The sequence below is a fragment of the Trichechus manatus genome, unplaced genomic scaffold (assembly GCF_000243295.1).
Source record: "Trichechus manatus latirostris isolate Lorelei unplaced genomic scaffold, TriManLat1.0 scaffold00123, whole genome shotgun sequence".
Lineage (NCBI taxonomy): Eukaryota > Metazoa > Chordata > Mammalia > Sirenia > Trichechidae > Trichechus > Trichechus manatus.
The window spans coordinates 5,715,262-5,787,350 of record NW_004444059.1 but is presented as its reverse complement, the minus strand read 5'-3'; positions in this window follow the sequence as shown (position 1 = coordinate 5,787,350).

The following is a 72,089-nucleotide window of genomic DNA, read 5'->3' as shown; positions in this document are numbered from 1 at the left end:
TCTTGTGCAGCTGTATTGTTAGATGTCAACATGTTGCACTCAGAAATGGAGTGGTTTTTTTTTGACATTGTGGATTAAGTTAACACGGATGCCCAAAGTCTCTGACCAGATGGTCACGGAATTCTCCTTTGTGTGGCTTTGGTTCACTAGGGTCATCCATTTATCTGTTGTTTTAAAGCAAATCAATCTTGTTAAATGGTTAGGATTTGTATCAAGCTCAGGTAAGCAACCTAAGTTATAAGGGAATAAAGTCAAGACTATGAGGATAAGGATAGGCCTCAGTCACTTTAGGTATGGCAAGAGCAAAGCAGGAATAAGGCCAAAAATGGAAAAATCAATTCCAGAGTTGGGAGCGGAGAAAGGCAGGAAAGATGATGACAGGGCAGGGTGTCAGAGAGCCACACTGAAGCCTTTCTTTTCTTCTGGAGGCAGAGTTGGCTTGTGTCTTCCATGATAGAATAATAATGCTTTGGATTTATGTAGAACCTTTATACTGAGGAACTCCAACTTCTATAAATATTGACAATTAAGAGAACTAAATATTTTCTTAAAATATTTTATTCTTAAGGGTTTTTCATATGATAAATATCTCTTTGAAATCTAAAATGTAAACCTCATAAAAGCAAGAAGTTTGTTTTGTTCACCATTTAGTTCCCAATGCATCAGAAAATGCCCTATAAATGTTTATTAAGTAAATAACATGTAAACGAATGTCTTGTGTATCAGGCACTATGCTAGATGCTATAAACACACAGATAGCTCTGGCCTTCAAGGAGTTCATTAGGGGATTTAGGAAGTATTTATAAATAACTATGCACAAGGTAGACAGTGGTATAAGAGGAGACCATATTCAATGAGTTTGCTTTGAGGATGAGGTCAGCCTGGTGGTTGGGAAGCAGGGGTATATAAAGGAAGACTCTGTATGGTCTAGGTTCTCTATAGAATGGGGCGGGGATTAAAAATGGTAGGAATGGAGAAAAGGGGACGCTAGGCCAAAGAAAATACGTAAACGAAGGGACTGGTGTGGGAGAGCATAGGCAATTTTGAGCAATTCATTTCAGCTAGAGTGAAAGGTACATGATAGGGGACCTTGGTAAGTAAGGTGGAGAATATGAGTCAGGATACATTGGTTGAGGCTCTTGAATACCACGAAAAGAAGTTCGGGCTTTATTCTCTAGGAATCATGAAGAGGTAATGAGGGTTTGGGAAGAGGGAGAAACATGGTCAGGGTTGTACTTTTGGAAGATATATTTGGCAGTAGGACAGGTGATGGATTAAAGGAGAGTAAGGATAGAGGCTTAGTGGTGCAGTGGTTAAGAGCTCAGGCTGCTAACCAAAAGGTCGGCAGTTCAAACCCACCAACAACTCCTTGGAAACCCTATGGGGCAGTTCTACTCTGTCCTACAGGATCACTGTGAGTTGGAATCGACTCGACGGCAACAGGTTAAGGATAGAGGCAATTAGGGAGCCCTTTGTGGGGACTAGACAAGAGGCCATGGGCATTTGAACCAAGGTAGCAACAATGATGAACTCAAACATTACGAAGATGGCACAGGATTGTGCAAAATTTCATTCTATGATACATAAGGTTAATATGAGTTTAAGCTGACTCAACAGCACCTAACAACAGTGACAGTGAGGATAAAACATGGAGGTGAATATGAGAGATATTATAGAGGTAGAAACCACAGGCACTGATGGGATATTCAGGTGTAATTGTATGACCTAGACTTGGAGATGTGGGACTAAATTTTGGGAGAGAAGTCAGGGAAAGAAAAAGATTTGGAAGCCACTTGTATGGAGTAGTTAGCGGAAGCTGTATAACTGAATCAGATGCCAACTGCAAGAGGGCAGAACGAATGTAGAAGAGGGCCAAGGAAAGATCGTTTAGGAACACCTCAATTTAATGGGAAGATTAAAGAAAAGGAACTGGAAAAAATCCTGCAGGGAAAGGATGGTCAGAAATGTAAGAGAAAGAAGAGAGTTCACTAGGGAAACCACAGGGAGAGGTTTTCACAAGGTGATTGTCCAACAGTTTCTAGTCAGGTAAGAAGAGAAGGATAAGAACTGAGAAAAAGGGTCTGTCAGCAAAAAGAGCATTAGACACACTTAAGAGGGTAGTTTTTGTTGAGAGGTGGCATGAAAGTCATATTTCATCAATGATGAGCAGTGAGAAAATTGAGGCACTTGTGTTGTCATTGAGTCAGTGCCGACTCATGGTGACCAATGTACAAAAGAACAAAATGTTGCCTTGCCCTGAACCATGTTCATGGTCATTGGTATGCTTGAGTCAATTGTTGTGGCCAATGTATATTTTGAATACTTTCCAACCTAGGGTGCTCATCTTCCAGCACTATATCAGACAATATTCTGTTGTGAACCATAAGGCTTTCATTGGCTAATTTTTGGAAGTAGATTGCCAGTCCTTTCTTCCTAGTCTGTCATAGTCTGAAAGCTCTGCTGAAACCTGTCCACAATGGGTGAACCTGCTGATATTTCCAGCATCAGAGCAACATGCAAGCCACTACAGTAAAACAAACTGACAGACAGGGGGAGGGAGGCAGTGGTTCAATCCACCAATTCAGGGAGTTAGGAAATTAAGAGCAGAGAGATACAGTAGTGCCTTGATGTAGTGCTAAAAGAATGGGGAAAAAATTAAAGATAGGAGAAACTTGTGTTGGTTGTTGGATGAATGGAAGGAGATAGAGAGAGTGAGAGAGAGACTGTATATTTGATGGTATAAGGTACCCGAAAAGGGAAAGGTCCTTATATTGAGATTCCTATTCACAAATTAAAAATATTCTTAAGTCTCCTAACACAATGTTAAAAATGTAACAGTGTAGAATGGAAGTTTGCGGTTAAAAGGACTGTATTACTTCAGTGTGTCTATGGTGTGAGTGTGTGTGTGTGTGTGTGTGTGTCTGTGTGTGGTGTGAGAGAGAGAGAGAGAGAGAGATAGGGAGATGGAGAAATTGATGGGACATTTGGAAATATCCTGGAATCATTAGACATATTTTCTCTTTATTTAGTTCTTTCCAGTAGAACCTAGAAAAGTATGGAATGTTTACCTGACCTCTGCTTTTGCAAGGCCCAAATTATGTCTTTGTAAAAATCTTTTTACCTATTATTTCCTTATCATTTGTTGGCTGGAGTGTCCTAGCCTCTCAGTTTGGAAATACAGTCCTAGATTTTTGGTTCCAAAGTATAAAAAGTTACTGTTGAAGCTATGGCCACAGCCTATTCATTCATGTGAATGACCCAGATTAGAATGGCCCCATCTAGTCATTTTGCACCTTCTAATGCTACTTCTGGGCATGAGTTTAGGCTGCTTTTGAAAATGGAAGCCAATGCCAAAATCGCATGCATATTCATAAACTATAAACAAACACACAATTATACATACACAATCCGACACACCCTCTATAATAATAAAACTAAAACCAAAGGCACCGCACAAAATGCTTTCTTGCTTTGCTGGCAGAGGTTATGGAAGGCTTTTTGTAACACTGGGCTCAATTTTCAGAGTTTATTACAAGTCCACAATTAAAGACAGTACACACAAAAGAATTATTCTCAGATGTACTATTGCAGTACTGTTTGCAACTCAAATATGTACTGTCCAGGGCTCTTTTTGGGGTCCACAATACAGTATTTATATTTGTATGTAGCCCTGATTAGGTTTTCAGCATATTCTGAGAAAAGTTCTTTTATTTCCTTTTTAGCTTTCATGGACCTTTGCAATGTGTTCTCTTATTTGGACTGTATAAAAAGCATCAAGATGCTTCTCTCTTTTCATTCAAACAAACAATGACTTTGTAAGTACGAAGAAAATTAGTAACAGGTGAAAGTTTATTTTTGATGATGTTGAGATCAAATTGCTGTTTAACTTATAGAACAAACGCCCTCCACGTCTCTTTTGTTTCAAAATTATTTATAAATTGAACTTGCACAACCTCTAAAGATGTTTAGAACATAAAAAATGACCTCTTTATTCTGCATTACTAACAAAATACAAAGGATATTGGTTTGATCAGTTTTTTTTTTCCCCTTGGGAATTTATTTTGAAAACATTGTGTATTATAAAAATTTGCATAGAGCTGACTTGGAGGGTTTTTTGTTTTTTGTGCCCAAAGTTCTGTACTTAGAATTATATAGCTTTTTAAATTCATGCTAATGCGTACTTATTAGGTATGTTTTATATTATATACATACTTGTTTATGTTCTATTTCATTCTGTTAACTTGATTATGTCTTTTGGGGACTTTTCTTCATAATTATCCTCTTCATTAGTGTAATTTACAGAGCCTGCAATAAGCACTCTAATAAGAATATGTACTAAGGGCTAAGCCTTCCTTAAGGAGCCCTGGTGGCACAGGGGTTTAGCACTTGGCTGTTAACCAAAATGTTGGTGGTTCGAACTCATCCAGCGGCTCTGTGGGAGAAAGACCTGGCGATATGCTCCCAGAAAGATTACAGCCAAGAAAACCTTATGGGACAGATCTACTCAGTCACATGTGATTTCTAAGAGTGAGAGTCAACTTGATGGCACTTAACCACAACAAGCCCTCCTTCCTTCTTTCCTCTGTCTTTAAAAAATCAAAGAGTGCCTAGCACCTAGGGAACTAACCTATGTAAGTCAAGATCTGGTTTTACCCCAGTATGTCTCTACTTCTATTATAAATGTCTACTGAAAAAAATCATATGTTGAATGATTGCATTAAGGATAGCTTGATAAAATGAGACATTCTACCAAGTATTTGGGTCAGAAGCAAGACATATTTCAGCTCCGTACAAAGAAGAATGTTTTCACAGTCAAAAGCTCCTCCAAGATGAAATTGGCTGCCTCTGAAGGTGGAGGGGTCCTCATCACTGGAATGAAGTTCTGCTGAAAGAGGCACTTCCTCTCTTAAGTTAGATATTGTGGAAAACTGGTGAATTCGGATACTGTTGAATTTGTTATTTAAGATGCTAAAAGTCTACCATTTATGAGAATTTCAAGTTTGAAAATAATTTTACTATAAATCCAACCGGAATAAATCAGGTTTTGAATATCAGAGTGTGATGTGGGTGGGTGGATAGGTTTGAGGAGGGTGAAGTAGGTTTATATGGCTTTGAAAAATAAATTTTCTGAGAAATTAGAATTTTATTTTCTTTTTGCTCCAAAGTTGGAATTTTCTGTCTCTTTTTGAAGACTTTTAATTGTAATGCTGTAAAATACATGTGAATATCTCCACGCTAAATACTTTCAATGCTTCGGTCTTTTTCCAAATAAAAAAAAAAAAGATCCACAAGGATGTAACCTCCTTGTAGGGTGAGAACATGTTTTCTTCACCTAACCCTAGGCCTTCATGTATGATATACTATAAAATTCTTATGAATAGGAGAATTCTGCAAATACTGCAGAATTTAGTTCAATTCCATTTATGAACAATTTCTTAGGCATCAGTTATGAGTTGTAAATGTGCTAGCATAAGACCCAGTCCTATAATTAAGGGCTTTGCTTCCAGAGGGATAGAAAGTAGGTGTGGAGAGCTAGAAGACTTTATACTTTTGTTTCTCTTACTTTCTTCCTTACATTCCCTTTCGTCCATCTTTCCAATGGCAAACTGAATGCTGGTTCAAGCTGATACGCTCTACAGTGTAAATCCAGACGAGACAGGAAAGGTTGGTTTTGGAGCAGTTTAGCTGTTCTATCTTACAAGGTCAATCAGGCGCTAGGGAAACCTGCAAATTTCCTTCAGGACAGGAGAGGGGTCAAATCCATCCTTCTATCACCAGTGCCCAGCACACAGAAGGCACTCTATCCCTGTCAATTTAACCAATGAGTTGTTGTTAGTTGCCATGGAGCTGGCTCTGATTCATGGCGACCTTACATATAACAGAACAAAATGTTGCCCGGTCATTTGCCATCCTCATGATCACTGGTGAACCAATGAGTGGGCAGGACAAATTTCTTCATCATTCTCCCATCTACTTTTCTTCAGTGTAACCCCTGTTGTCATGCTTCTCACACAGCCTGTATCCTCTGATGCTTCTAGCTAAGCAAGCCCCTCCCAGACCCAGGTCTGGTCTCCAAAACCCCCTGCTTCTCCTAGGCCAGATCACAGCTGTCATTCTCCAAGGAGATTGTTTTGATTATCCCTGCTGTGGAGTGAGTGAGTCCCAGGTTTCTAGGAGGCATTTGCATTTTAAAGGCAAGCTCATTAATCAGTGCTCATCTGACTAGCGCGAGGTGTTGGGTGACAGTGGTGGAGAACACGGTTCTGAACTGGATGCTCTTCTTCCTCCACATCTGCACTGCCTTACCTTTTCCTAGGACTGAAATTCATGGAATCAGCTTTGCAGTAACATCGGTTACAGCTACTTTTTTCTTGTGCACAGACATTGTATCCCAGGAGCTCACAAGAGGAAAGAGTTGTTGCTTTCGGAGAGACAGGATATTGCCAGAAGATATCACACTTATTTGAAATCTAGGCTCTCAAATGTGGGGGCTTCTTTTAATATTCTTACAGCACAGTTCTAAGCACACTGTCAGCACTGTTCCAGGTACCTTTTGCTGCATAAAAACCACCTAAACTTAGAGGTGGGAAGCAGCACCATTTTACTCTGCTCAAGGATTCTGTGGGTGAGAATTCAGATAGGGCACAGCGCCACAATGTCTGGGGCCTCAGCTGGGAAGACTCAAATGGCAGGGATGACTCAAAGGACTTGGGGCAGGAATCATCTGGAGGCTTCTTTACACATGTGCCCAGCTTCTGGGCTGACATTACTCAAACGCTGCGCTCAGTTGATATTGTTTATCACACGTCACCTCTCTACATTTGGGCTGTTGGTAACATGGTAGTTGAGTTACAGAGGAGGTGTTCCCAGACAGAGTATCAGGACAGTGAATCCAAGAGCACCAAGCAGAAGCTGTGTGGCTTTTGTCATTTAGCCTTGGAAATCATGGAGCATCACATCTGCCACATTCTGTTGGTTGCTAGGAAGCCACTAGGCCAGGCCAGATTCAGGAGGAGAGAAATTCGACTCCATCTCTTCCTGGGGGAGAAGTATGGCCACACTGCCGAAGAGCATGTGGGATGGGAGTTTATGGTGTAGTCATGTTCAGAAAATCCAGTCTGCCACGAGAACTTAACAAGGTTCTTTACTATTTGCGTAGGCCACACTTTACACATATAGTAGCCAACCCTCTCAACAACACTGCAAGGTAAACTTTACCCTTATTTCTGAGGTAAACAAACTGAGGCCCAAAGAAGCTTAGTGACTTGCCTCAGGCCACACAGCTTAGTAAGTGATAGAGCTAGGATTGTACCCTGAGTCTGTTTTACTCCAAAGCACACACTCCTTCCATTGTATGATTTTTTTCTTTATATATTGGGTTATATGGGGTGAGGGGAACATTGTACCTAATAGAACTAGTTTTAACTTGTAATAGTAATTAGAGAATTTTAAGGGATGCTTTAAACTGAAATAAATATACGTTCACATTTGAGAAATGAGAAAGTTCTGCACAATACACATCATTTTCCCTTCTTACTGAGGTTTTTTTTTTTTTTTTGGTCTATACTGGAATCAGTTAAAATATGCTGTAAATGTGAAAATAGACTTTCTAAATCTAGTTCAGGTGTTATTGGGATAGTCAAATGCTTTGGGAGGAAAACAACAATACTTTTTACAGTTAACTGAACAATAAATTATTTGAAATGTGAAAAATGTGTGGTCGACACGTAGTGAAAGAGAAAAATCAATATTGTTTTTAACTACATTCCTCATTTCAAAAATTTTGAATCATCGTTTTAAAAATACATTTTATTTACTTTGTTGTTGTTGTTGAGAACATATACAGCAAAACATACACCAATTCAATAGTTTCTAGATGTACAGTTCACTTACACTGATTACATTCTTCGAGCTGTGCAACAACCCTCACCCTCCTCTTTACAGACTCTCTGATATTAATTAAAAACAACTTGTTGAGGCATTTATGATATATTAGATAGAGTTTTCAGATACCCTGTTTTCACAGGAAACGGTATGAGTGACCACTGACTGTGTCTGTATCTGTAACTCTATGAACACCACTGTGATCTTGAAGTAGCTGAAAGGGGAAAAAATTTTAAAAAAATTGAAATGTGTATAAATGCTACATTTCTGATTCGAAATTCTTGTGTGCCTGTGTGTATGTGTGTGAAGGCAGGGGGTGGCGTGGTGAAAGGGTAGAGCTGCAGGGAGAAACAGTCTGCTTTTACTATGAGGAAAAATATTGCTTTTAAAACTAAGTTTGATTTATGTAACTTGTATATATTGACTTTGGAGAACAAAGAGTAAATTATCAAGCCTCTGAATGACTGGTAAATTCCATGGACACAGATTCCTCATAATCGTGTGCTGTTATGCTTTCTAGATAAATATGCCAATAATTTATAACTCCCGGGTAGCTGGAGTGGAGATCCGGAGGTGTTTTTAGAGCACAGAACCCTGACTCTGATCCATGTCGTTATTGCTCACTGAGCCTTTGTGTCATTATGCACAGTCTGGATTTGGAAGTTTCCTCTCCAGAGTTCCCATGGAATACTGACTGCTACAAGCACTGACACGTGGGATAGTTGGTAGAAAGCATCACGGTTTTGGAATCTGGAAGGGAGTGATGTTTTTCTAGGGCTGACAGCTCAGAGACCAGGAAAGTACAAAAGCTGTCCTTCCTCCTTAGGACTCCATCCTGAGCTTTGACTCTGAGGCATTCATACCTCAAAAGGACCCCAGCACTTGGGACTGGAAAGGGGCACAAAACCCTCCAGATGTTTGAGAATCAGCCAGGGAAAGAAGAGCACTTAAGTTCCTAGTATGAGGTTAACTGCATGGTTTACCATCCAAACAGGGATGCTTGAGAGCAAAGGGAACACTAAGCAGCTGACATGCTGGGCCCCAGGATACTGCCACCCTACTCTATCCTGACTCAGGCTATCTCAAGAATTCCCAGTTTAGATGGATGCAATCCCCAAAACGGTGCTGTCCCCTCCAAACGCCTGACAATCATTGTGCTGCACACGACATGGTGGTAACAGCGATGGTTTCGAAAGCAGCAAGCATGTGCCAGACTCTTTCCCTGTGTTATCTTGTTTAACCGCGATAATATTCTGCAAGGTAAGTATTAGTTCCATCTTACAGATGAGGAACAAGAGACCCAGACAGAGTTAGTGATTCAGTGGAGGTCACACAGCTACTAAAAAGCAGAGCCCGCACTCCTACCCAGATCGTCAAATTCTCAAACCTGTTCTCTCTCCTCCTCACGCATCGTCTCCCCTCCCAGCCTCCTGGAACTGTTTTGTTTTCCTCTTGTCAACATTGCACATGGGCCACCTTGGAATACAGCAAACTGACGCAGAGGGACTTTTACGAGTCTGAGTTCACATCTGTCAATATCAGCTATTGCCACAAAGGAAGGGCCTGATAAATACGCATTTGAAAGGTCTGTTGGTCTTGTGTTGGTTCTACAACTACACATTCCCAAAGCAATCCTCACTATAGAAAGTGCAGTCATAATACATTTTATTAAGTTGACTATGGAGTTCTTTTAAAAACTAGATAGATTGTGCGCATGTGTCTGGTCAACTCACACAGGTCTGGTGAGCTTATACCTCCCACGTGCCACCTGAAATGCTCACCACTGTTTATATACTTCGTATCTTGCCATTCTTTTCTCAGGTCTCATCATGTTAAAGCTGTTGTAAGTTTAAGTTCTGATTCCCAATTGCACACACAGCACTTAGCAGGGGAGATAATTATGCCCTTTGACCCAGGAAAAAGGATTAAGCGATTCAATTCACATTTAATCATTTTTATTTCATTTTGATGAAGAAATCCATTTCCTTCAGAATGAAATAAATGAGTCAATCTTCCTCCAGGGAAGAGTTAAGGTAAATGCAGTTGCCACATAAAATCCAAATGGCTCAAGGTAATATTACATATTTTTAAAAGTAGGCAGTTGAAGATGGAAATGAAACTTAATACTGCAAGCATTGCCCTGGGATTTTATTATAAGTTTATTGCAATCATAAATATGGAATTTACATGCCGTATATATATTTCAATATTATATTTTGTTAAATTAGTTCAGCATTGAGTCATTAACTTGTTGGTGGTATGTTACTTATATTCCCTTTGTGATACACTCAACTTCTGAGACCCACAAAATGAATTAAAAATCAGTTCTTTACCTTCACAATATATTCAAGAGCAGAGTTTATGTATATTCCCAGTATTTTAACCACTTAGGAGGTTTTCCACTGGAGCACTTGTGAAAAATTAAATCTGTTTTATAATTTGTGTGCTTGTGAGTGTGGGTGTGTGTGTAAAATTGAGGGGTTGACTTGGAAATTAAGCCGTGACTTAATGGCCCTCCTAATGATCTACAGAGAAGTCAAATGACTTCCTTCTCTAAATTCCTAAATGCAGCTTCCAGGGAAGTTTATCATATTCATTCACCAGAGAAGCCCACATGTTGTCTGTATTTGAGTTGCCTTTTTCCAAACATATGCTTGAATGAATCTCACGCCCAGAGCTCAGGAAGGTTGCTACTGCAGTGCACTGTTGGGAGTGGATTCCGTGGAGTTAGTTTTCCTTCTCGCTCTTCTTCTCTATTTTATTTTTGTATCTCATCTCCCCCCACATCTCCACATTCCCCTGACCCTGCCACACACACACACACCCACGCATACACACACAAGATCAATTAGTTTAAAAGCAGATCAGCCAATAGTTTTCCTAATTGCCTATTTCCAAAGCCAAGTCAAATAGGTTAGGGCAGCGTATTTTCCCTTACTTTGGACTATCCTGTGTCCTTCCTGAGAATTGTGAATTTCAGAGTGAGTGTTAGAAAGAGACTTCTCTTTACCTAATTCTGTCAGCCCCATAGATTCTCAGAGTGACTCTTATTTGTTAAGTTCCATTTAGTATAAGCTTATCACACATGGTTTTAGGGGGAGAAAAAAGCAAAAATAATGTTTTAAAAGGACTAGATTTGCAGTATTTATTAAAACACAATGTTTTGAAACCTTGCTATAATCTCATTTTAGGGTTCAAGTCACACAACTGCACAAAGTCTAGCAATACTTCTTGTAACTAAATTTACTTGGATGAAATTCAAGATAGAGCCAGTAAATAGTCACAAATTGAAATGTTAAACGCACAAATGTAGGCTCTGTCTACAAGCATGCCACATACCAGTGAAAGTATGTACACAGTCCACAGGGTCTACAGCACATTTTTACAGTAGGGTTTAGGGGTAGAAATCTGGAACTTGTGGTGGGGAGCAGCATTTACCCGGCAAGCACCTTTTTGCAACTTAGAGTGTATGTTACAAATCCATTAAAATAGCAGCCTTCTATTTTCAGATGCTTAGTTTGCACTTATCATTAACATTGAGAAATGTCAAGGATCTATACTGAAAAATATTATTATTTTATTTTCCTTGGGGTGTTTGATGTATTGATAGATACCATTTGTGTGTGAAATTCAAGCCTCCTCCCCATATTCAAGCCAAGGCTGGTGAAAGATAGAACAATTTAAAAAAGCAAAAACCGAGCAAAAAAACCCTAACTGTTTGACCATGTGAACTGGTTACTTGATTTAGCTGTTTGATTTTTATCTCATCTCCCATAGCCTCACAATTATCTATGAGATGATGCAATTGTAAGCATAACACAATTATGGAAAGAGGAAGAAAATATTAAGCCCTGGAAAGAGAAAATAATTATAAAGATGGACATACAAGACCACATTAGCTATATGAATATAGAAATTCCTCCAGAAATTGGAAGGGAGGTTCTATGTGCAATGACTGTTTTTCTCCCATTCCCCCAAACCTGGGGGTGCAATAAATGTCCTCTCTGTTCTTCATTACCTCTTACAGATCATTGTTTCTTCCTCTTCTGTACACCCTCCCCCCCATATTTGCTGCTTATACCCTCAGACTATACCACTTACAGCCTCTCCTTGTTGCAGCTGATCAGAGAGCCCTGATCACTCTCCCTCATTACGGGAGAATTTTAGCTTTTGTGTACTTGGCTCTCCATCTCCATTGAGAATTCATGGGAATTTCAATATCCATGTAGTTAGTTCTTCTAATAACCTGTTCTCAACGTTCCTTGATTGCCTCTCTTCCATTTTCTTGTCCACTATCCCTTCTTAGTCATCAACTCCTGTGATCACACATACCATAGACCTGTTCATTACCAATAACAGCACCTCCTTCATAATATCAGTTTCAAGCATCATACTCTCTGACACCACCCTCCTTTATTTCCAATTTACTCCATCCAGAACTTGGCTCAAATAATCCTCTGACTCGCCTACATTAAACAATGCACTGATTCTATCATCCTTTCGTTGTTCTTAAAGGAGTTGTCAAAGGCAATCTCATCACATGTCCTAGTCTATTCACTTGCCCATTCTTCTAGATATTTCATTCCTTCTCTCCTTCTTTCAACTGCTAAGCTTCCTCCCCCGTCTTCACTCTTGGTTTATTCTCTTACTGAGAGGAAAAAAACAAACAAACAAACAAAAAAACCCATCGCTGTCAAGTCGATTCCAACCCATAGTGACCCTGTAGGACAGAGTAGAACTGCTCCATAGGGTTTCCAAGAAGAGGCTGGTAGATTCGAACTGCCAACCTTTTGGTTAGCAGCTGAGTTCTTAACCACTATGCCACCAGGGCTCCATTTACTTGCTGAGAATAGTGTCATATGTTACCACGACCCTGTCTCTCAACCCATTAGTGCTTTTACCCGTGTCATTTAGTGTCCACTTGTTACTATGGAAGAAATATCCGTAGTCTTATCTATGACCCGTCCTTCTGATGATGCACTGGATGCCTTCTCCTTTCACTATTTCAGCAAGATTTCCTTATCTTTCTCTGGAATCCACAAATTTTACCTCTCTCTCTGGGATACAATCCCGTAAAAATACAAACATGTTATAATGCACCCCAGTTAAAACAAAACAATACCCTCTTGATCCTACTTTCCTTTTTATATGTACTGTTCCATCTTTCTTCATTTCTTTTCTGAAAACCTCCATCAAAGAGAATAACATTAACATTTCGCTACTGAATACATGTTAGTAGCTAAGGAATTCCAACCAAATTGTAAAGGAAAAAAAGTGTACCAGCATAAAGAGAAAAAGGCATCAGTAGAAGCAGGTGTTTCCTGGTCTAAACCAGGCTGATTTGATAAAGGTTTCCATTTCTCTCATCTCTCTCTCCATACACCATAATCATTAATATTCTTATTCATGAAAATCAAACTTAATAGAAATTAAAAATCTAGAATTCAGTTTTTTTCTTTTGTCAGTGTTATTTTATGAGACCTGTATTTTATCCCCAAGCACTGAAACTTCTAGTAAAGCTTGATCAGCATTTTGTTTGGTGAAAGCCTTATAAAAGTTTTACCAGATGTCATGAATTGAATTGTGTCCCCCAAAAATATGTATCAACTTGGTTAGGCCATGATTCCCAGTATTGTGTGGTTGTCCTTCATTTTGTGATTATCATTTTATGTTAAAGAGGATTAGGGTACGTCTTAGTCATCTAGTGCTGCTATAACAGAAATACCACAAGTGGATGGCTTTAACAAAGAGAAATTTATTCTCTCACAGTCCAGTAGGCTACGAGTCCAAATTCAGGGTGTCAGCTCCAGGGGAAGGCTTTCTCTTCTCTGTCAGCTCTGGAGGAATATCCTTGTCATCAGTCTTCCCTTGGTCTGGGAGCATCTCAGCACATGAACCTCAGGTCCAAAGGATGTGCTCTGCTCCTGGTACTGCTTTCTTGGTGATATGAGGTCCCCATGTCTCTCTGCTCTCTTCTCTCTTTTGTATCTCAAAGAGATTGGCTTAAGACAGCATCTAATCTTGTAGATCTCATCAATATAACTGCCCTAATCCATTTTATTACATCATAGTGATAGAATATATAACACATAGGGAAATCACATCAGATGATAAAATGTAGACAATCATACAATACTGGGAATCATGACCTAGCCAAGCTGACAGGTATTTTGGGGGATACAATTCAATCCATGACAGGGTAGGATTGTAACACCCTTACTAAGATCATATCTCTGATCCAATGTAAAGGGAGTTTCCCTGGAGTGTGGCCTGCGCCACCTTTTATCTTACAAGAGATAAAAGGAAAGCGAAGCAAGCAGAGAGTGGGGACCTCAAACCACCACGAAAGAAGCACTGAGAGCAGAGCGCGTCCTTTGGACCTGGGGTTCCTGCACAGAGAAGCTCCTAGTCCAGGGGCAGATTGACAAGGAGGACCTTCCTCCAGAGCCAACAGAGAGAGAAAGACTTCCCTTGGAGCTGACGCCCTGAATTTGGACTTCTAGCCTACTAGACTGTGAGAAAATAAATTTCTCTTTGTTAAAGCCATCCACTTGTGGTATTTCTGTTATAGCAGCACTAGATGACTAAGACACTGGACAAGGAGCTCAGCACAAGAAATGGGCAAGATGAAATGTCAGGAAAAAGCTCATTCTGCATTTATCATAATGTCTCTGTTAGAGTTTTTTTTTTGCAGTTTTTAGAATAAGCTAGGTGTAGTCACTGAAGTAGCTGCTGGGTGACCATAAGTTATGTAAAGGATATTTATTTACTCATCGTTTTTTGTTTTGTTTTGTTTTCCTTGAGCTTAGGCAGTTAACATGAAATCCAGTTTTCATATCTTTTTCTTTTTTTTGGTGTTTCTTGAAAAGAATATTTGGAAACCCAGTGCCCACCCACCTTGATGTACAAGTGACTCAAACAGAAAGAAAAATGTCAGTGAATAATTCCATGAATAAATGAAATAAATTGGAAAGTCAAAGAAAACCCCCTAGCCAAAGAACAGAGCAAAACAAAACAAAAAAAGCCATGAGCAGTTGTATTTTCCAGGGCACCAGGTAATGAATTAGCCACTCTTGAGATGGACCATAGAATTGATCCAGATTTCATTTTCATAGTCTCATGGGAAAAGATAAAATGTTGCTGCTGTTAAAATGGTTTTACATCTCTGAGACTTTCTGTCTGTACAGTTATAACATTTCACAATGTAACTAAACACCTGACTAATTCATGAGTCGAGAAATTAGCATACCTCAGTAGTCAAGAGACACAAAACTGCTGTTGAAATAGAATCTTTTGTTGGGAAAACTATTAGAGACATAGTTTTTTGAAAAACACTTGAGGGTCCCATTGATTTATACTTTCACATTTTAGGTATATATGTCTTCTGTATTTACTTATTCATTTTTCCCCCAGAAAACTCAGCATCAAAGTCATTCCCTGAGGCCATGTATAAAAATGTGAAAACTAAGGCAGACAAGAATAAACAAAAGCCATGTGTATCTGGGTGAGCTATTTGAGGCATGCTTAGGAGATGTTGTCTTTAGAAGTCCTTCTAAAGGCAGAACTAAAAATCATGATCAAACATCATAATTTCTAAAAAACTGAAACTGTTTTGTTTTCTCTTCAAAAATTTAGCTGTAACTGCTCCAGAGAGCCTATGTCTTCCTCTTGTCCTTCTTCAGAATACTTTATGGTAAGAAGGAATGATGGTGACTTTCACTTTTTTTTTTTGGTCAATGCCAGTCCCCTCCTCCTCCCTTTGGCACTTTTCAAGTCAGCAAAAGCCTTTCAGAGCACTCCCTGGCTGGGGCCTGACAACTAGCAGGGGCCAGAGTTGTGGCAAGAATCCAGTTCTTGTTATTCAGTCACTGTTGTTTCTTCTCTAGAGGGGAGAGGAAAGGGAAGACAATTTCATGCATTGTTTGCAGCCAAAACAAGTCTTCATTTTATATCTGTTCAAATAAGATCTTTTCCAAAATTCTCTTTCTATAAGACTTTATATAAATCTTGAAAAGCCATTTCTATAGAAACCAGGTTTCCTGACAGTTGCTGTGTATAATTCATTGTCTGGCTGTGTAGAAACCTTTTCTCCAACATAAAATGTCTCTTAATAGAATCCTTGTACCAAAGATAAAATATAGAAAAATCTTTTTATAAGGCCCATGCTAAATCTGTTTTTCTCATCTTTTCTTAATACAATGCTTCAGTCATTGGATGAAGACACAGAATGGTATAAAATAATATAGCAAACAACTTTCTAGCACTCAGGGAATAACGCATTGCAAGGACCGTGGACACCCCCTGTGTACCCCTCCTCAGTTACCTTTCTCTCTCCTCTCCACTCTACCCCTAAACCAGAGATAACTATTGTCCAGAATTCAGTGTTGACCACTCCCACTGTGACTTTATACTTTTCTTATGCTAAATCTCCAAAACAACTTTAACAACCAAAGTCAAAGCTTTGCCCACCTATGTATATGTGGCTGAAAAATATAAAGCTTTATAGTCTCTTACAACTCTGTAATTCCATGACTCTATGAAACGTGGACATCTCAGTGAATCAGCAAATTTGTCAACATAAAATCAACTGACCATTTTGAAATTGCACTCCATCTTCCCCATTTCCTTATTTTAATTGATTTTTCATTTATTTATATTTATTCATATTCTTCATTTTCTTATAGTGATTAAGTAATTTATTCTTGGAAGTTTTAAACTTTATAATAAAACTGCAATCGTAAGTATGTTGCTGTTATTGTGTGCCGTCAAGTTGATTTCAACTCATAGCGACCCTATAAGACAGAGTAGAGCTGTCCCATAGGGTTTTCTAGGTTGTAATCTTTATGGGAACAGATGGTCAGGCGTTTTCTCCCACGGAGTCGCTGGTAGGTTCAAACCACCAACCTTTCAGTTAGTAGCCGAGCACTTAATCATTGTGCCACCAGGGATCCTCCTAATAATAATCTGTGAATATAATTCTAAGTATAGTGCTTTCCTGAGGACTGTGAGTTCTTCTAGTGAATTATCAAATCTGCATTTGTAGGCAGCAGGTCAGAAGTGCGGATGTTCTGGGAATCTCTGAGTTTGCGGTTGTTGTCCTTGGGGGATAATTGGAGCATCCAATTTGTAGCCAGTTGATCAGAACTTGGAGCCGATGTCATAGTCAAGAGGACTATTCCCTTTAACCAGTGAGATCTGACCTAGCTCCGGGTGGTTGACGTCAGAAGAAAAACTGTATTCATGGTTAGTATTAGAATGAATTGAAGTGGTTGAAGATCTTGTCTTAGTAATAATGCCATTAGAGGCAGAGAGAAGCTGAATAAAAGAACTCATGTCTCAGAATTGGCGATTAGTTAAGCAATAAATGCTTATTATATAAGATTGGGAAACTGAGAAAGGTCAGAAAAGTCCCAAATGAAGAAATTGAAATTCACCGTTAATTCTACTACTATCCAGAGTTAGCCAACTGTGATGTACACAAAAGAGATCACATGACATAGTATGTTTTGTATTTTATTTTTTTACTTAGTTCATTCAGAACATCTTCTTTTATGAATAAACATCTTTTAAATATAATTTTAAATTCTTAAGAAATATTTCATTTTATCTATGGAATATAATTTAATTATTCTCCTATCTTTGGATATTTACTCTATTTCCTTTTTTTTTCTATCATAAATAATGCGATCCACATTCCTTACTATTTCTTTAGGATAGATTCCAAAAAATTGTAATATTTGACAAAGAAGGCCAAGAGTACATATTACTGCATAGCACATCTTCCAGAAAGGTTGTACTTAATCAATAAATGAATAAGTAAGTGGAGATCGAAATTCCTACCCACTAAATGTTTTTAAAAATACACTTTTCCCACTCTATAATACAAGGTACTCTCAACTCTGTATCTCCTGTTGGCTTACTTAATGTCCAACATCCTTGGCTCTAAGCAACAATTTCAGTTATTAGGAAGAACTTGGAGGTGACAAATTCGGATACTTGGGAGTATATGGTTCTGCTTTACCTACCTAGTTTGGACTTACCACCAGAGGATTTCTCTTATATGACATAAGCGGATTTAAAATGTTTTCTCTGAATCAATGCTTGTATTCTGGTAGTAGACACTTTTTAAGAGGTGTAGGATAAGAGAGCTCTGCACCCCAGTTCTGCCCCTGGCAGCGAGCAAGCTTAGGAAGCCTCATAATGCCAAAAATAAGCCACTGTATAACAGTGCAAAGGTCTTCTCATCTTCAGACACATTTGCCAATATTAACCCATTAGCCTTCATGCCATCACTGTGGGGCACGCATAGCTAGTTAGGAAAAAATAATGAATTAGTATAAAAAAACAAAAAAACCAAACAAACCCATTGCCGTCAAGTCGATTCTGACTCATAGCAACCCTAAAGGACAGAGTAGAACCTCTCCATAGGGTTTCCAAGCAGCGCCTGGTGGATTCGAACTGCCAACCTTTTGGTTGGCAGCTGTAGCTCTTAACCACTATGCCACCAGGGTTTCCATGAATGAGTTTAAGGCCCCCTTAAAATTAAAAAAAAAAGAGAAAAAGCTATCTAAATGCTAAATACCAAATCATAAAAAACAGATTAATATTATTGTTCTGATTTTTTAGATTGGGCAACTGGGTCATGGGGACAACACTGAACTCAGACATCCTTCAGTCAGAGAGGCTGTGCTCAGAGATTTGGACCAAGCCTTCTGGCAATGGTATTATGCCCTGGGAACTATTTACTAGGAAAGATCACCTGTTTGAAAGCAGAAGATTCAGAGTTTGTACTGAAATACTCTTTATGTTTGCAACAAAAAAGAAAGGTGCAGTCAGATTCACAGTACAGTCATGGCAGGGTTCCCTCCTCTGAGCTCCCATTGCACATTAAATATATTTATTTAGTAGCACCTATCTTTCATAATAGGGAGAAAGATGCTGCAGTCTACTTCCATAACGGTTTACAGCCCTGGAAACCCTATGGGCTGTTCTACTCTGTCCTATAGAGTCGGAATTGACTCAATGGCAATGGGTTTGGTTTTGGATCTTTCATGATAATAGTTAGTATTATTATTTTACATCTGTGCCCTTCACTAAAAACATCCCTGAGAGCATGAATTGCATCTTATTTTTTGTATCCTCGGTGCCTAGACTAGTTCTTAGTACATTGTAGGTATTGAATAAATGTTCATTGAAGGTACCAAAAAATGAATGAATAACTAGAAATATGGCAGAATCATACTTTTATACAACAAACTTTCTGCCACCCAGGAGAGAGTATTCCAGGGGTTCTCAACAGAAAGTTCACATCAGAATCAATTGTACAGGTTTAGAAATATACAGCGTGGAACTCTAATCTGGACTTTCTAATTTATAATCTCTGGGGAGCCTTTTGAAAAGGCTGCTTAATCGACCCCAGTGTTCACTGCTTCCTTTGAAAATCCTTCAGTATCCTATGGTCATTCCACTACTAAATGACATAGACAGAAATACCTTTATGCTATGCATTTAACTTGACGTGACAGATATTGATAGAAAAGGAAAGGAAAATTATATTGATTGAATATCATCTATATACCAGGCATTGTCTTAGTTGCGTGCACAGATAATCATATTCAGTCCTCACAACAACCCTGCAAAATAGGTACTACCACGCTACTGTTCTCATTTAAAGATGGGAAAATTTGATCTTCATATTTTGAATTATATGTTAATTAATATCATCGTTCCATTACATCCCTTAAATAGAATTGTGTACAAATGTAACTAGGTTTTACTTTTTGCTATCTTATGAAAGTTCTTAATATTATCTTACTTTTGTGTTTTAGTCAGTAAATATTCAGTTTATTCCTCGTATGTTCCATACACTACGCTAGGTCCTATCTTTCCCATTTGGATTAAAAGTTATTCAAAGGCAGTATGTATCTCTCTATTCCCTTCCCTCCTTTGTTCTCTCTCTCTCTCTCCCTACTTCTTTTCCACCTTCTCTTCCTCCTCTTCTCTCTCTCTCTGTTTTTCTTCATATTCATCCACAAAAGTCAGCGGTCAGTGCGGAGTAGGAATAGCATTCAATACATTACTCACTTAGAACCTACAGAAACAAAAGGGAAATGAAGTGGTAAAAATACGCTCTAGAAAAGGCAGAGCAGATTTCAACCTAAATGCCGTTCTAGAACTATTTGCCTTTTAAAATAAGTTTTAATTCAGGAATTAATGATTATGCTCCAAAAGATTTAATCTTCTATTTAACAACAGTAAAAGTTGGGGAAATCAAAGAAAAATCAGAAGTGAGTCCATGACTCAACGGGAAGCAAAAAGGCACAGAACCTGTAGCCTTCTGTCATTTGAAAGAGACCGGAAGGAAAAAAGAAATTTCCAGCTGAGTCTTTGAGCTCAGAACAATGTTTTTCACAGAACAGCATGCTGATCCAAGTGCCCAAAACCTGTAATTACAGCTTAGCTCTATTTTCTTAACCACACTCCCCACCAATGGTCTCAGAACAATTTATGACCCAGTGATTCACTTTGGGGTGATAACATCAACATGTAATTAAAAGAGGGGGTCTAGGCTTCAGTCTACTGAAAATCCTCGAATAATGTTAGGCCAGTATAAGGCAGAATAGATCTAAATGTCAAGTTTCTACTTGAAAAAAATTATTAATAAAGATGAGTAACAAGGAGAAATTGAATCTACTGAGAAAATAAAAATTATTTTATGTTTTCCCTGGTAGAGTAAATCATGAATATGACATACTGGCCTGATTTTTTTTTTCTGTAAGTGTACATTTTTATTCTAGGTCAAAAATAATTCAGGAGACAATTTCCATGATTGAAATATCAGTTGTTTATAAAAGAAGATGAAATATAAGAAAAGATACTCTGTATAAGTGAGGGATTATTGGACAACAGGAGACCTAACTTTAAAAACCCTTCACAGAGACACTTCTCTAAAATTATTAAGAAATAAACTATCCTCATTTAAACTGCTTCATCTATCAATCTGTGCCTTCCTAATTATGTTGAATATTGCTCTTGGAGGAGGCTGAAAGGTGTTATTGTCACTAAAATGGTCAAAACTAACATTTCTGTGACCTTTTGGACATAAATTGCCTATTCCACGCTCAGAAAAATTTCATAATCCAGGTTGCTGTTTTATTTTATGGATGATGAAAGAGAAGCTCAAAGGTTTGAGTGATGACCCAAGTATAAGCAGCTTGTAATTAGCTCAACTGGGACTCAAATTCTGGTCTTATTGATTATACATCTCATGCCCTTTAAAACATGGCATTTTGCTTCCTTGCCCATTGGAGTTGCTTGATAGATGTTTATTGAATTATAGTGACTTGGATTTCAAATTCTGAAGGAATTCTAAGATTATACAGAGCTTTATATTCCTTAGTAATTTTTTTTTTTTTTAATTTAAAGTAGGCATATGAATAAAGAATGGACTTGGTCCCCAAAACACTGGTAATTCTTGACTGGTGATAGGAAAGTAGACCTAAGACTGTAGGGATTCAACTTTCTGTAATTACTTTAACAAAATAAATTTCATCCCATACCTTTGAGTATCCTGACCATTGAGCCTGTCTGCAGCTGATTTTGGAGATACATCATCTGTTTCTCTTTTCCTTTCCTACCAAGTGAGAGCCTAACTCTAGTCACATCATCAGTGGAAGAAGTAGAAGTCTCTCAATCTTTGGGATGCACATGGAGGGGAAGAAAAGGAGAGAAAAAAAAAAGATATGACTTAGGTTACTGTCTTTGAAGATATGGATCATTGTACCTGCTGTGGACTTGGTGGATGTGCTCAGCAGTCATGACCATGTGTAGTTATTTCTCTATGCTCACCTATCTCCTAGGACAGCTCCCAGGATGTTTCAAAAGCTAATGATTATGCCATTGGCTTCTGCCAGGTGGTACAATTCCATTCTCAGTCTGACAGTAGTCAAAATCTAATGGCTGCTTCACTTTGGTTGGTCAGTCCCCTTCTAAGAATTCCATTGTGGAATAGGTATGTGAGGGTGTAACAGAGAGATCTTGAAGCTGAAACACCAAAGAAACTTGTTTTTCCTGGAAAATGTCTCCTAGTCACAAACTATTTACTTTGTTAGATTATTGCCTTTGTTAGAAATGGATATATCACAGAACCAGTGGTTTGTATAATTTTTTTTCTCTAGTCCCCAAAAGCCATTAGTGTATCTTTCACAAGTGACTCTTGTGACTCCGGAACCTGACACTGTTTACCTTTTGGTATAGATCGGTGACTTGAGGTGCCAGTTACAAATCAGGTAGGCCCTTTTGCTTCTGGAATGTTCAAAATACAGATCTTGCTTATTTTCTACCTGTGGCCCATTGCAAATCATTATGCAGCGTTATTAAATTCCTTAGTCTCCTTTTCTTTGTGGAGGGCTTGGGGAGGGCATCAGGAGAAGGATGCAAATTAGAGGACCCGTCCTTATTATGTTTCCTGGCAATAATAAACTCTTGCATCTGATTCTTTATGGAGATTTATTTTGTGTGTTCTTTCAGAGAGGAACAGATCCTCTCACTGTTCCTTCTGGCTCTTAAATTTGATGATTCTGTGACTCTAATATCAGTCTTCTTTCAAAATCTCAGTTGTACAGTTGGCCTAAATGAACCTATCCTTGATTACATAAGGACTCCCACCTATCACGCATTTAAGAAAAATGCTTTTCTAACACGCTCCTAAGCTCCTCCAATAAACCTAATGGCAAATCACCTCTCCCAAAGGTCAAGGGCAGCAGCTTAACTCAGAGCTTGAGCACTATTGAGATTTAATGCGGCAAATGCCACTAATGCTGCTTTTGGCAAAACGATACTCATAAAACTGAAATGGATGGCCCCTGGGTTTTCTTCCCTGGGGATAAGATACAACTTGCCATCTCAAAAAACTTTGAGCAAATTTTTACATGTTGCTCAAAGGGACAGGGAACTAGTCATAGAAAACTAAAATAAAAGCTAAATCTGTTTTGATTATACCTGTGGCGAGATGAGTAAGTGCAGAGAAAGATAGAAGGATTTTCATTTAACATTTGTCGCCCTAGGTAGTAAAAATTAGGTCAAGTAGTAAAAACAGCAATGTACATCCAATATGCTATTAGACCATACCAAGCAGTTTTACAAGCTGTAGCTTACTTATATAGGAGTCACTGTAATTGAAATTTTAAATTTTGGAAACATGGCCTACGGTGCATGCATAATTTCTCACCTGATATCACTTCTAGTTTTGGCTGTTTTTCATGTTGCTCCTGGCACATATAATTTGAAACTCTTTCCTTTAATTATACTAATTGCGTAACTTCAGTTTTAAGACTAGCACTGTAAAATATTCCAGTTTATCAGCTGGAATTTTTAATTGTTAGATATGTATTGAACTTTTTAATAAACAATTAGGACAAGAAGGTTGCAGTCATGACAGAATGGGTGGGAGTTGACATCATTAAATACATTCACATCTGATTAATTATAAAAAAGCTCATAAATCATCATCAATACTTCTCAATTTGAATTTACCCATTTGGAGTAAGGCCTGTTTGCTTAGGATAAAAGTAGTGTATACAGCTGCCCAGGTGAAATGAAGTGGCTGAAGAAAAATGCCCATCAAACTTGTTCAAAGTCACCAAAGGAAATTAATAAGCCCAGATACCACATTTCTAATCTGTCTTCAACATGCTGATACAGTTAAAATTTTGGAATTTAGCATGTATCAGTTAAGAATAAGATTGAAGGCAGAAGTTTGAATGACTAATAGGAAACAGTATGTGCAACTGACTTTCAATTGTTACTGCTGGCTATCAGGTGAGGTAAGTGCACAGAGTATGCATACAAAGTACGTAAGGACATTCATAGTTTAATTAGTTGATGTTGAAACAAAAGTGTCATTATGCGTATTGTATTCTTTATGCCATTCAGAGCTTGACAGGAAGTCATTAGGTAGGAAGGATGGGCTTTCTCAAAACCTGACACAGGCAGTTCCTGGGTTACGAACGAGATCTGTTCTTGGATGTATCTGAGAATTTGTAGCTAAGTCAGAACAGGTGCATATGGTTCTTATTTAGCCTTACTTTAGTGTAAGAAAAGCCTGAAGTCTTTTCAATGATTTAAAAGCTGCACGTGTAGCAAGTGAGGGTGATTATGATGAAGAATTTGTGGCAAGTAGGGGTTGGTTTAGCTATTTCGAAGTGAGGGGAAATTTACGTAACATTAAACGACAAGTAGGAGAGTTGTCTGTAAGCTGGACTTGGACACAACTCAGGGACTGCCTGCACTCAGGTAAGATCTTTCTTGTTTTTCAATATAGTGGTGAAGCTGGTATAAGTCATATAAGCCAAGAATGAGGCATCTGACTTCTCCATGCTCTTGGTTTTCAGGCTGAATATCCGTACGCCCCTAAATTAGTAACCCCAGATAAAAAGATGATGGACGATAGCTTCAGTAAGCAAAAAGTCATGGCATATAGATCAGGCTATAGTTAGCTGGAAAGGCAGGGCACAAAATACTTTTTAAAAACCGTAAAATTCTCAATGATTATAGCTCTTCATGTCAAAATATTCAGGGCTGAAATTACTGAAACCCACAAGAGCAGGTGTTCTGAATGATAACCTAAGGTATAATTAGAGTTTCCGAAGAGCACTATGAGGTGCAGTTAATTGAAAGGGACTGTATGTTTAATCATGGAATGATTTATTTTAAAAATTAAAAATAGACTGATAGCTATTAAAAAAATTCTATTTCTCAAATCTTTATTTTGACTAAACATAAAGCTGAAATATGTTGCTACTTTGATTAAAAAATGTAAACAATTTAGTTATGTCTTTAAAATAGTATATAATTATCTCATTTTTTTATGATATTACACCTAATTATTTACATAATATGCAGACTGTTTCCAAGCTTCACAAAATCACATACAGCAGATAGATTATAGGGATAAATGGTAGGATAGTGCTTTAAATTCCACTTGGATTAAAGGGTTTAAAAATGTAGAATGGAATAGAGATGTAATTGTCTCCTCTTGATATTTGTAACCACTTTGGATATTCATATTTAAATCACTGTAATTTTTATGTATCTATCAATAACTTCTTAGTCACCTCTTTGATTTTTTTTTTTTCAATTCCCCAAAAAAACTGATCCAAAGCTGGATAATTGTTGTGAAAGGAATTTTAATGGATGATGTGGGTGCTGGAGTGGCAAGTTAGAACAAGAATCCATCAGAGATAGGACTTCATTTGAATTCTGGTATGTGCGGACAGGGATCACACACTATCCTAAGGAGAGGGTCAGAAGCTGGAGCTGGAAAGAGTATTATAAGACATCACATTGTCCCCTTTTATTATGAAAATGATAAAATCAAGGCCCAATGAGTTTAAGAGACTTGCCAATGTTCCAATATGCATCACTAAGTTCATAGAGAAAATAATTTGATCGGAGATCGGTAGCTTGGTACGTTTTATGAGCAAGGCACAGACAAAATGCTGTGGGCTTCAAGAGAAAGGAGAGATCATATTAAGTAGCAGAAATGAAAACGTCATCATGAAGGCATTCCATATAGCCTTTAAAAAGGAGGGTATAGAATTTTTAGTGGTTGAGAGGAAACAAGAAAAATGACAGTGAGGAAGTATTCTATGGTGAATAAAAATATTGTGGCAGAAAAAATGCGATACATTAGAGCAGGGTTTCTCAGCCTCAGCACCACTGACATTTGGGGCTGGATAATTCTTTGCTGGTGGGGGGTGTCCTGTGTATTGTAAGATGTGTAACAGCATCCCTGGGCTCTACTTACTAGCTGCCAGTAACACACCCCTCCCCCACTCCCTAAGTTGTGGCAACAAAAAGCTGTCTCCAGACATTGCCAAATGTCCCGTGGGGTGGAGCAAAATTTCTCTCCGACCCCCCTTGAGAACCACTGCACTAGAGTAACAGAGAACCCTGGGGTAAAAGTCTTGGTCATGTAGCACTATGCATATATTAGTCACTCCCTGAATGTTTGTAGAAATAAAGAAGGAAGGAAAAACAGGAGAAAGGGTAGGAGTGAGGGATGGAGAGAGGGAAGAAAGAAGATGACAGAGTAAGGTATATTAATTTTTTTTTCCTGAAACTTCTGTCACTCAGTTAAAAGCCATTAACATGAAAATATTTTCATTACTCTTGCTAGAAAAAATTGTGATATATTCCATCTCAAATTGAGATACCCAAATAAATTCACAGATAGAAAAATATATCAATTTAATTCTATTGCTTTACTCTGAGACATAAAATTCAGTATAAGGAAGATTTAATTGTACTCAATAAAAGAGGAAGAGACCAGTGATAGTCGGTGGTAGCTGGTGGTGGTCAGGTACAAAGGTGGTGGAGAGTCAGATGATCCACATTTAGCAGGCAACCTCTTTGTGATTCATGGTTATCTTGTACTCAAACCATTATTTGAAAATAAAGTTATAGTGCAGAAAAATATCTTGAGGGCAAAATAAAGGTTAAAAGTGACAGTGCTTTGAGACACATGGAAACAGCAAAATAAGCACAACAGAATGAAAAGGAGTAGAACTTGCTGTCTCTTCAAACCACTTACAAAGCAAAATATTTTGGATCCATTGAAATATGGTGGATAATCCAAATTTGTTCCCTATGATAGTCTTGTTGGTCTTGCAAAATTCTATCATGTGGTATCCAGCACCTTTTCTATCAACAAGGCCGTCTTTTCCAACTACAGCTCCTTCTTGTTTCCAGCTTTCACATTCTAGCCACCACTAATTATCAATGCATCTTGATTTCATGTTTGATCAATTTCAGACTGCAGAAGTTGGTAAAAATCTTCACTTTCTTCATCTTTGGCCTTAGTGGTTGGTGCATAAATTTGAATAATAGTCATATTAACTGGTCTTCTTCATAGCCATATGGATATTATCCTATCATTGGCAGCGTTGTACGACAGAAGATATATTGAAATTTTCTTTTTGATGATGAATGTGACACCATTCCTCTTCAATTTGTCATTCCTGGCCGAGTACACCGTATGATCGTCCAATTCAAAATGGCCAATACCACTCCATTTCAGCTCACTAATACCTAGGATACTGATCTATATGCATTCCATTTCATTTTTGACGACTTCCTATTTTCCAAATTCTTATTTCATACATTCCGTGTTCTGATTATTAATGGATATTTGCAGCTGTTTCTTCTCATTTTGAGCCATGCCACATCAGCAAATGAAGGTCCTGAAAGCTTTACTTTATCCATGTCATTAAGGTTGACTCTACTTTGAGAAGGCAGCTCTTCTCCAGTTGTATTTTGAATGCCTTCCAACCTGAAGGGTTCATCTTCCGGCACTATATCAGACAATGTTCCACTGCTATTCATAAGGTTTTCACTGGCCAATTTTTTTTGGAAGTAGATGGCCATGTCCTTCTTCCTAGTCTGTCTTAAGTCTGGAATCTCCACTGAAACCTGTCCACCATGGGTGACCCTGCTGTTATGTGGAATACTGTTGGCATAGCTTCCAGTATCACAGGAACACGCAAGCCACCACAGTATGACAAACCGACCGACAGGTGGTGGAGGTGCTCATATGCAAGGTCAAGTTGAAGCTGAAGAAAATTAAAGCAAGTCCATGAGAATCAAAGTATGACCTTGAGTATATCCCATCTGAATTTAGGGACCATCTCAAGAATGGATTTGATGCATTGAACACTAATGACCGAAGACAAGACAAGTTGTGGGATGACATCAAGGACATCATACATGAAGAAAGCAAAAGGTCATTAAAAAGACAGGAAAGAAAGAAAAGACCAAAATGGATGTCAGAAGAGACTCTGAGAGTTGCTCTTGGATGTAGTTACTGAAGCAAACAGAAGAAACAACAGAGTAAAAGAGCTGAATGGAGATTTCAAAGGGAAGCTCGAGAAGACAAAGTATAATGAAATGTGAACAGACTTAGAGTGAGAAAACCAAAATGGAAGGACATGCCCAGCATTTCTCAAAATTAAAGCCTCGAATTGCAATATTGAAGAACTCTGTAGGCAAAATATTGAATGATGCAGGAAGCGTCCAGAGAAGATGGAAGGAATACACAGAGTCACTGTACCAAAAAGAACTGGTTGACATTCAATCATTTCAGGAGGTAACATATGATCAAGAACTGATGATACTGAAGGAAGAAGTCCAAGCTGCACTGACATTACTGATGAAAAACAAGGCTCCAGGAATTGATGGAATACCAATTGAGATGTTTCAACAAATGGATGCAAAGCTTGAAGTGCTCACTCATCTATGCCAAGAAATTTGGAAGATAGCTACCTGGCCAACTGACTGGAAGAGATCCATATTTATGCCCATTTCAAAGAAAGGAGATCCAACTGAATGTGGAAATTATCGAACAATATCGTTAATATCACACACAAGTAAAATTTTACTGAAGATAATTCAAAAATGGCTGCAGCAGTACATTGATAGGTGACTGCCAGAAATTCACGCTGGATTCAGAAGAGGACATTGGAATAAGGGATATCACTGCTGATGTCAGATGGATTTTGGCTGAAAGTAGAGAATGCCAGAAAGATGTTTACCTGTGTTTTATTGACTATACAAAAACATTCAACTGTGTGGATCCTAACAAATTATGGATAACATTGCTAAGAATGGACTTCCCAAACATTTACTTGTTCCCATTTGGAACCTTCACATAGACTGAGAGGCAGTTGTTCAAACGGAACAATGGATACTGAGTGGTTTCAAATCAGAAAAGGTGTGCGTCAGTGTTGTACCCTTTCACCCGACTTATTCAACCTGTATGCTGAGCAAATAATCTGAGAAGCTGGAGTATATGAAGAAGAACGCAACATCAGTATTGGAGGAAGACTCATTAACAACCCGTGATATGCAGATGACACAAACTTGCTTGCTGAAAGTCAAGAGGACTGGAAGCACTGATGAAGATCAAAAAGACCACAGCCTTCAGTATGGATTACACCTTAACATAAAGAAAACAAAAATCCTCACAACTGGACCAATAAGAAACATCATGATAAATGGAGAAAATATTGAAGCTGTCAAGATTTTATTTTATTTGGTCCACTATCAACACCCATGGAAGCAGCAGTCAAGAAATTAAACAATGTACTGCATTGGACAAATCTGCTGTAAAAGACTTTGAAGTGTTGAAAAGCAAAGACATCACTTTGAGGACTAAGGTACACCTGACCAAGCCATGGTATCTTCAATTGCCTCATACACATGTGAAAACTGGACAATGAATAAGGAAGACCGAAGAAGAATTGATGCTTTGAATTATTATGGTGTTGGCAAAGAATATTGAATATACCATGAACTGCCAGAAGAAGTAACACATCTGTCTTGGAAGAAATATAGCCAGAATTCTCCTTAAAAGTAAGGATGGTGAGACTTTGTCTGATGTACTTTGGACATGTTATCAGGAGGGACCAGTCCATGAAGAAGGACATCATGCTTGGTAAAGTAGAGGGTCAGCAAAAAAGAGGAAGATCCTCAATGGGATGGACTGACACAGTGGCTGCAACAATGGGCTCAAACATAGCAATGATTGTGAGGATGGCGCAGGACCAGGCAGTGTTTCATTCTGTTGTACATAGGGTCACTATGCGTCAGAATGGACTCAGTGGCATCTAACAACAACAACAACGATAGTCTCAGACCGAAAACTGTTGTGTCAAGTAAGTTAGTGAGTGTGCTTTGCCTGAAGCAGTAATGTCAAGATGCCACTTTTTATAGTGTACTCTTTGGGGGTTAAAGTGTCATTAAACTGAGAAACTAAACTGATAGTTATGTTCAAGAGCCTTGATGATAAAAAATTATTAACTAAACAAACACTTTGTGAAGTAAGTCTATGAAGGTAAGGGCTATTGGGAGACAAAGCTACAAAGGTAGAATGGAGCTATATGATTTAATAAATGTTATGGTCAAGTGCATGGGACATACAGGCAAAAAAGACATGGAACCTGCTTTCAAAGGAACTAATAATCAGAGGGCAACACAAGGGGATAATCTAGATAAACATGGTCTAGGGACCAGAGAAGGATTAAATTAAGTATGACCAGGAGACCTGAGAATGTTTCACAGAAGTGGGAGCTATGAATGAGTAAGACTCCAAATGAAGTGGGTAGGAGAAAAGTGTGTTCCAGGCTGAAGGAAGGTTGAAGTAAATGTGAGGAGACAAACAGGACAGGGTGGGTTTGCAAAATAGAAATGAATCAGAGGTGTCTGCAACACGGTTTGGTTGTGAGAGTGACATGGGGTATAGGACCAGAAGCCAGGTCATGGAGCTGATTGCATGCATGGTGAACAATTTAGCCTCTGCTGCCTAACAAATACCCCCAAACTTAGTATCTTAAAACAGCAAACATCTGTTAGTTCTCACCATTTTATGGGTTGGTTGGTGGTTCATCTTGTTTGGGCTGGATCAGCTGATTTCTGTAGTATACAACAGAACGGCTGGGGCTGGAGTATCTAGAATGGCCTCATTCATGTATATAGTGGTTGGCAGTTGGTTGTTTGAGAGTCTGGGTCAGTAGAATTCTTCTGTAAAGGAACAGATAGTAAATATTTTAGGCTTTGAAGGCCAAAAGGCAAAATCAAGGATATTATCTAGATACATATGTAATAAGAGAGAAAATAATTTCCGCAAATATTTATTGTCAAGATTCAAAATGAAATAACAGTTGGGTATACTTTTTTGCAATAGAGGTCTCTAGTGAGACAAATGGAACTTTCTTTGTTGGATAACATTGCACTTAATTGGGGTTCAAAGTTAGGGTTCCCTATTATCAAATCAATTGTTAATATTTATCTATAAAAATGATTCTTTGCTTGGGCCATACCAAAACAGCCGGCAGGGTGAATTTGGCTTGAGAGGTATAGTTTGCTTCTCCGCTGGGAGGCCCTCTAGGGCTCATCTCTGCTCCATGTGGTCTCATTGTCTAGTACTCTAGTGTGGGCTTCAGCACATGGGTTGATGCTGGGTTCCAAAGATAGCAAGAGAGGGTGAGCACTTTGCAAGTCTCAGATGTGTAATGTCTCATTGGCCAAAATGAGCATATGCTAAATCCAGATTCCAGGGGTAGAGAAATAGGCTCCACCTTTTGATAAGAAAAGTGGCAAAGTCATGTGGCAAAGGGGCACGCACACAGGGATGGGAGAATTGTGAACATTTTTGTAAACTACCACACATTGCTAAGAATTTTGAGTTTACTTTGCAGGTAGAGAAGCAGTGAAGGTTTTCTGGGCAGAGGACTGCCATATCTGCAACTGAGCTTCAGGAAAATTAATCAAGTAGCCATGTAAGAAAGGAGCCCTGGTGGCACAAACAGTTAGGCGCCTGGCTGCTAATCACAAGGTTGGTGGTTTGAACTCACCTAGCAGCTCCACAGAAGAAAGACCTGGCCATCTGCTTCCATAAAGATTACATCCAAGAAAACCCTATGGGGGCAGTTCTACTCTGTCACATAGGGTCACTATGAGTCATAATTGACTCTATGGCATCTAACAACTGCAGCAGCCATGTAAGAGGTGGTAATGGGGGCGACTAGAGCAAAGAAGAACAAGTGGTAGCTAATGCAATGCAAGCAAGAGTTTTTTTTTTCAATGCCCTGAGCAGAGTAGTAACAGAAGAAGTAGGGAGGAGGAGATGAATGCAAGTCACTGCCGAGGCTTTGTGGTGTAGTAGGAAGACACTGAGCCTTAAAGTTGGCCATATCTGGCTTTTCATCCTGACTGTCACATCCTGTGTGAACATAAAGAAATTACTAACCTCTACATGTTAAAACAGGTTCTGATATTGTAATGATTAGGAACAGTAAGTATAATGTGTGCAATATTTCGAAGAAAAAGAAAACAAATATGAATGTGCCTGTCTCCTTTGCAATTTCTAGTACATGAATGTCTCTCTAGTCAGTTTTTGCTATGTAACTGCATGGGGAGTGTGTGTGTGTGTGTGTGTGTGTGTGTGTGTGTGTGTGTGTGTGTGTGTGTGTGTGTATGTGTAGCGAGGGGTGTATTTACAGCAGGCATGAAAAGCAAAAGAAAGCATTGCTCTTCTGCATCTGGAATCCAAAATCAAATTTTGCAGTAGGATTGTATTTTTAGAATATAGTTTTGGGGAGGAGGCATTTAAAGAATTCCTTAATCTCCCACTTTAACATATCAAGGGGCAGGCCTGGCTGAATTGGAGTTTCATATAAAGGAGGTCCTATCCAGCCAGGAAGAGAAAGGCCAGGGGTGGTGTAGGGTGGGGGAGTTGGCTGCTTCAGTTCCAGGGGTTGTGGGAAGAGGAAAAATATGAATTGACGCAGGAGAGCCAGGGGCAGAAATCCTTGAGTGTCTGTCTCTCCCCTGGAGGGATGTTTGACTCAGGGCTCTCCCTACAGGAGTCTGAGGGAGTACGTGGCCCTCTATCAAAGCAATCCCATCTCTGTAGCCTGTTTAGGTAGAAGGAGGGCCAGAGTTTACATTTTCTGAGCTGTGTGCGATTCCTGTATGCTGTGAACTGGAACTAGAGCTTCAGAAAACAGTAGAGTAGAGATCCAGTGTGGCCCTGCCATTGGTGCAGTCACAGTAAGGGACATGGCAACCCACATCAGGGGTTGCAGGTGAATGGCTTAAGCCAGAGCCAATGGAAGAAACTGGAAGCAATTGAGGGTTTTTAGCATCAGCAAGAGGAAAGGTGGTTCTAAAGGAGCCGTGAAGGTGACTGGGCCAGAATTAAAGGTCACAGACAAGAGCAGCAGATGCCACCAGAATTCCCAGAGGTGAAACCAGTGACAGCCTGGGGTGACCAGCTCAGGAGGTAGCCCAGAGAGCCATTCTGGGGCAGGAAGCAGTGAGGAGACAGGAAACACTGTTCTGTCCATGAATTTCATCTCACTTGCTACCATGAAGAGGAATCACCAAGATACCATTTAGGGAGGAGCAGAGGGAGAGAGCTGGATATAAATGAGAGATTGAACATTTTTACCCCAAGAGACTGAACATTACCTAAGGAAACATTTAATTATTGCATTGGCTACATTTACCAGAGTGGACTAATATTTAGTTGTTTCCTGCTATATTCTTAAGTAGGCTTCATGCGGGAAAAGTCCGAGCAGTATTAGAGAATAAAGAAGCTACATTTTCTTTGCAAAACCAGATTGCAGTGTGAATACATGTGACCTCATTTTATATAGACACTGAACTTGGTACAGAATAGACATTCAGAAAATGGTCGCTATTTTTATAGGACTTAATAACTGATTGGATTTGGATGACTGAGGGAGAGGGAAGACTCACAGAAGATGCCAAGTTCTTGACCTGAGTAAATATGAGAGAATGAGGGCACGTTGATCAAAAATATAGACATCAGCAAAATGAGTTTGTTTGCGGTGAAGATTTGGTGCTGTTAAAACAAGAGGGTTGATGAGTTCTGGAGAATTGAATGGTTAAGAATAATGACAACATAAATATAAAGTGCTGCATATTTATAATGTTAAGCAGGAGGGGATCCTGAAGATCAGGGAACAGATTATTTATAGGAACTGGATCCTTGTGGTTGAAGGAGGACTAATGAAAGTCTTGTGGTGAGTCATAGGCTTTATTCTTTCCTTATAATTGTTGACTCCAAAAAGTGGCCTGCTTATGAGTTGATGCTGGGATTTTTGTAAGTGAGCAAATGTAACAGATCTTTAGCCATAGTTTGAGATGTGACAAAATAGTAAATGTTCAACTTATATATAGAAGATTATTATAGTTATTATTTTTTTTAATTTTAGAAACAAACTAGTTTTCTCATCCCTCTTCAATTCTTCTGTTTCACTGAGTAGCTGGGGGAGGGGTGCAGACACTATGATATTTTCTCACTCCTTCTATTTGTTTCCCTCCTATCCCCCTCAAATCTCCCAGCATTACTATTTATAAAAACTCCTACTGGAAAAAAAAAAGTCTAGAAATTCTGTTCCTTCATTCTGAGAAATCAAAAATTCTAAAGTTTATAAGAGTCTGATTCATCAGAACACCATTTCTCTGTTGTTATTTACATTTTTACTTTAGTTTTACAGGCATCTGCTCAAGGGAGCCTTTACAAGAGTATTAAAAAGTGTAAAATAAAGAACCTTAACACAAGTGTAAAGAAGTGAACAAATTTTACCTATTTTTGCAGACCATTTGGTTTATCTGGAAGTGTAAGTGTGGGTGTCTGAGACTCAGGACCCTGGTTACTGAGCTTTCCTGGCACCAACGATCCATTCCTTTCTCTCATAAAACATATAACTAAAAGTCTCACTTTCTACTCTATGGCTTTGAGGGTGTGTGGAAAGTGTGATTGACACTTCTGCTGGTGCTAGGTAGATGTTGTTAGGTGCTGTCGAGTCAGTTCCAATTCATAGCGACCATATGCACAGCAGAACGAAACACTGCCCCATCCTGTGCCATCCTCACAATCGTTGTTATATTTGAGCCCATTGTTGCAGCCACTGTGTCAATCGATCTTGTTGAGGGTCTACCTCTTTTTCTCTGACCCTCTACTTTACCAAGCATGATATCCTTCTCCAGGGACTGATCCCTCCTGATAACATGTCCAAAGTATGTGAGACGTAGTCTTGCCATCCTTGCTTCTAAGAAGCATTCTGGCTGTACTTCTCCCAAGACAGATTTGTTCGTTCTTTTGGCAGTCCACGGTATATTTAATATTCTTCACCGACACCATAATTCAAAGGCATCAATTCTTCTTTGGTCTTACTTTGTTCAGCTTTTGCATGCATATGGGGCAATTGAAAATACCATGGCTTGGGTGAGGCGCACCTTAGTCTTCAAGGTGACAACTTTGCTTTTTAACACTTTAAAGAGGTCTTTTGCAGCAGTAGTAGGCAGGAAAACAGAGAACATTGAAAGTTTGAGAAGACCTTAGAGGAAAATGATATTCGAGGAACTTTAAGAGTTATAAAAGATCTAATAGTTGAAAACACAATTAAGTCCATGGAAGGGGATCAAGTGTGGGGAGGTAGTGTGATGTGGGGCTGGGATTAATGCACTTTAGAAAATGAACTATGGGAGAAATTAGGATGGACAAAATGTAGAATTTTTAATAATGTGTATATTTTGTTTTAAATAATTTGCTATAGTAGTATGAATATAAAAATAAGTAAGATGATATCCAACAGACTTTTTCCTAGGTGACTATATATTTATTATAATGTTTATTAAGTTAACATGATAAAAGCAAAATAATTCGGGAAGATAAGCATATCTCTTAATTATAAGAGACTGTTTCTTTCTTTAATGAGCCATGCTGAGATTAGAGACCTTAAAATAGAATATTTACTAAGCTATAAAGGATTTCACCAGACAGAATTTGCGTCAGATAAATGTCTGCTCTTCAAATGCAGTGAAATATTTTATGTTATCAGTGATCCAGTGAAAACTTGCCCCCAAGTCTGAAACAGAAGGTAATGCTAGTACCTTTACATCAGTTGCCGGCATCTCTGTTTGTGGTTCATTACTTTGTCCCCTGGGATTGAATAATTAATTTAATGTCAATCTTGCTTTTTTTCTTTTTTTCGTCAACAACAAACCTAGAGTATAACCAGGTGACTGAACATTATTAATAATTATCACATCCTATTAGATGATGAACATACATTTGAAAAGCTTATAAAATAGCAAATTTTTGTTGAACGACACCATTCCTACACACTCCTCAACCCACTTCAATCCAGTTTCCACCCCCATCATTCCTGAAATGGCTCCTAAGGTCACCAATAATCCTTAGGGCCTCAATTTAAACGGCACTGTTCAGTCCTCATTTTACTTGACTTCTCAGCAAATTTCACAACAGCGAATCATTCTATCCTTAAAACAATCTTTTCCCTTGTCTTCTGGGACAAAGCCATTCTCATGGGTTTTCTTTCCTCCTCCCCTTCTCAGACTCCTTTTGCTGGGTCATTTTACTGTACCCAATCTTTAAATATTGGAGTTCCTCAAGGCTTGTTTCTAGGTAGCTTTCTTTTCTCATCCTATGCTCTCGCCTATTACTGCAATTATTATCTATATGCCAATGACTCCCAAATTTATATTTTCAGTTTTGACTGAGTCTTCTTAGTCTTAGACCTGTATATTTGGCCTACTTGGTATCTTCACCTGGAGATCTCAAGAGCACCCTAATACAACATGTCCAAAACCTAACTCGTGATATGACCTGAAATCTTCAGTGCTCCCTATCCCAGTAAGTGGTACCATCACTCACAGAGATTCAAAAGTCAGAAATCTAGATATCATTCTTGAGCAAATCTAATCCTGTCCACTCTCCATCTTGCTGTCATCACTCTGGTCAAAGCTACCATCATTCTTGCTTGGACTAATGAAGTTTCCTCTAAATTTCTCCCAGACATTCATTCTAGCTCTCTATAATCTATTATTTTAACTGCCGCTCAAGTAATCTTTATAAATGTAAAGTTTATCACATCAATATCCTACTCAAAATCCTTGAAAGACTTCCCATTTTTCTTAGGATAAAGACCAAAATCCTAACCTCCTGACACTTCCCATCATTTTTCCAAGCTTCCAGTGACTCAGCCATATGGCCTTTGTTTCATTTCTTTGGATGTATCGTGTTCTCTCCTTACTTAACACCTTTGCATATACCTATCTGTCTACCTGGGATGCTTCCCCCTCTGTATTTCACTTAATTCATTTCTACTCACCCATCAAATTTCATCTCTATTGTCACGGTCTCAAGGAAATCTCCATGTTGCCTACAGTGTAATAGGTTCTCAAAGATCTCTGTTCTTTTGTAGAATTTACTAGGGTTTGCAAATCTCTTATTTATGGAATTACCTGCTTAGTATATACCTTCCTTGCTGGACTACAAGCTCTGTGAAAGCAGAGATTTTTTTTTTTCCTTTTTTTCTGCTGGCCATTGTATACCTAGCGCTGAGCACAATGTCTGACACATAATTGATGTTTAATATTTACTTGTTGAGTTAATGAAGAGGTTATTTTCTATTTTGGCTTCTGATTCAAGCAAAAGGAAAAAGTAAATTTTTTATGCTACACGTCTTTAAATGCATACAAATTTATAAAGCATGAGCTTGTTAGGGAATGTACTAAAATAATTTTACCCTATAATATGGATTGAATTGCTTCCTCCAATAATATATATTGAAGTTCTGAACCCTGTACCTGTGAAAATAGAGTTTTCCTTTGATTATGTTAATGAGGACATATCAGAGTAGGGTAGTGTTATGGATTGAAATGTGTGCCCCAAAAATGTGTCAACTTGGCTAGGCTATGATTCCCAGTATTGTGTGATTGTCCACCATTTTGTCATCTGATGTGATTTTCCTATGTATTATAAATCCTACCTCTACGATGTTAACAGGGGAGGATGTAAAAACAGCATACGGGCATGTCTGACCTCCTCTAACTTCACAAGGAGGAAGGAGAATCAAGATCAACAGCCCGAGGCTGATTCCTATAAGGCACAGGTCAGATATTCCTCCTCTCTCTGCCATCTTTTACCAGTTCTGACACCAATTGTCCCCCGCACGGCACTCTCTACTTCTCTTCTGGGTTTGATAATTCATTGCAATGGCCACACAGAACTCATAGACAATACTCACAATTACGGGGTTTACTAGGGAAGTAACAGTTACAATTCAAGCTCAGGAACACTCAGAATACAGTTCTTCTATCAGGACAGCCTCTTCCTAGCTGTGCTCGCAGGCACGCCTCCCCCTGGCTCTAGGCCTCTGCCCAAAGGCACTTAGCTTTCTCTCTGTGTGTGCCAGAAGGCCCACCATGCTGTTTCCTGCTGTCAGGTCTCTGCCTTCCATGTTATATCTCTTTCTCTCTCTCTCTGTCTCCTGGGTCCAGGAGCTTCTTAAAGCGGGGATCTCAGATCCAAAGGACTTGCTGGCTCCTAGCTGCTCTCCCTTGGTGATAGTAGAGTCTTCTCTTTCCTGACTCTGGGGTGGCTCATTTCAAGCCCAACAGGGTGGCAAAACTGACCAATCCCTTTAGTGGGACGCAATTACCCTATCACACGGTCCCGCTGAATCGCTTGGGTGGGAATTACAAGACCATGGCTAGAAAGGCCACACACAAAAGTGATCTATCACACCACACAGGATTAGAGGCAGTTATGTTAATGAGGCAGGACTCAATCTACAAGATTACGTTGTGTCTTGAGTCAATCTCTTTTGAGATATAAAAGAGAAAAGTGAGTAGAGAGACAGGGGGACCTCATGCCACCAAGAATGAAGAACTGAAAGGGGAGTGTGTCCTTTTGACTCAAGGTCCCTGTACTGAGAAGCTCCTAGACCAGGGGAAGATTGATGACAAGGACCTTCCCCAAGAGCCAACAGAGACAGAAAGCCTTCCCCTGGAGCTGGCACCCTGAATTCAGACTTCTAGCCTCCTGGACTGTGAGAAAATAAATTTCTCTTTGTTAAAGTCATCTACTTGTGGTATTTCAGTTATAGCAGCACTAGATAACAAAAGACATGTGGGTTCTAAACCTTAACACTTTTGATTTATAAAAAGAGCAGAATAGACATAGACACATACACGGTAGGACAGATGCCAAGAAACACTAAGGAATGCCAAAGAACACCAAGGAAAGCCAAGGAACTCCTGGGAAAGACCTTTTCCCAGGAACTCCTGGGAAGGACAATGCCCTGATTTGGACTTCTAGCCTTCAAAACTGTGAGCCAATAAATTCTTTTTCTTTAAAGCCACTCATGGTATTTTTGTTGTTGTTGTTGTTATTGCAACACTAGCAAACTAAGACACTACAGGAAGTAAGAAGACATTAAATCTAGATAACATCCAGTCTAGAATTTCCTCTGAGATAGAAATACATTTTTCTGTAGTCTTTAAGGAGCCAACTTCTATTTTAACTATTATTGTTCCTTTGCTGTAGGTCCACAAGATCAGTGTATGATGGAGAAGGGTGGTGATGGCAGTGTGGGTGATGAGGAGCTTTGGGAAAGTGAGCTGTATTCAATTCCCATCACCTCTGTCAGAGAAAGGCGGGCCTCACTTGGCTATGAGAGATGCCTATGCAGAGCCTTCAGCCATTGGCTTCGAAAAGGAATGTGCTCGTGCATGCAGCCAGAGGGAGGATGAGTCCATGCCACTAGAGGAAAAGATCAGGTGACTATTTAAAAAGCACTTCACAATTATTCCTTCATCCAACCTGAAGTGAAGCATATACAGTGTCCAAACTGCAGTCTGTGATCACATTGATAGAAAGGTCAAAGTCTAAAAGTCGGAATCTGCAGGTGTTTCCTTTCAGTTTTTTGCCGCCAGGAAAAAACTAAAAGTAAATAAAAACTATGGTTATTCCACTGGCACCAGAATATCACGTATATATTTTTAGATTGCTGCATTTCAGTTAAAGCGATAAAGGATGAAGATTGGAGCAAAAATGTTATATAAGAGAACTAGCCTTTCTGAATTTCCTGCTTACTTTAATAAGCTATCTTCTGTAAGGATTTAATATTCAGAAATTGAATTCTTGTAGTAGAACTTCAGTGAAGATTTCCGTAAGAGAGAATGGACTCCTGTATTTCAAATAGCTTTGGTATAACTGGCCTTGCAATTTTGTCTGTTTTCTTTTTCAAAGTAAGGGATCTGTTTTTGTTCTGTTTATTTTGTTTTAGTTATGCTATGAGGAAATGTGGTATATAAGTTAATTATTTTAATCCCAATAAAACAATAACAAACTGTAACTACATGATACTTTCCCCAAATGGTCAATTTACTTAAACAGTATATAATCTAGATTTTTTTTTTTTTTTGTGGTGATCTGTAAACAAAAGGCCTAAATTGTTCCTCATGCAAGTGGGATTACTTCACGATCATGCTATCCTAGAGAAAATCTGAAACTGAATGAGATACCAAATCTCTTCATATTTATCCCAGAAGGCTTGTCTGTATTACTAGAATTTCAAAAGATTTAAAACAGTTGTTGAGACCCTCAGGAAACTATGCTAAGTTATTACAGCATTGCCATTTTTACCCCTCAGGGATAATTTTCTTTATGAGCTTCAGATTTGGTGTAAAATCTCATAAAATTTTGTGAGAAACCCTCATAAAATGATTGTTGTCTTTAGGGAACATGGGTTCCCAAATTAGCATCATGTGTGTTTCAGGAAGGACTCAATAATTTACCTTTACAAGTGTAAAATTAATTTTAAAAAAAGGCAAGCAAGCAAGCAAACAAACAAAAGCAACTTCCCCATTTGTTTCCCAAGCTCTTTCTCTATCTTCTCTCCTTCACAGTTGTATTTCTTGCAAGTGTTGTCTACATTTGCTGTTCGCTTTTATCACATAACATCCACTCCTCCACCACTGCAGTCTGGATTCTACCCTCATCATTCCACAGAAATGACTCTCATGAAGTTACCATTGATCTCTCGTGACTGAATCCAAAGGGTACTTCTCAGCCTTTGCATCATTTGATCCTCTGCAGCATCGGATACTGTTGACCACTTCCTACCTGGGTTTCTGTTACTCTGCATCCACAACACTTTCTTCTTTCCTTTATGGCCACTGTGTCTCAGTCATTGTTTAGACTCCTCTTCTTCTATGTGTCCCTTAAATGTTGGTATTTGTCGGGGTTCTGCCATGGGTCTGCTTCTCTTTTCCCTCTATGTAGTCTGTCTGGGTGATTTCATTGGCACACATATATTGGCTAATGTTTTCTACATCTATCTTCAGACCCAATCTCCCTCCTGATCTTAAGATTTCCTAACAACTCTACAATTTGGGTGGGACATCTCAAGTTAAATATGTCATGAGTCTCTCAAAATCAGTGTGTCCAAAACTGAAATTGCCATTTTTCTCTCAAACCTGCTCCTCCTCTTTTGTTGGTAACCCAGATTGTGGTACCATTTTTCTCCCAGTCATTAAAGTCCAAAGCCTGGGAGATATCCCTGATTCCCTATTCCTCTCCTAACCTGAATCCCATCTCTTTTCATCCTCACAGACCAAACTCTAGGCCCTTCAGTCATTATCTCTCCGCTGACTTTCTGTTAGAGTGTTTCTTCACACACCTTCAAGTGAACTTTGTGAAACACAGATTTGTTTGTGTAACCCTCTTGATTAAGAGCCTGCAATGTCTTCCCAAACTTTGTAGGGTAAAGTCCAGAGTGGCTGACAAGGCTCAGCATGTTTCTCTGTGCTCAAGCCCAATGGGAAACTTCTTAGACCTTCAAGTATGCCAAGCATTCTCCAGATCAAGATTAGATGTCACTTCTGGGAAGTCTTTCTAACCCCAAGCCCTCCTATAGTCCTCATGGTACTTATCCCACTGCATCGTAATTCTCTGCTTTCACCACTGGTTCTCTGAAGGGTGAGGACCGTGTCCACCTAATTTACTATGTATCCCTGGTGCCAATTACGGTGCCTGGAATAAAAAAAAGTTGCCATCAAGTTGATTCAGACTCATGACAACCCCATGAGTGTCAGATTAGAACTGTGCTCCATAGGGTTTTCAATGGCTGATTTTTTGGAAGTAGCTCACCAGGCCTCTCTTCTGAGGCACTTCTGGGTAATTCAAACCTCAACCTTTTGGTTAGCAGCTGAGCACATTAACCATTTACACCACCCAGGGACTCTACCTGGAATAGTGAAGCTAATAAATATTGATCAAATGAATTCCTAAATCCCCATAAATGAGGAAACTAGGGTTTGTAATAATCAAGCCATTTGGCCAAGCAAATGCAAGCAGGGTTAGATTTTTCCAGTGCTTTTTCCATTCTCATAGATTTCCTTAAAAAAAAACAATCTTGCATTATATAAAATTAAAACACATTGTTAGAAAACATCACTTAATTCTAAATTATAACACACATAATTTAAAACAAGTGAGAAAAACCAAGAAGGCTTAGTTACAACTGTTATACCCTGTAACCAACTTAAAATTAGGTCTTTCTTCTAACTATTTATAGCCATTGCCTTGCCATGGGCTAACACAGTCGCTTTTATAACTTCTAACATTCCTCTTCAGTTTGTACTCAGCTGCTGGTTAGTCCGAGGTGTCAAATGCCACATTCTTCTCTTTGCTCACTCCAAGCACTAGTAGTGCCCTCAAGATGCCTCCTGAACGTTTTTAGCTTAATCCATCCATTTGTAAGCTACGACTCTGCTCTGAACTCTCGCTTACCTTGCCTGCCTCTGAGCTGCCTTTGAAGAGGAATGCATGTCATGGTTCTGAATCTGCCCCAGCTGTTCCTAATTCCTTCATTCCAACCGCTCTGGCCCCAAAGCCCAGCTTGCTTCTCAAAGATGGGCTGTGCTGGGAAGAAAGGGGGCACAGGCAGGAGCTCATCTCTGCCCAGGAGCCTTCTCTTCCCCCTCCTGGCCTTGGGAAACTGCTGACCTAGTAGATGACACAAATCAGTTGACTTTGTTTGGCTTTTTTTTTTCTTTCCAAAATAAAAATTACCCATTTTCACTAAAGAAAGATTTGACCATGGAGAATTCAGGAAATAAATTCCATAGCACAGAAATAGTTTCACCAGCCAATTATTCCTGCCATTAAGATTTTGATATATTTTCTTCTATGGTTTTGTTTTGTTTTTTTAACCCATGTATGAAACTATGATTTTGACATAGTTTTGGAGTCCCTGGATGTTGTAAACAGTTAACATGCTTGACTGCTAATCCAAAGCTTGAAAGTTCAAGTCTACCGAGAGGCGCTTCAGAAGAGAGGCCTAGCAATCTGAAAAAAAATTAGCCATTGAAAACCCTATGGAGTGCAGTTCTACTCTGACACACAGGGGGTCACCATGAGTCAGAATCAACTTGACAACAACTGGTGGACTTTATTCTCCTATTATGCATATAATTTAATATCTTTTATTTCACTTAGCACGATGTTGTTGGTACATTTTGCATAATATTTCATTGAGTAGATATGCCAGAGATTACTTAATTATTTTCCTCTTGTCACACTTTCAGATTTTTTCCATTGCCACTATGAACAGTAACAGGATGAATATGATTTAAACACATAGAAGAAAAAAAAAATAACGCTGAGATAAACCTCTCTGTGCCTAACGTTGTTTTTGTTGTGTGCCATCTAGTCAATTCCGAATCATCGCGACCCTAAAGGACAGAGTAGAACTGCCCCATAGGGTTTCCAAGGAACAGCTGGTGGATTCGAACTGCCGACAGTCCGTTTATCAGCCGTAGCTCTTAACCCCTGCGTCGCCGGGGCTCCTCTCTGTGCTTAATGCCTTACCTTTATTTAGAATGCTTTCCTTGAGATCTATTGCCAAGAGTGAACTTACCAAGTTAAAGATAAAGGATACTTCTAAAGATCCTGTTTCATTTGCTCAAATTGCTTTTCAGACCTGTACCAATTTATACAGCAACTGGCAATGTATGACAATGAGTGTTTCATCTATCCTTGCCAGACTGTGGTATTAAAACTATTTTTTAAAATTTCTCCCTAATTTTGTAGATAAAGCATGGAAACATTTCTTTGATTCCTAGATAAGCTGAACATTTTCACAAATGTTAGTTTATTAATTGTATTTCTTCCATGAATTTTTTCCATGTCCCTTTCATGATTAATGTATTTGAGACTTGGTAATTTTTGTATCATTTTTATATCTCTTTATTTAATAAAGAAGTTAACTGTCATATTTGGTGCAAATGTGTTTCCCCTTTTGTTGATTAAGCTTTGAATGTTTTAGCTATAGATTAAAAAATATTTAATAAGTTCATTTATCTTTTTTACTTGTAACTTTATTAAGCTTAAGTTTAAAAAAATACTTCTCATTCTGTCTGCACTCCCCTACGCCACCTAAACATTTAAAAAGTATTCTTCTATACTATCTTCTAAGATTTTATATCAATGTTTTTTACACATAGCTGTTTAATACATCTGGGATTTATTCTGGTGTAGGGAGTAAGGTGAAAATTTGTATTTAAAAAAATTTTTTTAACCAAATGTCCCTAAACCATTTATGAAGCAATTTTTTTTCTTGTTCTTTAATTTGTGATTCTTTTTTAATCATATTTTCAACTCTCAAATATACTAAGATTTATTGTTGGACAGTCTATTATGTTCCATTGATTTGTACCTATTTCTGTGTTAGTAGTCAGTATTTCATGCATTTAAAATTTATGTTTGATATTTTGGATACATTTTGCACTTATTTTACAAAATTAACCAAAAGCTTTCATTTAGTTTGGAGTTGAATTAAATCTATGTATTTACTAAGGGAAGGCGAGTTGCCATTGCATAAAATATTTTGTCTTCCCTTCCAGAGCACAAAAAATTGTTAGTACGTTTCTATCAACAAAAACGTTATAGGGTCACTTTTGATATTAGGTTACTTTTGTCTTGCTCTCTAGCTGGCTCTCTCTGAGAAAAGTCAGCTGCCATGTTGTGAGCCTTGTTTTGGAGATGGCAAAAAACTGAGGGAGACCTCAGTCAACAGCCAGTGGGGAACTGAGGCCTTCACTCCAACAATCCAAGAGGAGCTGAATCCTGTCGGCAGCCACTTGAGTTTGGAAGCAAATCCTCAACTCATTTCTTTCCTATTTGTCAAGCTTTGAGATTTGTGCCCCAGAAAAAGCAGCAAGTTTGGTGAAGAGCTAGCCAGTCTTTGCCATAGTAAGCCTTCAATAAATTGTACTTACCTTTCCATTCTTATTTTCTGTTACTACTTCCTCACACAGAAACTACTCTCCAGCCCAGTATACAGGTAGATCGTTACTCTCTCTTTCCTTCCTTCCTTCCCTCCTTCCTTCCTTTTTTCTCTTTCTCCCTCCCTCCCTTCCTTCTTTCTTTCAATAAATATTTGCTGAGTGCTACGTGCCAATTGCTGGTCTAGGCACTGGAATTGAAAAAAAAAAAAAAAGAAAGAAAAGCAATGTACAAAACACCCAAAGACTCTGTCCTGATGTAGTTTATGTTGTAGGGAAGTGGAGACAGACATTGTAAATACATGACATGTCAAATAGTGATAAGTGTTATGGATAAATATAAAGTAGGTAAAGGGGAATAGGGAGTGCTGGGTGGGGTTATAGGTCTCTATTTCATTTTAGGTCAGGGAGGTTCTGCCTGAGGAGGTGATAGATGAACAGAGATTCAAAAGAAGAGAGGGAGAGAACCACTCAGGTATCAGGAGAAACGCTTTCCAAGTAGGGGAAAAAAAGCATATATAAAGCCCCCAAAGCAAACATGTTTGAACCCAGCAAGAATGTATTGGAGTCTAGATATTTACCAAAGGTAAAGCTGATAAAATTTGCTTATAGATTGGAAATAGGTGTGAGAGAATGAGGGCCTCAAGGATGTTTCCAAGGTGTTTGGCCTGAGCAACTAAAGGAATCAATTGCCTTTTACTGAGATGGGGGAGACTACGGGGGTTTTATGGAGAGGGAGAATTAGGAATTTAGTTTGTACACAAGTTTCTGGAATATGTGCTATCTTATTTTTCACCTTTGGCCCTTTGCATACACTGATTACTCATTCTAGAATGTTCTCTTACCCACTCTGCCAGGCTAACACCTACAGGTTATCGTATCCTTAGTGTAGTCCTCAGTTGATTTAGCATCCCATGTTTATCTAAGTTTACCAGTTGCCTTTGAGTCAACTCTAACTCACGGTGACCCACGTGTGTCAGCGTAGAATTGTGCTCTATAGGGTTATCGATGGCTGATTTTTCAAAGGTAGCTCGTCAGGCCTTTCTTCCAAGGTGCCTCTGGGTGGACTCGAACTTCTTCCAACCTTTTGGTTAGGAGCCAAGCGTGTTAACTGTTTGCACCACCCAGAGACACCTATCTAAGTTGTAGAACTGAATTAAACTGTTTTCTTACTTTTCTTCCTGATTCGAATGCAGGCTTCTGGAGAACAGGAGCTAAATCCTATTTGTCTATATAAATCCAGTGCCTAGCACAGTCACCAAGCTGGTACTCAATAAAATGTTGAATGAATGAATAAATGGATAAAATAAACTGAATAACTGAGGTAATACAAAGAGTAAAGCATTTTCCAGACATGAAGCATGAAACAGCATGATGTATTTGGTGTATTTAGATAAAAATTGCTGATACATAAAGTGTGCAGCTGTGTTGGGTTGGTGAGAGTGGTGGGAAATCAAACTGGTGAGGTGAAGGTGGAAAGTGGAGGGGCTATAAAAAAACAAAAACAAACCCATTGCTAGCAAGTTGATTCTGACTTATAGTGACCCTATAGGATTTCCATGGGGTTTCCAAGTCTGTAATTTTTATGGAAGCAGAATGCCACATCTCTCTTCCATGGAGTGGCTGATGGTTTCAAACCACTGACCTTCTGGTTAGCAGGCCAGCACTTAACCACTGCACCACCAGGGCTCCTTGGAGGGGCTACAGTCCATGTTAACTTGCCTGGTAAATGTGTCAACTCATCAACAGATGTGAGCAGAGCACTTATCATCTCTTAGATGATACGTCCTCTTGTTTCTGACTGAGAAATAGTGCAGACATGCTGCTTGTTTTAATTTTTTTTCCCTTGTTTTAGTTTACTTGTTTTTCTATGTAAATCGATTTTAGAGAAAGACATTCATACCTAATCTATAGGCTGTTGTCCCCCCACCTTGTGCTGCAGAATTTTATTCATCCACTGCATACGGATTATCTCATGTTTATTCACCTTTAAATGATTAGAAAACAGGGTGTGCAGAGATCTCATGTTCTCCCACAATCCACTAAATTACTAGTGAAATTAAAGTCTTTCAATGTATTTATTAGTCATTTTTGTGTTGACTTGTCTGTAATCTTTGTTCTTGTTTGTATTTGTGTGATTATCATTATTGATTATCCAGAGCTCTTTATGTATTAAAAGAAATAATGAACTTTTTAACAGATTGTCATTAAATGTGACTGAATTATTCTAGTATTTAGAGTCCCTGTTGAATTTACCGGGTTGCATTTAATATCTACCATCACCAATAAAACTGTTCCGAGGACAAACAGCTCAGTTGGGACCATGAGAATTACATTTTATTCTGGTAATACTAGCGCTGTTTTTTTTTTCCTACAAAAGCCAGGTTGTATGCAAATGTAATCATTAAAGCTGACTATTACAGCGATCAGTGTAGTTATTATTTGATTTTACATAGTATTACAATTTATTTAGAGAGAAATATAATGCTCTGAAATAAAAATTTAAGTTGTGGAATTCTCACCAAACAGTTCTGTTCTTTAGGATAGCAAGCCTTGGCAAATAGCATGCAAGCGATGAATAATTACAGAAATTGTTTTCTAGCTTTACAATTTTGTTTCTACTTTTCTTTAAAATTGTCTCTTGCTTGCTGGCATACATCCGTTGTTAGAATAATAACCAAGAAAATAATCTTATAAAATGAACTGGTTAAATCAAGATAATATAGAAGAGACTAGCTCCCTTCCTCTCGGCTTTCTGTCCTTCTTCCTTCTCTTTTTCCTCTTTCTCCTTCTTCCTCTCTGTTTCTCTTTCTCTCTATCTCTCTCCATCTCTTTCTGTTTTCTGTAATGTGTAAACAAGCAGAAATAATGTGCGCTGTGACTTGGACTCTTTTTGAGTTTTTTTCATAGACACTATCTTAGTGATTCCAATACCTTTCCTCTTAGTGCCGTTGAACTTGCCATGAAATCTCAGTGAACAGGATAGAATAAGTCAGGGAAAGCAGAAAAAATGAGTAAAAAGAATCCAAAGGACAAAGATACATGAAATCTAGACTTGAGTTGCAAATTTGAGTTGACTGCTCCTCGAAGGGAATCACTTATATGCTGTTGTCAATTTTCCTATCAGTAGAGGTGGTAGCTGCCTCACAGGTTGGTAGGTGCCACAACAAATGTGTGAATCTCTAGAAAATACTAAACCTAGTCAAACGCAAACTTTAATTATTACTTTCATTATTTTTAAGTTTAATTACAGAATACAATTGAAATCTGTTAAAAAAAAAAAAAAAGCACTTCAGAAAAAAAAAAAAAAAGCTATGTAAGTCCAAGGCATAACTGTTCCTCCATCCTCCTGTCTTGCTGTATGGAACCAGAAGTGAGATTTATTATGCTGTGGATGAGTACAAAAGTCCCTTTCTGACTCTTTCTGGAAAGTCTGGAGTAGGGGGTCACTATGGCTTCTTTGGCAGGTCAACTTTTTATTTGTATCCTAGCCTCTCTACAATCCTATAAAGTCCTATGAACTAAAGAAGAATATGCAAGTAATAAATAATCATATAACTACATTCTGTTTTAAAAATTTTCTATGCTTCTCTTAAGGGACGCTGAAACACCAACTGGTCCACAAATCCGTCATTGGTAAAGCCAAATTTCTGCTACAAGAAGGTCCCTGGTTACTTTTCTCAGGCTAGAGTATTTGGCAGGACCTTGCCATAACTGTAAATTATTTTTTTCAATTTGATTTAAAAAACTGAGAAGATGAAAGAAAATAATCACTCACACTAGATTAACCAACCAACCAATTGCCATGCAGTCAATTCATTTGTAATAAACCAGTACCAGTTGCCATCAAGTCAACTCCAACTCATGGTAACCCCATGTGTGTCAGGGTAGAATTGTGCTCCATTGGATTTTCAGTGTCTGTTTTTTTGTAAGTAGAGCACCAGACCTTTCTTCCAAGGCACCTCTGGGTGGACTCAAACCTCTACCCAACCTCTACCCTTTCAGTTAGCAGCCCAGGGCATTAACCATTTCACTATCCAGGGACTCCCATAGTGGATTAGTCTGTGCTATTATTGTTGTTGTTAGCTGCCTTCAAGCTAGCCCCCAACTCATGGCAATGCCATGCACAGCAGAATCTGATAGTTGTGATCCACAGGGTGTTCACTGGCTGATTTTTGGAGGTAGATCTCCAGGACTTTCTTCCTAGTCTGTCTTAGTCTGGAAGCTCTGCTGAAACCTGTTCAGCATCACACACAAGCCTACACTGGCAAATGAATGGTAGCTGCACTTGAGGTGCATTGGCCAGTGTTACGGATTGAACTGTGTGCCCTCCAAAATATGTGTTGAAATCCTTACCCTGTATATGTAGATATAATCGTATTTGGAAATTGAATTTTCTTTGTTATGTTAATGAAGTCCTCTCAGTGTGGAGTGTGTCTGAAACCTAACCACTGCTGAGTGATGTAAGGAGCAGCATAGACACAAAGGCAAAAAAGCACAAATGGGGAGAAGATAGATGCCATGTAGAGATGACCAAGGAACGGAAGAACGCAGGGGCTAGAGAAGCTGAGACAAGGATTTTCCCCAGTGAACAGAGAGCCTTCCCCTACAGCTGATGCCATGAATTCAGACTTCTAGCCTCCTAAACTGTGAGAAAATCTATATCTGTCAGTTAAAGCCATCCGCTTGAGGTATTTCTGATATAGCAGCACTAAGAAACTAAGGCAGCCAGAAATCGAACCCAGGTCTCCTGCATGGAGGGGAGAATTCTACCATTGGACTATGGCTGAAGTCACATTTTTACACAGAAGATACTTTGCATGGGATGACTGTTAATGCGGATCTGTAAGAAAATAAATAAATAAATAAAAAGTTAAAGCAAATCACAGCTTGAGATGCATTTTGCTTCAAATAAGAAACCTAATAGCATAGGCTGGGTTTTGGTAGGTTTGGATGTAGATGGGTAGATGGCCATAACTCTGATATTTGTAATAAGGGAGAATGTTTTTTATCAAGAATTAATTGATATTTCACATTTTCATTGGTAAAAGTGATTAACTCTGTGTTTCACCCTGACCTGAAATATCATGATTATTTTTCTGGAAATACATACAATGTGAAAACTCTTTTGAAGATAAAGGCAATTTTCTAAGGAAGGTCTAGATAATCTTTAAATTAAAATTTAGACCTAGCAAATTAAAGGATAATTAAGTAATGTTTTGTCATGTGTTTGTTTTTATTTTGTTTTGTTTTTACAATCTAAGGGTAAATGGGCCAATTCAAACAAATAGATCCACTTCTATGTGAGGCGTGGAGCTAAGCATTATAGATACGAAGATGAACGCAAGGAGTTTCTTACATGTATTGCCTTTGCAGCTTACTGAACACCTTAAAATTCATTTGTTCAGTTTGATCTTTTCAACCACCCTGGAGTTAGGCCCTACAGGTATCATTGTCAGCCTTCGTGGACACAGGGGAGAACACAAGACTAGTGAGGACAGGTGCCTTGCTCAAGGTCAAGCAGCTAGTGAGGAGTAGGGCTGAGGTTCCTAATTCAGGGCTCCTCCCACTCCTCCAGGTGTTTTCATCTCTGGCCCCCAAGGGCAGAGCGTCTTAAGTGAATCAATAATGCCATAGAGTTTCTATGAAGACCCTGACAAATGAAAGATCAGTTCCAGCTGGGGGAAATGAAGCACTAAAAAGGGCTCTAAAAATGGTATACATTGAAAAGATTTGACACTTCAGACAGTGGAAATAGTGTGAAATCAAAGCATGAATTTGTGATCATTAGGAACTGGGAGATGGAGAGCCTTGCTTAAATGGTTGGACTAGATTTGTGAGTGGACGGGGAGCCCTTGTGTAGTTTTGAGATAGCCGCGTGCTCATTCAACAAGACTCAAGTCTCCCGGGGTTCAAATCCCAGTTCCACCACTTACAAACTGTGTAATTTAGACTTCACCTAAACCTCAGTTTCCTGCAGAGTGAAATGAATGTAAGAGTAACTAATTCAAAGGGTTGTTGTGAGGATCTAAATGAGTAAAATGCACATGCCTGGGACATAGCACCTAAAAGTAGCTGTTATTATTGATAAAAATGATATGATCAGGGGTATACTTTAAAAGGCTCTTGGGGTGTGGAGTTACAAAGGGTGGCGGGAAGCCGAGAGGAGGGAGTCAAGTTGGAGTTCAAAAAGCAGTTTTGGGGCCTATAGCAAGAGTTTACACGAGATGCAGTGAGGGCTTGACTTGGGCTCCAGCAGTGGGAACGTTAGGTGTCAAACATTTAAAAGCCTTCTACGAGCGAAAAATAAAGAGTGAAATGTGTGTGTTCTAGTTGTCTAAAAGTTAAAGCCTCTCCTTTTTTATTGGCTAGCTTTAAAAATTTGACAGCCAAATTTGTGATGGCTTGTTCCAGTTAAAAAATCCTATAAACACACCAGATAATTCTAGTCTTTGCACCTGTGTTCAAACAGCAACAAAGATAAAACGAACTAGTGGAAAGGCCAACACCTTCCTTCTCTTAATGAGGCTCCATTGATTTTTGCAAACAAATGAAAGACAATAAATTGCCCCAAGTGCCCTTTTGAAAAGCCACCAGGACTGACCCAAGCTTTCCCAGCCTTCCCCAGGTGATAAGGCCTCACAGCTGGACCATAAAATTCGTTTGCAACTCTGAGGATATTCACTAAGCCCCCTTTGTTCCCAAGAGAGTTTTGAGGGTTTGGGCTTATATCCTGTTGGCCCCAAGACTAACATATGATTTTTTTTTTTTTTTTTTTCCTTTCACTGGTCAGTGACCAAAACCTCTAAAAAGTCACAAAGGAGCTCAAGAGCAGGTCAGAGGCTGCCCTGTAAGCATTTGGTTTCTGGGCCAGAACTTAGTTCAGGCCTAAGGTTTAAATGAGATCTGGAGCTGGAGTAACTCTTAGAGACTTGTCATTACCCCCAGAGCAGCACGTTGGCCTCTTCCAGTGGCTTCTGTTTTGTATGTTCAATCCTGCCCAGAAAACTGAGGTCTATAGCTGCGCTGTGCAATGCAGGAGCCACACATTACATGCGGCTGCCGATCACTTCAAGTGTGGCTAGGACTGAGATGTTCTAGAAGGGTAAAGTATATGTTGAATTTCAGAGACTTAGTGTGGGGAAAAAAAGATGTAAAATATCTCAATATTTTTGTATTGATTACATTTTGAAATCATAATATTTTCGATATATTGTGTTAAATAACATATATTATTAAATTAATTTTGCCTGTTTCTTTTCACTTTTTCTAATGTGTTACTAGGAAACTTAAACTTGCATCTGTAGCTGGCCTTGTATTTTTATGGGAAAATGTTGCTGTAGAGGGAGAAGGCCGTTAATCTCTCAGCTTCTCCTGATGAACTCAAAGCACTTGGTAATTCATAATTATTTTGTTAACCACACTTTGGTTGCACATATAACCTCACTGTTAATAGGAACTGATTTTATTGTCTCTGTTTACAATTGTCCTGTAATTTGCAATTGTTCTGTAAATCTGATGCTGGTGCAAGATGACTTTCAGTTTATCTTAGTAAAAGCTGAAGGGGCCAGTTTAGGTGGAGGATGAGAACAAATTAAGGCAGATAGAATAAAAGGAAGGAAAGAAAAATGTAGTATGTTGGGAAATTTCTACTCAAAACTGCTCTGCAGGGTATATGTTATTATATCCATTTTTATAGAGGAAGAAGCAGGGTCAGATAAACTAACTTTCCCAAAGTGATACAGATCATTCCTTTCAAAGTGATAATTCAGACCAGTTCTAACAAACTCCAAAGCACAAACTCTTTCTCTACGTCACAATGTCTCTCCTCTGCCACTGACAACTTTTGAGAAAATTAAACAGTAACAATCAATTTTGGAGATATTTCTTTTACTAATTATTTGTGTTCTTATTTGAATTCACGCTTATTAAAAAACAAACGAACCAGCCAGTTGCCACTGCGTTAATTCCAACTAATGTGTGTCAGAGTAGAACCGTGCTCCCTAGAGTTTTCAATGGCTGATGGTTTTTTCCCAGAAGTAGATTGCCAGACCTTTCTTCTGAGGCATCCCTGGGTGGACTCAAACCTCCAACCTTTCGGTTAACAGCCATGCGTGTTAACTATTTGCACGAACCCAGGGACTTTTATGCTTATACTGTTGTTTATTTATCAAATAATTCTAATATAGATTAAATTACATACAACAAACTTTATTCATGAGAGATTTTATTCATAGGAGATCAATAAGTACACCATGAGCCTTCTTCTTTCAGTTCCAGTTGTATACCCTTAAATAACCACTTATACAACATAGACTTATTGATACATACTTCATAGGCCTCTTGAGGGGCTAAAGTGCTTTGCAGAATGTAAGACTGCCAGAGTTGGCCTCCCAGCCCCCCACCACCCCAGAATGCCGTAAGAGAATGATTTCTCCTTGTTCTGCTACACAGTTATATTTTATTGTCAGACATTTGGGGACACTTTTCCTCTCTGTAAATGAGATATAATATAAAAAAGCTAGAAATTATAAACGCCTTATGGGTCACCTAGTTCGTCTCTCTCTTAACACAGGAATCACAGACAGGTCTCATAAAGTTTCCCTTTAATAATCCAGTCCAGCCTCTTTGATCTTTTTACCCAGGAAGATTTTTCCTCTGCTTACTTGAATTTTTCTCAGCAATTGCTCTGCATGAGAATGAGAAGGATATTGGAAGATTGCTGTTACCCCATAATTTTCTCTTCTCTAGACTAAGAAATCCTATGGCCTTTCAAGCTTTTCTTTATATTTACTACTCTCCCCGGAAACCCCTTTACATGAATTTTTATCACTACTCTGAAAATTCTCAACTGATTCTTATTTATTAAGTATGTATAAATTCTGGTTATAGATAGATGCATTGCTACCATTATTTTAGAAGGGTTTTCTCTAAAGTCGGTATTGGCTCTTTTTTTTTTTTTTTTCCTTTAAACTAAGCTAGACTCTAACAGAATAATTTAAGTTGTTGGGGGATAATAATCAATGGTTTGTTATTTGCTGCTGTTGACTTGGTTAGTTTCCTATTTTAACATTTGAGACTAAAACTAAGTTAAAGGATATTGGAGCAGGAAAGTCAACAGTGTCTTTTGTTCATTAGACATGACATGGAGTCAATGTCGTGTACAGCTAGTGATGGAGCTAAGCTGAAGCAATCATGTGTTGCATTAGGTCCCTTAGGCTATGAGGACCCTGCCCACGCAAACCTACTCTCACTACTGGGATTGTGGGCATTGCTGCAGGTGAAAGTATTGATAATCAAAGAGGAGAAAATGGAAGTAAAAATATGAGTGACTGCTCTCACTATGGATCTTAATGATTCCTGCTCAAAACGTTTTTTCTGCTCTTGTAACTTTAGTCTCTGCTTGTTTAGAGGAATGTTCCCATCAGGAAACACAGTAAAGTTTCTACTGAACTGAAGTTGAGACTTCTACTTGGTCGTTTGAGGCTACTCATGCCACTGACTCAGCATGCCAAAGAAATGGGTTATGTTTTGGCTGAGCTGATTGACTCTGACTATCACAGGGAAATTGAGTTGGTCCTACATAATGGCGCAAGGGATGAACATACTTGGAACTTGGAAGATTCTCTGGACGTGAGTCTCAGTTTTCCCATGTTCTTTGGTAAAATGATATAGACAGACTGCTAATAGCACAAACCCTTCAGGAATAAAGACATAGGTTACCATAGCAGGCAAACAACCAGGGCTAGATGAAGTACTTGATGAAGTTAAAGGGAGTAAGAACTGTAGAAGTCATGTATATTTTTTCCTAGCTTTGATATGAATATCCAGTTACCCTTGAGTTGACTCTGACTCATGGCGAGCCTATGTATGTCAGAGTAGAATTGTGCTCCACAGGGTTTTCAATGGCTGATTTTTTGGAAGTAGATCACCAGGCCTTTCTTCTGAGGTGCCTCTGGGTGGGCTCAAATCTCCAACCTTTCAGTTAGCAGCCAAGCAGTTTAACCTCTTGCACATCCAGGGATTGTGTGTATATATATGTATATATATATATATATTTCCTCCCCTCAATACTGGACGTGATTCTCAGTTTTCCCATGTTCTTTGGTAAAATGATACAGACAGACTACTAATAGCACAAACCCTTCAGGAATAAAGACATAGGTTACCATAGCAGGCAAACAACCAGGGCTAGATGAAGTACTTAGTTTATACCTAGTTTAAGGCATATTAATAATGATTAACTTTGTATTTCAGTATTAAACTATGGAATATCAAAGGGGAGTGTGACTCATCTAGAAGAAAAATCCCTGACACCCAGAAACGAATACAATGGCATATGGGACTTTGTGTTTCATTTTTTGTGGAGGTCAGCATGTTTTCAATTGAATGAAGGATAGTTGCAACATATTAGGTGGAAACATAATGTTATTGTCTTTCTTTGGACAGTTTCCTTGGACAATTCTTTGGTAAAGGAATGGTTATGGATATTGAGTTGACCCAACCATCAACACTTCTAAAGCTGATAACTACATTTCTCAGAATTCATTTCCCTGTATGGTTCTGGTGTAGAGTTTGCCAATGAGAAGAATTACTGACAGAATAGAAGTTGTAAGTAAAGCAGAAACCACTATTGGTGGGAGAACGTGGCAGGAGGATATGGTGGTTCTATAGATTTCTCCATGAATTCCTCCTTCACAGTCATAGCTGCCAGATGTGGTGGCTTCTTGACTTTCTCTGCTTCCCCCAGTGCTGGCTTGTCCACTCTCTCCAGTGCTGTGGCTGAAGTCAAGAGTAATTGTTTCGCTGATGTTCTAGCTGCCACCTTTCAGACATTTGTTGTCCCACTCTTCCCACATTCATGAAATCTCTAATTCCTATGTTATTCATACGACTTTATTCTCAACGCATATAATGGCTCTGTTTTCCTAAGTGAACCCAAAGTATGTGATCATGTGCCCAATGGGCTATATAAATATTATTTCCTCATTTTGTTTCCTCCAAGTTTAATTGTCATAAATCTTGGGACCAAACACTTTAATATAATCGTTATGCTTATAAATTAATGATGTTATTCATATTTGTAAGTAAGTAGACACATAAATATGTTCTCAAACACAAACCTCCATCAGATCAACCCAGAAAATACAGGCTTTGCTAAATATATCTACTGTATCAGTTAGAATAATTTCAGCTCCAAATGACTGCATGTCTAATGGAAACTGACAATTAACAATGAAGATAATTTAATATTTCACAAACACGGATTCTGAAATTCCCAAGAACCAAGTCATGCTAATTCTTTAGACTTGTCTAGAAAATGTTTGGGCAAAGCCTCAATGATAGACTTTTTAAACTACCTTGGAGGAATGATTTTGCTGTGAATTGTTCTGTTTGAGGGATCTTTGAACTTTTTAAAAGCAAATCTTCAACACATTTTGTAAGTCACTGTGATTTCTGAAACTGTGTCTATATATATATATACACACATATACATATATACTCAATAAAAATCTTTACAGAAAAATCTCTGTTGCAATTAGTAGAATATTCTGATTAAAAGAGATTTATTATATGTCAAATTTAGAATCATAGAATCTCAGGATGGGGTACATCTTAAAGTTCATCTATTACATGAATTATATATGCATACATACATATATATTAGTGAATTATGTTTAACATAAGCTATATTAAAACCAAACCAAACTCACTGCCGTCCAGTCGATTCTGACTCATAGCAACCCCATAGGGTTTCCAAAGCTGTAAATCTTTACGGAAGCAGACTGCCACATCTTTCTTCCGAGGAGCTGCTGCTTGTTTCGAACTGCTGACCTTTCGGTTAGCAGGTGAGCACTTTAACTACTGCTCCACCAGGGCTCCTAAGCTATATTAGGCACTATTTAATTTTTGTTGTTGGTAATAAGGCATTTAAAGGTCTTGCTCATGGTCCTATTCTGATGACCAATTGTTATTATTTTCTATAAATGCAAAAATATCAGTTAATGTAGTGTGTAGATAGTAGAATGCTATATAAACCAACTCTACCCATAAATCTAAATATTATTATTTCTAAAGTATTCTGGGAAAATAAGATATAACCCCAGACCTTTTTTGGTAATAGTAATCAAGGTGGCACTATTAATAACTATGTCAGGACAATGGGCATAAGCTGGAGCTGTCCCAGGCAACCCAGGATGTATGGTCATACTAGCTACCACTGGAGTTTCTGGGTGGTGCCAACAGTTAACCTACTTGGCTGCTAACTGAAAGGGTGGAAATTCAAGTTCACCCAGAGGTGCTTTGGAAGAAAGCCCTGGTAATGTACTTCTGAAAAATCTGTCATTGAAAACCTTATGGAGCAAAATTCTACTCAGACAAACATGGGGTCACCATAAATTGGAATCAATCTGATGGCAACTGGTACTGGTAGCTACCACCAGGTCCTGAATTCCTTATTTCTGTTATGCTCACCAGTTGGTACATTTTGTGCTGTATTTTCACGACTAATTGGCTGCCTGCATTTATGGTTCTTGTAAGAAGCTATAACCTTAAATTCTCTCCCTACTAAACGTTGTTATAATGCTAGTCCAGAGAAATACTATTCAATATTTATAAAACAGTACTTGCAGGGCATGCAGCTTTTCCACTCCACTAAGATATTCCAGGAGCCTGGGTGATGCAGTGGTTAAGAGCTTGGCTGCTAACCAAAAGGTCGGCAGTTCAAATCCGCCAGCTCCTTGGAAACCCTATGGGGCAGTTCTACTCTGTCCTGTAGGGTTACTATGAGTTGGAATTGACTTGCCGGCAACTTTTCTTTCTTTTTTTTTTTAAGATATTCTAAATTAGACCCTATATCCAACCAGAATCTTAGAGTACTGCATTCTTGGAACCCTAGTTCATTGCCAAGTTAATTGGTATCATCTCTTTTTAGGATATACTGGGGGCACATTTTAAGGAATAGGTGTTTGAAATTTGTTGCTTTATTGGTTTTTAGGAAGACCTTTTTTTCTCATTGTGTCATTTTTGTGAGAACAATGAGAGAAATTTCTCTTTGGTCTTGATTTAAGGAGAAGAAGCTGTATCTCTTCTGGGTCACTGGTTTGGTTTTATTTTACAGATACCGAGCTTTGTGACATTTTGTGTTTCTCTCCCTGCTTTGATTGCTAGGAAGTTCAGAGCCGAATTTTAACTCATATCTAGAAAACGTACAGAATTTTGTATATATAAATATATTTAAAAAACTATACGTGGCTTTATTGCTTTACTGTCCTCATTCTTCTTAGCCCAGATTCCCACATGTAGTTAAAATGCTTTGTGGAAGGAAGTAGTATTTAAGTATATAAGTAAACAGATAGTCAGCCAGAAAGTGCTAATTATAATGAGAAATAGTAATACTAGATTTAGGGAACAATTAGTTATTTATAACAAAGTCACATTCAGGTTATTGCTGGTTTTTTTTTTTTTTTGAATGTAAGGTCACTGATGTAGTCCTTCATGCTTTTATCTTCAATCTCTTCTCTTCCACAGATTCCCTTCTAAGAGTGGCTAAACAATATCAAGTCTCACCCTTTTTAAAAACTAAAAGCTTTTCTCAGGTCCAGATCCCTCCCATCCTCTGCCTTCTTTTTCTCTCAAGGTTGAAAGAAGTGTCTGCAATCACTGTCTCCATTACCTTCTTCCTGTTTCCCTTTCACTTACCGATCCACCAAGACTGTCCTGTTGAAAGTCAGCAATGATTTCCTTAACGCTGAATCTCAAGAACACTTCTTAGCCTTTGACTTACTTGTCTCTCAATTCTTCTTACTCAGAATATACCATTCCCATGGAGTTCCTAACATCAGAGATGCCTCTGGAATTTTTCTTTCTGGCTATTCCTTCTTAGCTTCTTTTGCAGGCTCCTCTAACTCTATCTTTCCCTTAAATGTTAATGTTTATCAGGGTTTCGTCCTCGGTCCTCTTTTCATTCTATCCACACATCCTGTGTAGTTTCATTCATCTGCTAATTTTTATCTGGAGACTGATATCTTTCCAGATTTCAACTGCCTATTCGATGTGGTCATCTAGTAATCCTGCAGGCACCACAAACTCAGGAGGTCTCAAACGCAACTTTTCATCTTGGTCTCCGTCCCCTGAATCTATTCCTTCTTCTGTTTTTCTTAGCTTTCAGAATGGTACCAGCAGAGGCCTTGTTGCCAGCTCCAAAAACCTAGGAGTCTTCTTTGACTTCTCTCTCTCCCTTGCCGTATCCAAACAATCACCATGTCTTAGTGATGTACTACCTAGACATCTCTTAAATTTGTCTACTTTCCACTCACACCTCTCCATCCCGACCACCACCATTGTAGCCTGATCCTGTCATGGGAACTATATTCATCTTAAAGTCCCCTGTGCTGCACGTAGTGCCAGGGACATACTTTATTTTTACGCAAATAACGTGTACCTTCTAAAAGGTATTTTCATAAACGTGCTATGCTAATTTTTTAACCTCCTCCCACAAGGTATTTTCACAGGCACTGCTATGCCAATTTTTTTACATGTTTCTGTAAAAAAATTAGCATAATGCGCTTATGAAAATACCTCGTGGGGAGGGAGGGCACGGTTGGCAAACAAACGTAGAAGGCAGGTGTTGTTTGCATAAAAATATGGCAGTAAGTGCACAAAAAATATTTCTTAAATGAGCAAATAAATTTATTTTAGAAAATTGAGAATCACTAAGATAAAAGAAATGGAATATAGATTAAAAAAACCCTTCATATTATTAGTACAAGCCAAATGAGTCCAATATTTTTCACATTGAATTGTTTTTTGGAACATCTATGTCAAAAACATACACTTAGAAATATATTTTTAATGACTTTCAGGAGTCTGTTTTTCCCCATTTTATGTGGGAAAATGTTATACAATGAGTAATTTAGTCATATGAGCTTTTGGCTGAAATTTAACATATAAACATTTTATGTAAGAAAACAACAAAATGAAGCAGCAGTATATAAATTGAAGGTTGCTATATAAAATTTCATGTACTGTTTGCATTTAGGGAAGAAAGAAACACATTTCTTAATATCTTTGAAATCTTATAAAATTCATGGTGAGAGAGGCTCTTTAATGTATTCTAATTACAAAAGTAAGTCCAACTTCAGTTTAGTGATAAAATGCCAATTGTTCTATGTATATGTATTCATAATGAGGTAGCAAAGAGTGTGGGTAATTGGGTAGCTCTTTCGAAAATTGAATCCTGATAATTTCTTTATCTGGTAATTAGTAAGTAGATGCTCCACTTTCCCGAGGCACTACTTTTTTTTTTACAAAATTTACTGAAGACTTCTACAAAGCAGTATTCATATCGATATGCAGTCTTTCAGACCATCACATGCAATGGGGCTTCAAGCACTGCAAAGAGGAAAAGATTTCTTATGAGAGGTCAATATATAGAAGAGTGGAATTTCTTTTTTCGATTGTGCTCACACACGATAGATCTGTATAGGTTTCTCCTGGTCGACATGGAAATTTTGGAGACTCTATTTTGCCACTTTGGGTAAATATTACCTTGAGACCCTTTATAGCCAGGGGAGGGTGCAGTGCATAGGGAGGTGAATTCTTTAGCCCAGGTTCTGTTCAGAGACTGATGTTTAGAGATTCATCTCGCCTGTGGGGAACATCCCTGTGGATATTCCAGGAGATAGAACAAAAGGAAAAACATTAGCTAAAGTCATCACAGTCAATGTTGTTAATAAAACATGTTGTTCTCAACCTTTAGAAACTAGATGCTGGTTTGGTGGTGTATTAAATGAACTCATTAACTTTAAAGTTAGGGTCGTTTAGACACTGAGTGGGCAGATATCCAGTAACCACTGGACGTTTGCATTTTTTATTTGCTGGAGATTCCTTTGACCTTGGTGAAAGCCAAAAGACAGGAAATAGAATTCAAGGAGGTAGAACTTAAAAATGAAAAACACATGAAATAGGAGCTCTCTGCGGAATTAAAGCATGGAATATTGACCGGGAATGTGGTGGTGTTTGCCCTTGCACAGTTTGGCCCAATCACATGCAATAGGCATGATGAAAAAGAAATCATGACTTGAGCAGTGCAATTGCTTACATATTTTCCCAAAATATAAACATATTTCGATCACATATACATGTCTGAAGTGTTCTGTGAATTTGTTAATGGCTGTTAAGTTTGCATGTGTCTTTCATTTTGTCCATTTCAAGACATCAAATTAAAAGGCCATTGTTTTCTATGATCTTTCTATATTGTATAAGGGAAAGCTTGTATTAAAAAAACACATGTACTGTATTTAAAATTTAGATATGGAAGATTTGTTACAAGTGGCTCTGACTGCCTTGTAGCAGATGCTCTTTTGTATTAAAATTACTTATACTGTTAACTAACATTTATTGTCTTCTATGATAGCATTGGCATTTAAAAGGAAAACAAGTCACATACCCATAAAAATTCATCTGCTTAAATTAGATTTTAAAAATAAATCCAAAAACATTTTTCTGCCACTCTGCAGGTGGAATATGAGTTGTTGTGCACCTAATAATTTTTTTAATTTATTCTTTATGTAACCAGTAAATTTTTTTTCAGCTGACGTGTATTACAACATCTGCTAGCATTTAAAAATTTTTTTTATTGTACTTTAGATGAAGGTTTACAGAGAAAATTAGTTTCTCATTAAATAATTAATACACATATTGTTTTGTGACATTGATTGCCAACCCCACGATATGTCAGCTCTCTCCCCTTCTCAACCTTGGTTTTCCCATTACCAGCTTTCCTGTCCCCTCCTGCCTTCTTGTCTTTGCCCCCAAGCTGGTGTGCCCATTCACACCAGCTTGTTTTATTTTATGGGCCTGACTAATCTTTGCTTGAAGGGTGAACATCAGGAGTGACTTTAGTAATAAGTTAAAAGGGTGTCCAGGGTTCATACTCTCGGAGTTTTTCCATTTTCTGTCAGACCAGTATGTCTGGACTTTTTTTGTGAGTTAGAATTTTGTTCTACACTTTTCTCCAGCTCTGTCCAGGACCATCTATTGTCATCCCTGTCAGAGCAATTGGTGGTGGTAGCCAGGCACCATCTAGTTGTGCTGGACTCAGTCTGGTGGAGGCTGAGTCTGTGGTACTGTCTGTGGTAGCTGTGGTCCATTAGTCCTTTGGACTAATCTTTCTCTAACGTCTCTGGTTTTCTTCATTCTCCCTTGTTCCAGACAGGGTGGGATCAGTGGAGTATCTTAGATGGCCATTCACAAGCTTTTAAGACCCCAGATACCACTCACCAAAGTAGGATGTAGAATATTTTCTTTATAAACTATGTTATACCAGTTGAGCTAGATGTCCCCTGAGAGCATGGTCCCCAGCCCTCAGCCCCATAATTCAGTCCCTCAGGGAGTTTGGATGTATCTATGAATTCTGCTAGTATTTTTTGTCTTAAGTTTTTTAATCAAAGATGATTTTTATAATGAAGTTAATAAGTTAAATTCATTGCCCATTATAAAATGCATATAACTGAACAAATGACTTCTTATTAAAAGACAAGTCAGCTCTATATATGAAAGTAAATACTATTTCTTTCATATTTTGTCTATTCTTCCAGTCAAGAATGATGAGGAGATTTTAAAACCTGTATTTCACATGACTATACTGACCCTGTTTTCAATGTCGATTGCTCTTTTTCTCTATTCTATGCTTGGTGAAATCCTAACCGTCCTTCAACTGTTGGTACAAATGTCATCTTCCCTAGAAACCTTCTTCAGAGAAGTCAACTTGCCTTTGCTTGTGCTCACCTTGCCATTGGCCATAGGGCTGGAGTAGCACATTTAACAAAGATGAGCTGTCTGCTGTGGTTTTTTGTTAAGGTGGAGATTGCACTCTTCCATATTCATGGCCCACTGGGTGGAACAGAAGGAGCCCTGGTGGTGCAGTGGTTAAAGCGCTCAACTGCTGTCTTAGTTATCTAGTGCCACTATAACAGAAATAACACAAGGGAATGGCTTTAACAAAGAGAAATTTATTCTCTCACAGTTTAGGAGGCTAGAAGTTCGAATTCAGGGTGTCTGATCCAGGGGAAGGCTTTCTTTCCCTGTTAGCTCTGGGGGAAGGTCCTTGTCATCAGTCTTCCACTGTGGAAGTGCAAGGACCCCGGGTCCAAAGGACGTGCTATGCTCTTGTCTCTTGTTTCTTGGTGGTATGAGGTCCCCTGCCTCTCTGCTCACTTTTCTCTTTTATATCTCAAAAGAGATTGACTTAAGACACAACCTAATCTTGTAGATTGAGTCCTGCCTCATTAACATAACTGCCACTAATCCTACTCATTAACATCATAGAGGTAGGATTTACAACACATTGGAAAATCACACCAGATGACAAAGTGGTGGACAATCATACAATACTGGGAATCATGGATTAGCCAAGTTGACACACACTTTTGGGGGGAACACAATTCAATCCATAACATTTCACCTTTTGGCCCCCCAAAATTCATGCTCTTGCCACATGTAAAATGCATTTACCCCATCATATCATAGCAAAAGTTTTAAAATCTAAAAATTCCTCTTCATCTGTAAAATCTACAATACAAGTTATCTGCTTCCAAAGTACAATGGAGGAACAGGCAGGCATAAGCTAGACATTTCAATTAAAAATTTGAGAAATTGGAAGGAAAGAGGGGATAAAAGACACCAGCAAGTCAGCAGACCACATTACATTAGCCTTCAAGTCTTGAAAATAATCCTCTGTTCTGTGAGACCATTTAGACAATGGCCCTGCCCTCCAGACTCTGGGTGTTGGCAACACTCTGATTCTGAGTAGAGGCCCCTCAGTCCTGGGCTTCAGCTCCACCTTCCAGGCCCATTGGAACAGCAACTCTGCTCCCTCGGCTTTGGGTGGCCCATTCTCCTAGTCCATCTGAGTGTCAACTCCACCCTTAGAGGCCCCAGAGATTGTGACCCTACCCTTAGAGACTGAGACAGCTCTGCTTCCTGTGTTCCTTGTCTCTTCAGCTTCTGCTTCCTGCTTCCTTGGCCTCTTGGCCCCTCAGGCCTCACTGCCAGCATTGGCCCTGCTAGGGCAAGTGTTCCAAAGCTCTGTAGCTCCATCAATAAGTGCCTGGAGGCAACGTACTCCACCAGGAAACTATGGTAGGAAGGCACTCAGCTCTCTTGCTCGTTATGTTGGCAAGCCTCGTTCCACAGATAAGTGCCCGGAGACACCCCACTCTGCTAGGAAGCATCCTGCCAAAGGCACTTAGCTCTCTTGTTCCATGGGTAGGCTCCAGTGTAATCTTTCACAGGTCTCCTGGTTCTGCTGCTGCAGTTTCTCCGTCAGTGGGTCAGCTCCAGATGAGTCTCACACTGATCTCATTCTGCTGCTGCCGTTTCTCTGCTGCTGCTTCTCACCAACTGCGCCGTCTCCAGTGTAACAGCTCTCTTCACTTCCTTCTGAGTCCTCACCAGAATTGTCTTTGATGTCCATAATTCCACCAACAGTCTCTTCGAGGCAATCTAGGCTTTTACTATTAAGTGTTTTAAAACTCATCCAGCCTCTACCCCATTCACAATTTCACATTGTAGGCATGTGTTACAGCAGCACCCCACTCTCTCGCTACCAAAGATGTTGATGACTCTGATTGTAATAGTAAAGAGGGCACTGCTAATCCATGGTGTGAGGAGACAATACCAATATGCAAAATATCACCACCAATAGATCAGATATTGGTGAAAGGCAAGGCTTTGGGTGGTTGCATGTGTGATACCTTTCTATAATTTTGTCACAATGAGAAGTATAAGGAAGCTGGTTGGTTGCTCCTACTTTTGCTGGACAAACTGGTAATAGAAAAAGATGAACTCAGGGCATCAGAGTCCAAGCTCAAGTACCACATAAATAACTTCAAAGTTTCCACTTGTGCCTTGAAAGAGAGCCTTATTTCTTGTAGCAACAGAGCTGATATTGCCAAAACCCCAACCCAGAGTCTTATAGTAAGAGTGGCTGAATTATAACACCAACTTAATTGTCAACCTCAAGACGTGTCTGAGGTTAAAGTGAGGGCATTGATTGGGAAGAAACAGGGTCCTGAAACTTGGGATGGGGACATATGGGCAGATAATCAGGAAGCTGGAGACACTGAACCCCTAAATTCTATTGAATCACTTCTGCCAACAGAACTAGCCCTCTCACTCCCATTAGAAGAGATTACTACGTTTGTCTGCTAAACCACCCTCCCCAGTAAAATCATTAGCCCCTCCACCATCATCTAATGAGATTAACCCAGCTATGTCTAAAGAGCCTATGTCTGAGTCATTGCCTAGTGCATCGCCTGAGGCAGATGCTTTACAAGATAATGCTGAATGTTCTCAAAACAATTCCACACTACACTACCAATTCTGGCTTCTAGACCTATAACTAGGCTTAAGTCCCAGCAAGCCCCAAAAGGTGGAGTACAAAGTGTGACCCAGGAGGAGATATGCTACACTCCAAAAGAACTGCTTGACTTTTCTAATATGTACAAACAGAAACCTGGAGAATATGTGTGGGAATGGCTAAAAGAGTGTGGTATAATGGTGCAGGGAACATAAAGATGGATCAGTCCGAGTTTATTGATATGGGTCCACTAAGCACAGATTCTTCATTCAATGTTTCAGCTCTGGAAGTTAGGATAGGCTCTAATAGTCTATTTGATTGGGTCGCTGAAGCATGGATTATGCAGTGGCCTACACTAAATCAAGTTTAATACTAGAACTAACCTTGGTATACTGTAGAAGAAGGTATCCAAAGGCTTAGGGAAATCGGTATACTAGAGTGGACTTATCAGGTTAGACCCATAGACCCACACATGGAGTGCCCAGAGGACACAACTTTTATCACAACAGTGAGGAACAAATTTGTGAAGGGAGCCCCAGCATCCTTCAAGACTGCTGTGATTGCCATTTTAGGTAAGTCAGATTTGACAGTGGGAACTGCCCTGACTGAATTAAGACATCTAACTACAATGGGGCTGATTGGACCCTGTGGTAGTAGGGACCAAGTGGCTGCATTCAATCGATAAAAACAAGGTGTGCATGGTTACCACAATGGACAGCAGAGTCAAAACAGTAATCAGAATTGTCTGACTCCTATGGACTTGTGGTGTTGACTACTTAGTCATGGTGTCCCTAGGAGTAAAATAAATAGGAAATCTACTACATATTTACTTGATATGTACAATTGAATGAATTTGAGGTCAAGTGAACAGCAGTCTAACTCGAATTGCCAGAACAGAGAGTCATAGCACCTCAATCAATTCCCAGACTTGAATGAGTTTAAAGACCCACAACCCTGGAGTGAAGGGGAGGCTGGGTCCACTTGAGGAAGTACTCTAATACACTGCCAAAAACTTACAGTGTTCATCTTTCTCCTAGCCTTACCCAAAGAGATCTATGGCCTTTTATGAGAGTGATTGTTCATGGGGGAAAAGGAAATAATAAAACTTTTTGGGGATTACTGGATACTGGCTCTGAACTGACACTAATTCCAGGAGACCCAAAAAGTCACTGTGGCCCACCAGTCAGAGTAGGGCATATGGAGTTCAGGTTACTAATGAAGTCTTAGCTCATGTCCATCTCATAGGAGGTCCAATGGGTCCCTGAATCCATCCTGTAGTGATTTCCCAGGTCCAAAATGCATAGTTGTTATAGATATACTCAGCAAGTTGCAGAACCCCCACAATGAATCCCTGACAAATGGAATAAGGGCTATTATGGTAGGAAAAGCCAAGTGGAAGCCATTAGAACTGCCCCTATCTAAGCAAATAGTAAACCAAAAGCAATACCACATTCCTGGAGGGATGGCTGAGATTACTGCCACCATCAAAGACTTGAAAGATGCAAAGGTGGTGATTCCCACGGCATCCCCATTCAACTTGCCTATTTGGCCTGTGCAAAAAACAGATGGATCTTGGAGAATGACAGTGGATTACTGAAAACTTAACCATGTGGTAACTCCAATTGCAACTGCTGTTCCAGATGTAGTTTCATTGCTCGAGCAAATTAATACATGTCATGTTACCTGGTATTCAGCTATTGATCTGGCTAAAGCCTTTTTCTCCATACCTGTTTCGAAGGACCATTAGAAGCAGTTTGCCTTTAGCTGGCAAGGCCAACAATACACCTTCAGTTACCTACCTCAGACCTACATCAGCTCTCCAGCCCTAGGTCATAATTTAGTCCTCAGGGAACTTGATCACTTTTCCTTTCCACAAGACATCCATTACATTGATGACATTATGCTGATTAGATCCTAGTAAGAAAGAAGTCTCAATGACACTGGACTTACTGGTAAAACATTTGCGTGCTAGAGGGTGGAAAATTAATTCCACAAAAATTCAGATGCCTTCCACCCCAATGAAATTACTAGGGGTCCAGTGGTGTGGGGCATGTTTAGGAATTCCTTTTAAAGTGAAGGATAAGTTATTGCATCTGGCTCCTATCACAACTAAAAAGGAAGCAAAAAGTCTAGCAGGCCTCTTTGGATTTTGGAGGCAGCATATCCCTCATTAGAGTGTGCTATTCCAGCCTGTTTATCAAGTGTCTCAAAAAGCTGCTAGTTTTGAGTGGGACCTAGAACAAGAGAAGGCTCTGAAACAGGTTCAGGCTGCTGTTCAAGCAGCTCTGCCACTTGGGCCATATGATCCAGCAAATCCAATGGTACTTGAAGAGTCAGTGGTAGATAGAGATACTGTTTGGAGTCTTTGTCAGGCCCCTATTGGTGAATCACAGTGTAGACCCTTAGGATTTTGGAGCAAAGCCCAGCCATCCTCTGCAGATAACTACTCTCCTTTTGAGAAACAGCTTTTGGCTTGTTACTGAGCCTTAATAGAAACTGAACGCTTAACTATGGGACACCAAGTCACTATATGTCCTGAGCTGCCCATCGTGAACTGGGTGTTGTCTAACCCACAGAATCATAAATTTGGACGTGCACAGCAGCACTCCATCAATAAATGGAAGTGGTATATATGAGATCAGGCCCGAGCAGGACCTGAAGGCACAATTAAGTTGTATGAAAAATTGGCCCATTTGTTCATGGTCTCCACTCCTGTCACATTACCTTCCATCTCCAAATCTGCACCTATGGCCTCATGGGGAGTTCTTTACTACAGTTGACTGAGGAAGAGAAAACTCATGCCTGGTTTACAGAGGGTTCTGCATGATACGCAGGCACCACTCGAAAGTGGACAGCCGCAGCACTACAGCCCTTTTCTAGGACCTCCCTGGAGAATAGTGGTGTAGGGAAATCCTCCTGATGGGCAGAACTTCAAGCAGTGCACCTGGTTGTTTACTTTGCTTGGATGGGGAAATGGCCAGATGTGTGATTGTATACTGATTCATGAGTTGCGTCCAATGGTTTGGCTGGATTGTCAGAGACTTGGAAGGAATATGATTAGAAAATTGGAGACAAGGACGTATGGGGAAAATGTATGTGGATAGACCTCTCTGAACGTGTCAAAGAAGTGAAAATATTTGTGTCTCACGTGAATGCTCATCAAAGGGAGACTTCTGAAGAGGAGGATTTTAGAAATCAAATGGATAAGATGAAGTGTTCTGTGGAAACAAGTCATCCTTTTTCACAAGCAACTCCTGTCATTGCTCGATGGGTTCATGAATAAAGCGGCTATGGTGGCAGGGATGGAAGTTATGTATGGGGTCAGCAACATGGACTTCTACTCGCTTAGGCTGACTTGACTACAGCCACTGCTGAATGCCCAATCTGCCAGCAGCAGAGACCAACGCTGAGTCCCCACTATAGCACCATCCCTTAAGGTGATCAGCCAGCAACCTGGTGGCAAGTTGATTACATTGGAATACTTCCGTCATGGAAAGGGCTGTGTTCTGTTCTTACTGGAATAGACACTTTCTCTGGGTATGGATTACCTTCCCTGCACACAATGCTTCTGCCAAAACTACCATCCGTGGACTTACAGAATGCCTTATCCACCGTCATGGTATCCCATACAGCATCGTCTTGGATCAAGGGAGTCACTTCACAGCAAATGAAATGCAGCAATGGGCCTATGCTCATGGAATTCACTGGTCTTACCATGTTCCCCATCATCCTGAAACAGCTAGCTTGATAGAACAATGGAATGACCTTCTAAAGACACAATTATGGCACCAGCTAGGTGGCAATACCTTGCAGGGTTGGGGTAATGTTCTTCAGGAGGCTGTATATGCTCTAAACCAGTGTCCAACATATGGTGCTGTTTCTCCCATAGCCAGGATTCATGGGTCCAGGAATCAAAGGGTGGAAATGGGAGTGGCACCATTCACTATTACCTCTAGTTACCCACTCACAAAATTTTTGCTTCCTGTCCCCATGACCTTATGCTCTGCAGGTCAAGAGGTCTTATTTCCAAAGAGAAGAATGAGCCCAACTGAAGACACATAACTGATTCCATTGAACAGGAAGCTAAAAATGCCGTCTGACAACTTTGGGCTCCTTATGCTTCTGGAGCAACAGGCAAAGAAAGGAGTTACCATATTGGCTGGTGTGATTGATCCTGATTACCAAGAGGAAATTGGATTGACATTACACAATGGAGGTAAAGAAGAGTATGTCTGGAATGCAGGAGATCCCTTAGGGTGTCTCTTAGTGCTACCATGACCTGTGATTAAAGTCAATGGAAAACTACAGCAACCAAATTCCAACATGACTACTAATGACCCAGACCCTTCAGGAATGAAGGTTTGGTTCACCCCACCAGACAAAGAACCGTGTCCAGCTGAGGTACTTGCTGAGGGCAAAGGGAATATGCAATGGGTGGTGGAAGAAGGTAGTTCTAAATACCAGTTATGACCACATAACCAGTTGCAGAAATGAAGACTGTAATTGTTATCAGTATTTCTAGTTTGCATGTGTACATCAAATATTTTTGCTTTCTTCACTTATAAAATATAAGATGTAAACAGGGCTAGTGCATTTTCGGTTGTATGTGTGTTCATTGTATCCTGTTAGGAGTAAGTATGACTTTATAATTGTCTTTATTCAGAGATTATGTATGGTTTAAGGAGATATGTACAAGTGCCAAGTTGACAAAGTGTGGACTGTGATGGTTAAGGATGTGTGTCAACTTGGCTGAGCTACGATTCTCAGTGGTTTGGCAGTCATATGATTTTGTGATCGTTTCCATGATGAGATTTGATATAATGTGATCCCTCTGGATCCTTCAGCTGGCTCCTGTTAGTCTGACCTCCAGTTGTCAGGACTTGACCTAGCAGCTTACCTGCAGTCTTGCCTGCCGATATTGGGATTCATCCGTCTTTGCAGCCTGTGAGCAAGAGCCCTTCTCTCCGACTTGCCAATCTGGGGTTCACCAGCTCTTGTGGCTACATGAATCAGGAGATGCCTCTATCCTGACTCATGGACTTGGGACGTTCCAGCCTCTACAACCGCGTGAACCATTTCCTTGATATAAATCTCTATATAAATATTTATATGTTTTACTGGTTTCGCTTCTCTAGAGAACCCAGCCGAAGACAGCTGCTGACCCAAAGGTCAGTGGTTCGAACCCACCATTTGCTCAATAGGAGAAAGATGTGCTGGTCTGCTTCAGTAAAGATTTACAGCCTTGGAAGTTCTATGGGGGTGGTTCTACTCTGTCCTATGGAGTCCCTATAGGGTCACTATGAGTTGGAATCAACTTGATAGCAACCGATTTGTTTTGTTTTGTTTTGGGAGGGGGTGGAACAGTATCTATCACAGAATAATGTTTATTGACTAATGAAGTATAATGGAAGTTGATCATCTTTGGAAAAGTTTCAAATGAAAATACAATTCTTTTCCTTCTAACTCTAGGAAATAAAAATTTTACTTCAAAGAAATAAAATTTTATTATCTTCATGTCGCAAGTGATGAGATCCAGGCTTTAAGGCTTATATTTTATTTTGTTTCTCTTGGTGTACTCACTTTGTGAATAGATAAAAGGCCAAAATATTTGCAACACTTATGAAAAAAATTATTTAATTTGCCTGAAATGGCTCTGTTCCCTCCAATTTTGCTTAAGAATGATCTCTTATTCCATGGCTCCAGATACACTATTGCTCAAAGCAAATATAAATGTCAGTGGTAAAGTATCTATTACCTGTAGCAGGATATTTATTGTGCAGTTTGTCCTTAATTATGATACAAAATATAATGATGTAAAAACAAGGAAATTTTGAAAATATAAAAAGCCTCTCAATAAAAATCCTAATACAACTTTCCATTTTTGCCTGTAACCTTCCTTTTTTATATATGAATATATTCTTTTATCTGCTTGTGACTGTATTGAAACTACTATTTTGTATTATGATTTTTAACTGAACACCATATCATAATGTTTCAGCATTATTATAATTTTAAGAACTGTATATTTTTTATTGTGTCTTTGTGCCTACACATAGATGCACACACACACACATGCACACACACACACACTTTCCTATCTACCCATCTGTCTATCTAAACATCTATCCAAAATGAATCTTCCAGGCCACCAAAATGAAAAATAAAATTCTATTTACTTCTATATACTTTCATTTAATTTTCCCGGATATCGGTGGCTTGAAAACGGTTTCCGTCAGAGAACTAGACTATTGGTCTAGTGAGATGGGGAATAGTAGGATAAGAGCTTGCAGCTAAGAATATATTTTGTCCAGAATGAGTGGAATATTTTATTTCCTTTAAAACAGATTTATTGAATACCTATTATGTTACAGGAATTGTGACTTGCTGGGGCCAAAATTGAATAAGATAAAAATGTCCACCAACTACCAGAATTACATTCCAGTGGGAATGAGAAACTAAAAACTGACTGTCTTAGTCATCTAGTGCTGCTCTAACAGAAGTACCACAAGTGGATGCCCTCAACAAAGAGAATTTTATTCTCTCACAGTCCAGTAGGCTACAAGTCCAAACTCTGGGCGTCAGCTCCAGAGGAACGCTTTCTCCGTTGGCTCTGGAGGAAGGTTCATGTCATCAGTCTTCCTTTGGTCTGGGAGCTTCTCTGCACAGGAATCTCAGGTCCAAAGGACACACTCTGCTCCCGGCACTGCTTTCTTGGTGGTATCAGGTTTCCGCTGTCAAATCTGACTTACATAAAATAGCAATCACAGCAGTCTTCAAGGATACTGGAGCTCCCTTCACAAATTTGTTCCTCACAATTGTGGTAAAAGGTGTGTCCTCTGGGCACTCCATGTGTGGGTCTGTGGGTCCAACTTGATAAATCCACTCTAGCATGCCAATTTCCCTAAGCCTTTGGATACCTTCCTCTACAGTATACCAAGGCAGGTCTGGTACTTCAACTTGACTTAGTATCGGCCACCTCGTAATCCATGCTTCAGCAACCGAACCAAATAAACTATTAGATCCTTTCCTAACTTCTCTAGCTGAAACATTGAATGAACAATCTGTGCTTAGTGGACCCGTATTGATAAACTCAGACTGATCCATCTTTATGTTCCTTGCACCATTATCCCACACCCTTAATAGCCATTCCCACACATAT